This window comes from Dromiciops gliroides, chromosome 2 (assembly GCF_019393635.1).
Source record: "Dromiciops gliroides isolate mDroGli1 chromosome 2, mDroGli1.pri, whole genome shotgun sequence".
Classification (NCBI taxonomy): domain Eukaryota; kingdom Metazoa; phylum Chordata; class Mammalia; order Microbiotheria; family Microbiotheriidae; genus Dromiciops; species Dromiciops gliroides.
Genome location: NC_057862.1, coordinates 349,271,774 through 349,343,862, shown reverse-complemented (window position 1 = coordinate 349,343,862; position 72,089 = coordinate 349,271,774). Strand labels below are relative to the sequence as shown.

Sequence of the window (72,089 nt, the reverse complement as noted above, 5' to 3'; positions counted from 1 at the left end):
GTCATAGGTCCCTTCTCAGTTGCCATTCAAATGTAAAATATTTTAGCTAACTTTGGGCCTAATATGACTGGGGGACTAATCTAGGGACTTTTGACTGGCTGGCTATTAATTTCCTAAGCCAATCTGTTAAGGCCTTTTAAAAATTTCTCTACACTGCTCCCAAATTGATAAGCAAACGATTAAGAAGCCTCTTTTTTTTTCCTTTTATTTTCTTTCTTCTTTTTTTTTAGTGAGGCAATTGGGGTTAAGTGACTTACCCAGGGTCACACAGCTAGTAAAGTGTTAAGTGTCTGAGGCCGGATTTGAACTCAGGTACTTCTGACTCCAGGGCCAGTGCTGTATCCACTGCACCACCTAGCTGCCCCAAGAAGCCTCTTAATTAAATAATCAAAGCAGAGTTTATTTATAAAAATCAATGTAAAAGGTAAGGGTAAAGAAATGCAAATTATACTACCTGTCTGCTTTTAATAAGGGCCTTTGCCACCTCTTGCCTTAGGGTATGTTCCAGCTTTCTCCAACTTTCACTCTTTTTCTCCTTCATTCCAGATCCCCTGCACTTTCACTTGCACTGCTCAGGGCCTTTCTTCTAACTACAATCCCCTTGCTTTACTCTTTAACTTCTCTCTCACTACTGTAGCCTCAGTCTCCTTAGCGAACCTCCTTTCTGTACTTTCGTGATGAAACCCCAAGTGTTTCTTCTCTCATCAACCTACTTGCATCCTCCTAGTCCTCAGGCATTCCACAACGTCCTCCTTCACTGTCTTCTCCCCAGTATATGTTTCCTTTTCTCCCCTCAAACCTCAGTCTCCCTGTGCCCCCGCACACACCAAGCTCATCCACTGGCTGAGCTAGTGCTGCAGCCAGGGGGAGGGGGGCTGGGGGCTCAAGTGAACCGTGAGTACCACACCCAGGGCTTCAGGGGCCCCTTCCCCCTGCTGTGTGCCCAGGGACCTCCGCACAGGCTGTGCCAGAAGCCAGTCTGCACAAGCCCAGGATCTCTGGAGTAGATCCCCTCAGGGTGGAGGGAGCTGGGACTTTTTCCCCCAGCTGTCTGACCTGGCATCCCGTAAAGCCCATGGGGCTTTTTGGCTCAGCTGAAGCAGAGGGGAAGGGGCACCAGTCCCTCTTACACAGAAAAAAACCCTGAGGGCCTAAGGCTTTTTAATCTCAGCCCAAAGTCAGGGTCCCCAAATCAAAATAAATTCCCACAAATAGAATGTAAATTCTTTGAGCCTAAGGACTTTTTTTCTTTATCTTTGAATCTCCAGCTCCTATACCTGTACCTTGCACATAGAAAGTGTTTAATAAATGTTGGTTGAATTGAATTTTGGAATAAAAAAAATGCTTTGCCACAATAACCCTGCAAATTAAGTTATACAAGTTTTATTAGTCCCATTCCTTGGAAATCGAGACTGAGATTCACACAAAGCGAAATGACTTACACAAGATCATAAAATTAATATTGTCAACAACCTCATTTATTCTGACCCACAATACAGGAGTTCTCACTACCAGACTTACTTTCCTCTCTACAAATAGACCGAGTTAATGATGTACTCCTATTGATAAATTTCCACAGGCCCTCCTAAACCCCATCCTATAGCCCCTCCACACAGACCAAACTCCAACATAAGAGTTTTGATTAGACTAGGAGATCTGGTTAAATTCACACTGAGAAGGAATGTCAGAGTTGGAAGGGACCTTACAATAGACAATACCAAAGTTGGCAAGAAGCTTGTGATATAGAACACCGAATATTAGAATTAGAAGGGAAATTAGAACACAGACTATACAATGTCAGAGCACAGTGGAACCTTAAATACCACTATAATCCAATCCTTTCAGTATGAAAAAACTAAGGCAAAGAAAAGGCTTGCTCAAGGCCACATTATTAATAAATGGTTACACCAGAACAAAACACATTTCATTACTCTTAGTGAAGTATTCCTTCTATTACACCATGCTGAGTCCAGAGAAAAATTGGTTTCCCGGATTATGGGTGAAGTTTATGGTAAATCAGCTACATTATGCGATAGTATGTGTTCACCTCCTTCGCAAGGACTTGAGTCAACTGAAAAACATCTTGCCACTTCAAACATTACATGAGGAGCAATTAGTCTTCATCTATGATTGTTCCTAGCAATATTGTGACATCTGAAAGTCCAAAGCTCAGTGCTGGATGACTCAGAGAATTAAGACTTGTTAATAACACTGCATCATAGTCCTTTGACAAGACTGCCATGCCATGCTGCCACTACTGGGTGTAGTCAAAAACACAGTTCTTCTAGAAACGATTCAAGAATATCAGGTGATAGTGGGTGGAGTAGAAAGAACTATGGATTTTAGGTCAGGAAACCTGCTTGGAATTCTCCAGATTTGTTCTAAATCAAATGGAACGGTCCCATGGTTCTTAGGGTACAGCAGCAAAGTAGATGGGATTGCCTCTTTTTTAATGTCATTAGTTTCCGATGTTGAACCATTTCACTGTGCCAATGACGAGTTATAGGAACTTTCTTTTTTGTGTCTTCATTAGCTGTGGCTATAACACTTGAAGGAATAGTTAGCAGGCAGCATCTGCACAGAAATTGCTTCCCAGGATGATGGCTGAGGGCACTGGCCTGCCATTCCCAAAGTTCTTGGGTTCCAAATCCTGAACTGGTCCATTAGGGTCTGAAGAGGGGTGGTGGTCAAAGTGGTGGTAGTGGAGATTTGATTTGCTTGGCACATGCTGCCTCCTGTATCTTTCTCCCTCTCAGGGTGCCTTGTCCAGGTGTCCAACAACTGGGAATACTGAGAAGGGCCTCCTACAGAAAGCAGAATAAGCACTGAGACTGGAAGGAAGACATGAATTCTAAGAGGAAGAGATGAGGAGTCAGAGCACTCCAGAGTCAGAGAACAACCAGTGAAAATGCCCAGGACATGAAAACAGTACAAGAAACAGCAAATAAGGCAGTGTGGCTGGATCATAGAGTGTGTGAAGAAGAGGAATGTGTCAAATGACTGGGAAGGTAAGAAGAGGCCAGGACACAATGAGCATTACATGCCAGAGTACTCAATAAATGATCCTGAAGACAATAGGTAAGCACTGGAGTTTACTGATGGATTGGGGATTGGGGGGGGGGTGGGTTACCTTGTCTAGCTCACAATTTAGAAAAATCCTTCTGGCAGCACACATGTGCTGAATCAATTGGAGGAGGGAGTTGGGGACATTACCTTTCTGAGATTCATCTTCCTTATCAGTAAAATGAAGAGGTTTGGACTGAATTATCTCAATGGTCCCTTCCAGATTAAAAAACAAATCTATTTATCTGTGATTGTAGGATTGGCATTGATGATTTCATGGTAGCTAGCCCTTGCTGCTGTTGTTGTTGATGACGATGATTCTAATGTCTTATTTTTGCATAATCAGTTACATTGACCACATAATTGATTCTATTTGCACATTAAAATGGGTATGAATTCTGAACATTTGGACTATTCTCCCTTCTAGTTTGTTTTTGTTTTTTTTCACAACCTATATCTCAAATGGGGATAGCAGAAACAAATCCATGTGATTGAAGTTAATCACATAACAAGTTCTGATGCCATTTCCAATTCTGGCAGAGATGCATATTAGAAAGTCAGACTTGGAGCAGACTATTAAACCAAAAATAAATCCCTTATGTACGTCTCTAAAAATAAACCACCAGAAAAACCTAGTATGTGGAAGAGATTAAGATTTTTCAGAGGAGAAATAGTTGAAATGAGTCTTTTCATTTAGCCTATTTCTCTAACCCATGACTTACTAGCAGAAATTGTTGGGTTCCATGTTGTTTCCATTCCTTGAAGCCTTATGTAGTAACTGAAGCACTGGATTTGGGATCAATAGACATGGGTTGAATCTTGGCTTTATAGAATCTCAGCTTTCATAGATATAGAGATGGAAGAGACTTCAGACATCATGTAACCTAGCCCCTTCATTCTACTATCTATATGATCTTAATCTCAGTGTTCTTCCAGGGATGCCAAAAATCATGAAACAACCCAATATCCAAAGACTTAAATTTGACAAGGTCACTCAAAGGGTGAGAGGGGAAAATGGTGGATATTAATGGGCTGCATAGGGCATATGAACTACATTACAAATGGCACCCAAGAAGCAGCACAATTGATATACAGATCATAGTATCATGGATTTAAGAGTAGGAAGGGGCTTTAGGGTTCTTGAGTCCAACTCCTCCATTTTACAGATAAGTAAATGGAAACCAGAGAATTAAAGCCACTTGCCTAAGGCCATACTGATAATAAATAGCAGTGCCAGGACTGGACCATAGAAACTTTTTCTCCAGATCTAGCCATCATTCCACCATACCACTGTTCCTTAATATATGATAAGAAAAGAAAACTGACTGGTCAGATGGTAAGAGGGACGGATTCTGCTCATTTTACTTTGCATCAATTCATATTTCTTCCCATGATTCTCTCTATCATCATTGATTCTAAAAGCATTTGGGGATTTTCTAGTTAAAATGAATACGGTCCAATTTCCCCTTAAGTCTAGTGGGGTTCCTGGGAATAGTTCCATATGCCAAGGTAAAATAACAACAACAGCAAAAACAACAAAAATAATAAATACTTTGTACTTTCATGTACACTGTTTCATTTGATCCTGAAAACAAATATGTAAGACAACAAAATCTACTTTACAAGTAAGGAAACTGAGATTCAGGGGAAAAAATAACCTGTGTAAATTCACATGGCTAATACTTAGCAAAGCCAGGACTCTAACCTTGTTCTGCAGTTTCCTAGTCTAAAATATTTTCGACTAAATCACACGGTCTTCATTTCCAGTGGGAAAACAGTACCTCTTCTAGAATAGGTCACCCCATATATGCATAGTCCTGACCATGCAGCCCTAAAAAAGAGCTAGGAATGGGGAGGGTATCACACCCTCATAGGATGACTAAACTAGAAGGGATGTCAGAGACCATTTGGCACAACCTCTTGATTTTATGGGCAGCCCTGGATCACATGGTCACATGGGATCAATGGTACTTTCTCTTACCATAGACAGACCATTCCATGCTGTCAAACTCATATGTCAGTGTTGCCCCTTTAAGGTTCCAATGTGTGACATACTGACCAACATCATTGTGTGCTATTGTTGTCTAAGTATGGGGCATCACTCTGTGAGAAAATAATGAATCTTGTCAAAACTTTGTATTTTCCCCAACATGAGCACAGAATTCTCTTTGCACAGGTAGTAAATTATTTTTTTTTAAATGGTTGAATTTCATTGAGTTTGAGTCTAATGATCAGAAAATTAGTTGGTATTTACATGGCTTCTTACATTTCACAAATTCTTTTACATATCTTAACTTGGTTGATTCTCACAATAATCCCTTGAGTTACATACTATAAGCATTATTTTCCCCATTTGAGAGGTAGAGTAAGTAAGACACAGAAAGGTTAAAATACTGGCCCAAGGTTCTAAAACTAGTGAGTGTCAGAAATAAGATTCAAACTCATGTAACTCCTGAATGTGAATCCAACAATAGTACAAGTAGGGAAAAAGAAGTATCTTTCCCTCCTCAGCATAGTAATGTCTTTGTAGGGCCTTTTTGAGGTCAAAATAGAAAAGAGCTAACTACAGTTTTTTTTAAAGGAACAAAATATCCAAATGATTATATTTCAAATTCTATTGAATTCTGGAAAGACCCTTAACCTCTCAGTATCTCAAGGAATTCTAAGACTACATTGCAGAAGAGTTTCATACTTTCTACAGTGATAGAGTTTGCTCTTTGGAGAGTTCTCTTCAACAATGAAACCAAAGATCCAACTTTTTAAAAAGTCTGTGAGTTGGAATGATCTTTATCACCTTTTTTATTTAATTCCTGCCACTCCCTTCTTTTGCTAATTGCATCTTATCTTTGTGTATCTTGGAAGTATTGAGTCCTGTCAATTCTTTGTTATCCACTATCAGTAGCCCCTAATAATGATAGCAAACATTCCTTTTTGACTATATAGTTTACAAAGTATTTTCCTTATAACCCTGTAATGGTCCCCTGGGGCAGGTGACACAGCATGGATTAGCAGACAAAATACTGGATTTGGGGTCAGAATAATCTGGGTTCAAATTCCATCCTGAACAAGTCCTCCATCAAACTTCTTTTGCTCATCTGCCAGTTGCAGGTAATAATAATAGCAGCCCCTACTCCACAAAATTGGTGTGAGGAATAAATAAGATAATGTATGTTAAGTGCTTTGAAATACTTAAAATGCTGTATAGTTATTGACTAAGATGATTGTTGTCCCTTTTCAAGAAAATTGAGGCTCCTAAAGATTAAATGATCACAAAGATACCAAGTGTCAGAGTTGGGAGTTGTACCTATTCCTCCTGGTGTTACTCCGATGCTTTTTTTGTACCACTCCCCACAGTCCCCCACTGTTGTGTGCCTTTAGAGGTGCTCCCATATCAATAATATCGACACTAAAGTTAATGACATAGCCATACCTGTTTGGGGAAAATCTAATGTAGTACACAAAAATAAAAATTTACAAGATGGATAAATTAGAGGGTGATGAGATTTTACAAAACAATGCTTTCTTTTGTGTAAGACTTTACCATGGGCTCTTTTAAAGAGTCAATAAATTTAAAACATGATTCAATTTAAAAAAATACAATTAACATCAGGAACCCATATATAGTATGAGACATAATACTTCATTTTCAATGAATCTGTCTGTAGTCTTTTGGATATGGGTACCACTTCCAAAGGTGCAGGTTGTGACCCACCTATGCCTTTATTACTGGGGCAGCACCAAGCTGAGATTCCTTGTAAATCCTAAAGAACATCCATCTGGACTATTCAATAGTGTAAAATAGAGAAATACCAGAAAACATTACATTCTGGATGCTTTCCTCCAGGTCTCTCAACATCCTTTGTGGGGCAAGTACAGGTCATAATCTGTCTATCCCTTATCTTTAGCTCTCACTGCTAGATCTTCCAATTATTATGGTGTTTCTTGTTTGTAGGTTGTTGGGTTTGTTTGTTTAGTTTTTGTTTTTGTTAGTGAGGCAATGATGGTTAAGTGACTTGCCCAGGGTCACACAGTTAGTGTCAAGTGTCTAAGGCTGGATTTAAACTCCCGTCCTTCTGGATCTGGGGCTGGTGCTTTGTAGGTTTTCATTGATGAGAGAGAGTATGTGTAATGGATAGGGAGCTGCCTTTGGAGTTAGGAAGACCAGAGTTCAAATATTTCCTCTCATATATGTGGGCTGTGTGATTCTGGGAAAGTCATTTAACCACTTAATGCCCACCAGTTTCAAAAAAGGTGTATATCTGTCTTACTAAAGAGAAACTCCTCACTAAGAACTTCCTATACCCATAAAATCACAGATTAGGTTTTCCCCTTTAAAAAAATAAAGTGGGGCAGCTAGGTGGTGCAGTGGATAAAGCACTGGCCCTGGATTCAGGAGTACCTGAGTTCAAATCCAGCCTCAGATGCTTGCCACTTACTAGCTGTGTGACCCTGGGCAAGTCACTTAACCCCCATTGCCCCAACAAAAACAAAACAAAACAAAATAAATAATGTGCTATATAGCTCATCATGCATTTCTCCATTGCCTTTTAGGTCACCTGCAATTTCAGTACTTCAGAAGTGGTGGCTTTCCAGGATTCAGACATATATATATAGAGAGCATCAATGAAAGAATAATGGTGTTTTTAAAAAATAAGGGGTTTTGTTTATTTTATCAGAGAACATCTTGGAATAATTGATATATTTGGAGTGACTGACAGACTTGGAATGATCAATAGCACCATGCAACATCATAAATGTAATCCATCCTATTCTCTCCCTTCTATTATATGCTGGGGCTACTTCTTGTCTATGAAGAGTGAATATACTTGGTAGGTGTGACCATGGACTAATTCAATGGACAACTCACCAAGTATCTAGTTTAAGTAAGTCACCAAAGTACTAAGCATGCCAGTCTGATATAATTTTTACTTAGGATCTAGATTTGAACCAAGAAAGGGGTTTGCAGTCACCAATGAGTTAATCAAGGCTGTTTATTGGCAAGTTGGCAAGGGTACTCAACAGGCATATGTGTATTTCACTAAAAGTAATTTCTAGCTCCCAGACGTGGGAGTAACTTATGGCATGATGTTGGCTTCTGATGAAAAGTAACAGCCATTCATAAAGTGGCAAAACACTTAGTTTAGCCTTAGCAGTGGGTGTGCTAGGCAGTGTTGTAACTCTCAATATTGATATAGCACTAAACAGTGTTGTTATTGTTTGTCCTTCATCCAGGAATGTCTTGACTTATACATGAATTGGATTTAAATGAGGCAGTGCCACACAAAGTGGCCAGCCTCACTCTCTCCTACAGAGTCATCAAAGTCCAGTGGCAAGAGAAAAGTCAAGATGACTGGTGTATTGCTCCATCCAAAGTCCAACATTATCAGGGATTATTGTTGGTCTCTAATACTAAACTCAAGAAACTATGTCTATGGGCGGCAGCTTGGTGGCACAGTGGATAAAGCACTGGCCTTGGATTCAGGAGGACCTGAGTTCAAATCTAGCCTCAGACCCTTGACACTTAACTAGCTGTGTGACCCTGGGTAAGTCACTCAGCCCTCATTGCCCTGCAAATAAAAAACAAAACAAAACAAAACAAAACAAAAGAAAGAAACTATGTCTATGGTAAAGTGGCATAAATTCTGGCTGGATGTGCAAGTTCATTACTATTCCATTAGCTTTAAGTCAACAAAAGTTACCAATTCTGAATCCCATCCTTTAGTGATACAAAGTAATCCAATCCTTAGGGAAGCATCACTGAGAGTTTGGTCATAAGCAAACAGTGCTGAATTCTCCAGTGAGGGTGTGTTCTTGCAGATATATTCCAAACAAATCAACCAAAGAATAAAGCACATACAGGGGAAGGTAGTTATGACAACCAACTTCATCTGAACCAGATGTGAAATACAAATGCAAGAAAGAAATAATTTCAGGTTATGGCAAAGAGGGTCCCCATGAGTAAGGGACATATGAAGGCATGGAACAAAGATAGTTTGCTAAAAGTATATTTCATGAAAACAGTGGTGAAAAGCCTCAGAATGCTGATTAACACAATAAACAATCATCAGTACAGAAGATTGGTGATGGAGAGTACTTGCCACCTCTTAGCAGAGAGGTGGGGAATGAGACATAAATTTTCAGGCATTACCAATGTGTAGATTAACTTTTTAAAAAATTATATAACTATTTGTTACAAAGGAAGGCTTCTATTTGGGGAGTGAGAGGGAGGAAGGATTTGAGCGGGTTGGTGGGTAGTGATATTGATGTAAAAAGAAAAAGAAAAGAGTGTCAATGACAGGGCAGCTAGGTAGCGCAGTGGATAAAGCACTGGCCTTGGATTCAGGAGGACCTGAGTTCAAATCCAGCCTCAGACACTTGACATTTACTAGCTGTGTGACCCGGGCAAGTAACTTAACCCTCACTGCCCCACCCAAAACAAAAAAAATAAATAAATAAAAATGAGGCAAAGTTCAGAAAGGGACACAAGTAGTATTGTAGCTACCATGTTCTATTAGAAATATAGCACTCCTCTCCTCACCAAAAAAAATAATAATAATAATAAGTTATATGTAATAGAGATTGACTGTTTCATAGGCAAGAAGTCTTTTTTCTTCCTAAGTTTTCTACAGAGAAAGGCTAGAGTTTGTTGACATTTGTCAAGCTTATAATAATAAAAAAGAGGAGGAGAGTTTAAAGTTAATTTCATGACATCTAGAATAACTAGATACCCTAAACTGTTGCACATGGTCTAGATGACACATATTCTTTTTTAAATTTAATTTTATTATTTTCTAGTTACATATTACATATAATGATAGTTTTTGACATTTGTTTACACTGGATTTTTAGTTCAAAATTTTTCTTTTCTTCCCCACCCCCTTTCTTCCCTCCTTCCCAGGATGGAAAGCAGTCTGATATAGGTTGTATATGTACAGTCATATCAGACATACTTCTACATAAGTCATCTTATGAAAGAATAATCAGAGCACAAAGGAAAAACCTCAAAAAAATCCAGTCCAAAAGTAGAAACAGTATGATTCAATCTGCATTCATAATTCACAGTTCTTTTTTCTGGGTGTTGAGAATATTTTCTATCACGAGTTCTTTGAAACTGTTTTGGCTTGTTGCACTGCTGAGAAGAGCCAAGTCTATCCCCATTGTTCATCATGCAATGTTTCTGTTACTGTGTACAATGTTCTCCTGGTTCTGCTCCTCTCAGTCAGCATCAGTTCATCTAAGTCCTTCCAGGTTTCTCTGAACTCCTCCTCATCATCATATAGCACAATAGTATTCCATTACCTTCATATACCACAATTTGTTTAGCCATTTCCCAAATGATGGGCATTCCCTCGATTTCCAATTCTTTGCCACCACAAAGAGAGCTGCTATAAATTTTTTTGTACATGTGGGTCCTTTTCCCTCTTCTAGCAGTGGTACCACTGGGTCAAAGGGTATGAACAGTCCCATAGCCTTTTGGGCATAGTGCCAAATTGCTCTCCAGAATGGTTGAATCACTTCACAGCTCCACCAACAATGCATTAGTGTTCCAATTTTTCCACAGCTTCTCCAACATTTGTTATTTTCCTTTTTTGTCATATTAGCCAATCTGATAGGTGTGAGGTGGTACCTCAAAGTTGTTTTAATTTGCATTTCTCTGATCAATAGTGATTTAGAGCATTTTTTCATATGGCAATAGATAGCTTTGACTTCTTCATCAGAAAACTGCCTGTTCATATCCTTTGACCATTTCACAATTGGGGAATGACTGGGATTCTTTTCTTTTCTTTTCTTTTCTTTTTTTTAGTGAGGCATTTGGTGTTAAGTGACTTGCCCAGGGTCACACAGCTAGTAAGTGTTAAGTGTCTGAGGCCGGATTTGAATTCAGGAACTCCTGACTCCAGGGCCAATGCTCTATCCACTGTGCCACCTAGCTGCCTCCTATGACTTGTATTCTTATAAATTTGATTTAGTTCCCAATATATTTTAGAAATGAGGCCTTTATCAGAAATGCTGGATGTGAAAATTGTTTCCCAGTTTTCTGCATCCCTTCTAATTTTGTCTGCATTGCTTCTGTTTGTACAAAAGCTTTTTAATTTAATGTAATCAAAGTCTTCCATCTTGCTTTTTATAATATTCTGTAACTCTTGTTTGGACATAAATTGTTTTCCTCTCCATAGATCTTAGAGGTAAAGTATTCTTTCCTCTCCTAATTTATCTAGATGGGTTTTTTTGTTTGGTTTTTGGTTTTTTGGTTTGTTTGTTTGTTTTACTGAGGCAATTGGGGTTAAGTGACTTGCCCAGGGTCACACAGCCAGTAAGTGTTAAGTGTCTGAAGCCAGATTTGAACTCAGGTACTCCTGACTCCAGGGCTCTATCCACTGCCCCCCTCTCCTAATTTATCTAGAGTATCACCCTTTATGTCTAAATCTTGAACGCATTTTGACCTTATTTTTGTATAAGGTGTAAGATGTTGGTCTATTCCTAGTTTCTGCCATACTATCTTCCAGTTTTCCCAGCAGTTTTTGTCAAATACTGAGTTCCTATCCCAGAAGTGGGAGTCTTTGGGTTTATCAAACAGTAGATTACTATAGTCATTTACAACTGTGTCTCCTGTGCCTAAACTATTTTATTGATCTACCACTCAATTTCTTAGCCAGTACCACATAGTTTTGATGACTGGATGACACATATTCTTTACCCAATTTTTTTCTATAAGGATTATTAGGTCAATCTCTTGAGTGGCTATGGATTTTATAGAGAAAGGCATTTATTAGTCTAGGCTCTGGTACAATCAGCATGTTATCAATAAACAAGTGAAGCAGATCCCAACATCTAGCATAGTACCTGGCATACAAAAGGTCCTTAAAAAGTCCTTGTTGAATGAATGAACAAATCTCTTATCAATTTTTACCCAAGACATCCTTTATGTTACAGGCCAACCAACAACCCTGGCCTAATGATAGTGTTAGGCAAATCATTAAAATAGAAGTTTCTCCATTCTGAAGAACTAACAAGGGCAAATCCTGAAAGCCCATTACCAGCAGAGTTGGCAATTGGGTGATGAATTCTTTGGCTATGGTAAGCCTGGAACATAAGAAAAATATAAAATAATCTATAGGGGAACACAGTATGTCTATAATAATAGTAATACAAGATGATATTAGTACAATTTTATTTTATGTTAAAATAGTTTTAATCACATATTTTTCATTTTCTGAGTATTATAAAAAGTAGAGACCAAAACAAAACATTGTTTCTAGTTAATTATAGAAAATCAAAAAGCGTGCGAAGTATGTTTTATTCTAGGTGTAGTCCTCTAGAATTTGGAGACACAGGCTATAAAGATACTGGAGTGGGGACTGGGGATGGGGAATGAAGATAAATACATGTATGTGTGTGTAAATATTTTGGGAGATAAGTGGAAATAGTGAAGAATTCAGCCACACCAAACCCCTAATCAAGAATTTCCTTGCGTAGTCATGCCACATCTCTGGACCTCAGTTTCTTCCACTAGAAGATTAAAAAGATGCACATGTTTATTATTAATGCCCTTTTCAATTCTCACATCTTTACAATGTGTGGAAGTTGTAGAAAAGCAGATTTTGGTTCGATAGAAGGAAAAACTTCTTAACAATTGCTAAAGTCCCAAAGTGGAATAGACTGACTTGGAGAGGTAATGAACTCCCTGTCCCTGGTTGTCTTCAAACAGATATTCGATGATAATTTGTTAGGAATGTTGAAATAATTCCTACCCATTTATAGTGTGGAATTGCTTTTCTTTGAATTCCCTTTAAACTCTGAAATTCCATAATTATGTGATTCTATAATATTCTACCAGAAATCTTGAGTTTAGAGATTTGAAAGTTGCTGCTTTGAATGTCACCAAACAGATGCCTTTAAAGTTCTAAAGGGCACCTCCTCACGAGAAAGTCTCTCAAATATTGGAGAAGGGGTGAAGACTAGCCATAATTAATGGACACTCCTTTAACTCTGATCTTCTAAAGCCTACTGTAAGAGAGCCTTTATTCAACAGGCATGCACTGTCTGTCTTGGATACCATAAGCAGTTATTTAATAAATGTTTACTAGATGGGTTAATGAAATTGTCTCCAAGTGACTAGAGGAGAAACACTCCTGATAAAGAAGGATAATAGCCATCAAAGTTACGAGAAAAGGTATCATTTTCTGATAAGATCCTGGGGCTCAAAGAATCTGTTGGCTTATTGCTTATCACACTTTTCAAAAGAGGTTGAAATTGACCAGAACCCCTGGAAAATCCAGATTTGGCTCAGGTTGCTTTATGAAATAATCTTCTAGTCATGCAGAAGAAAGGTAGAAAGGATCAAGGAATCATAAAATCTCAGTTGTGTGGGACCTTAGAGATTTTATTTTATTTTTATTATGAATTTGACAAACATGAACATTTCAGTATATGAAGAAGGGAAAAGGAGGTTTTGTTATGTCACTTTTTAAAAGTACATATTGAATTTAACCAGATAGATAGATAGACAGATAGATGACCCACTTGTTTCTGTCCCCTTCTGGATTTCCTTCTGTTTTCTTCTGAGTACTATTTAAAACATTTCATTAATGCTCTTGTCTTCCTTCCTTCCTTCCTTCCTTCCTTCCTTCCTTCCTTCCTTCCTTCCTTCCTTCCTTCCTTCCTTCCTTCCTTCCTTCCTTCCTTCTTTCTTTCTTTCTTTCTTTCTTTCTTTCTTTCTTCCTTCCTTCCTTCCTTCCTTCCTTCCTTCCTTCCTTCCTTCCTTCCTTCCTTCCTTCCTTCCTTTCTTCCTTTCTTTCTTTCTTTCTTTCTTTCTTCCTTTCTTTCTTCCTTCCTGCCTTCCTTCCTTTCTTTTCCTTCCTTCTTTCCTTCTTTCCTTCCGTCTGTTCTATCTTCCTTTCTACATTCCTTCCTTTCTCTTTTTGTTTGCATCACCTTCACTACTCTTCAACTACCCCATTGAAATAGAACCCTTCCCTTGTAACAAATAAATATAGTTAAATAAAAGAAATTAACACATTGTCTATATCTGAAAAATGTTTGCCTCATCTTATACTTTTGGTCTGTCATATCTCTACTGAGATGGGAAGCCTGATTCATCATTATCTTCTAAAGTCAAGATTGTTCATTGCGTGGATCAGAGTTCTGAATTCCTTTAAAGGTATTTTCCTTTACATTACTGTAGAAATTTGTATCAATTGCTTTTATTTTTTATCTATGCATGAATTTTCCCAGGTTTCCCTAAATCCATTATATTGGTCATATTCCATTACATCCACAGTTTGTTCAGATATTCCCCAATTATTGGACACCCACTTTGTTTCCAGTTCTTTGACACTACAAAAAAGTTACTTTAATTATTTTTGTATATGTAGATCCTTTCCTCTGTCTTTGACCTCTTTGAGGCATACCTCTGGTAGTGGTATCACTGAGTCAAAGGATATGCACAATTTACTAACTTTTGCTATAATAGTTCCAGATTGCTTTCCAGAATGGCTGAAATCCCCCCCTTATTTTGCAAACAAGAAGCTTAAGTGACTTGCCCAAAGTCACACAGCTAGTTAGTGCCAGTTGGAACTACAGCTAGATCCCAATTAGTGCAAATAATAAATACCCATCCCACCTCGCATCCCCAGGGCCACCCTCCAGCCAAGTGGTTTCATATATTTAAATTCTCATTATTTAAAGTTATAGTTGTATTTGGTTCCAGCCCAATGGAAATCTGAAGTGTAGATTCAAGTAACATGACCATTTAGGGAATTCACTTTTAGCACTAATCGGGACTTAGCTGTAAAACTCAGTTCTCCTGGGACTGTTCATGAAGATTTTTATTTCACTTTACAGAGAAGAGAATTGAGGGATAGAGGAGCTTAAGCAAGTTGCCCCAGGTCAAGTGATGGGAAGGGAGGGGAGAGTGAGTATTGGCTGGTTATCCCTTAACACTGCCCCCCCCCTCCCCATCCCTACCCCCACCTTCTTTTGGAGTACCTGACAGAGCAGATGTTCAAGAGAGAGGGAGGGATGTAATCCAATCAAAGGGAGCATGGAGAGGACAGAGAGAAGCTGCCTCCCTGTCTAATGAGAAACATTGTTGCCAAACAGACTTTGGGCTTTGCACATGGTGTGAAGTCCTTGTCCCCAAAGTGAACTCTCCCAGCTCTGGGCCCAGCGAACAGGGCAACTCTCCATTAGGGCCCTTCTTTTCCCTCCCTTTTAAGAGAACAGCCCGATTGTGTGGATTTCACAGTCTGAACAGGACTGAAAGGAGTGGAATTAAGTTTCTATCACGGCTCTTTTCAAGGAGACTGAGTCTGCGATTGGCCTCCAGTCAGAATATATGAATCTTTTGTATGCCAGAGCCGGGTTGCATTAATTGCCTCTTCTATTTCCCTGACACCCTTTACAGTGGAAACGTACAGTAATTAACATGGGGTTCTGCCGTTGCTTGTGTTTGAGCTAAAGGAAGCCGCTTCCCTGAGCCTGGGAATTAGGCCTGGGGATAGGGCTTGGGGAGGGGGTGTGGGGGGAGAGTGGAGAACCAAACAGTGGATAAAAGCCATACAGTTTTCTACCTGAGGATGCAGAGTGAAGTTTATAGCTGCTGAATTTCTAGGCTGGAATCCATCCGCTTGATGTTGTTCCCGCTGTTGCTTGCTGTCAGAGTCTGGGAGATGTTTTTATGACATGTGTTGTTAATAAAAAACCCGACTGGCCAGGATACTAGAGGATACACCATAGGGAACAGTCTTTCAGTGGTGATGGGGGGCGGGGGGGGGGGGGACCAAGGGGCCCAGCAAAGTGACCTGATAGGGCCTTTCCATCTCTAATTTCGAGAATACTGTGATTCTCCGGGCCCCCGCAGGCAGGGACAGAGTCAAAATACCGACACACCCCTGAAAGGGACTTGTAATCACAACGGAAAACGTTTGGTAGAAACGAGATGGAATCTGGCCCCAGTGACTGGTGTCTGCCAATATTTTGGCTGGATGAGTTTTTCAAGCTGCTTTCTTGTCACTCTGAATCGGATGATTCACGCTGGTAGCATGTTGTATCGGTTAGCCAGTAATGCTTCCTAATAAAAGACTCCTTAAAATGATTTTCCTTAAAGACACAGAGGAATTTGTTTCTTGCAGAATCAAACCTATGTTCTTAATCAAGGTTGATTGAATAGAACAAGCTGCAAGCAGCAAAGGGGGTTAATTTAACAGCTTGCTGATGAAAATCTGTCACTGCCTCTCTCGTCACCCCTCCTCCCCCCATGAAAACAGATGGTTTTAACACGAAGTTTTGAATGCAAAGTTAATTTTTTAAAAATCCATTCTTCTCTTAATCTCTGCACTAAAGCTTTAAAATTTCCCTCCGCTAAAAGGAATGCCAATGTACTTATTTTGAGCTCTGAAATAAGGAAATGGACTCATTATGCCTATAATTACCACAGGAGAGGTGACCATGGATTAGTGTCATAGTGAACAGGACAGGAGCCCTGGCTAGGAGGCTGAACTTTTTGGAAGGGGACTTCGGTGTGTTTCACTCGGGGCTGGTTGCTTTGCTCTGTTCAGATCCAACTGGCAAGTCCAATTACTTTATACCTGTCAGTAAAACCCAAAGACTGTAAAAAAGGTTACAGGTCGATGAGCAGGAGGAGTTCTGAGAAACCTGGAGGGTCTTGCGTGGGCTGATGATGAGTGAGATGAGCAGAACCAGAAGAACATTGTACACAGTATCATCAACATTGAGTGTTGATCTACTGTGATGGACTATATTCTTCTCACCAATGCAATGGTACAGAAGAGTTCCAGGGAACTCATGATGGAAGAGGATCTCCAAATCCAGGAAAGAAAATAAAAGTACTGTGGAGTATAGATGCTGAATGAACCATACTATTTCTTTTGTTTTTGGTGCTGATGTTTTTCTATTTTTAGGTTTTTTGTCATTGCTCTGATTTTTCTCTTATAACATGACTAATGCAGAAATATGTTTAATGTTATTATATATATATATATATATATATATATATATATATATAAACACCTATATCAGATTACCTGCTGTGTAGGGGAGGGGGGGAGGGAGGGGAGGGAAGGAGAAAAATCTGAAATTGGAAAACAAATTGTATTGTATTGTATAAACAAATTGTATTGTATTGTATAAACAAAAGTTGAGAACTATCTTTACATGGAACGGAAAAAAATAAAATACTTTATCAATTAAAAAAAAGGTTACAGGTTTGGGGTTGGCAGGACCTTCTTGATACAGATCATAAAGCTGCAAGAAGGAACCTTACAGAGAATTAATTCAATATCCTCATGTAGCATGTAATTAATTGACATTTGCATAGTGATCTATAAGTATAATTATATATACATACATACGTGTGTGTGTGTGTGTGTGTGTGTGTGTGTGTGTGTGTGTGTGTAGCTATTGGAATGAACCTTGGATCTGAAATCAGAGTGACATGGGCTTGAAATAAATCAGAAATTTCCCTTGTGAGAAGCAAAACCAAAGATGACCAGATAACAGGACAGATATATTGAGGAATCAAGGGACTATTAAAGTTTAGATTGACCAACTAGATATCAGAACAGACATACCTAAGAAGTAAGGGGAGATAAAATTCTATAGAGGGAAAGTTAATTAGTCATGGCTACTACCTGATGCTAGGAGACAGAGATAACCCCAAAGGTCAGGACCACCATTTCAAAAAAAAAAAAAATCCCTCTCAACTCTCAGGAATATGACAAGCATCCAAGTTTTCCCTACCTCACCCCAAAAGGGAACCTTCCATTTTTTAACTGGACAACCCATCTATCTTCTATAAAAGCTTTTTTCTTCCCTCTGTTCTAGGAGAATGTTTCTAAGCCCTCTTTCTTGAGGGGTGAAGTCTTTGACTTACCACTTAGTCACTTTCCCTAGTGCCAAATAAAAGACTACTTTAATTCTAATTGGACTGTGTGCAAGAGAATGTAATTCTTTATTGAGGAACACCTAAAAACTGCCACCTCTCTCCCATGACAAGTCTATCTGAATGTGAATCCAGATTCTTACTTATTCCCTCCATAACCTTGGGCAAACACCTTCACCTCTCTGGATCCCAGTTTATGTGTATGTGTGTATGTATACAGACATACACACACACATATATATAAATTCATATGAATTATAATATATGATATGGGAAATATATGTATACATGAATACATATTATATGTGGAGGAAATATATGTATATATACATACATACAGAGAGAGAAAAAGAGAGAAAGACGGAGGGAGAGCAGGTCAATTCTAATATACTCAGGAAGTCTCTACAGGTTTGTGCTGCGAAATGCTAGAAAGATTACTAACAGTGCCTTTCTACATCAACTACATTTCCCCCCCTCCTTCCTTCTTTCTTTCCTTTCTTCCTTTCTCCTCTCCTCTCCTCTCCTCTCCTCTCCTCTCCTCTCCTCTCCTTCCTTCCTTCCTACCTTCTTCCCTTCCTACCTTCCTTCCTTCCTTCCTTCTTTCCTTCCTTCTAGCCTGCCCACCTGCCTTCTTAGCCTGGTACAGGAGGGAAAGTGCTGAATCTGTAGTCAAGAAAACCTAGCTTTGAATCCTAATTCACCCACTTACTATCATTTAATTTCTCTGGACCTGTATTTGCATCTACATCTAATAGGACATTGGCCAGCTTTTGAATCATGTTTATATTTGCCCTTCCCAGTGGATTATATAGAATATGTATGATATTCCTTGACTGCATCCAATCCAATTCTTAGAACACTGGAGAGCCATTCTTTTTCCATGAGTGACTGAGGAAATAGTACTGGGATGAGGGGGGAAATCTTCTAGTTGGCTGAGAAACTGGAAGAACTGATAACTCAGAAGAAGCTGAACAGGAACTGAGTGTACATTCCAAAATTTCCAGTGGAATGTTCTCTCAGGTCTCTTCCCTGTAGGCTTCCATATGAGAAAGACTGCTGTCAGTCATCAAGTGGGTGATAGGGAAATATCTGCCTTATGGTCTTACCTTCTCTCCAAGTTTGGGTGGATTCATAATGCCTTTGTTTCTTTTGTATTTCTTCTTTTCTGATCCTTGGTGAATGAGCTTTTAGAGAGAGAATTGAACAGGCTGTGACTTTGTAAGTTTTGAGAGGTCAAAGGAGCCATCAGAGAGCTCCTCAACAGCCAGAATTGGTAATCAGGGCCACTAGAGCTAGGTGCTGCAGCAGCCAGGTCTGGTGAGGAGCCAGCATCACAGCTTGACCCAGTTCAGTGGTGATATTACCTGCTAGCCAGGATACTTCATGCTAGAAGGAATCAGCTCCACTAAGCAATGAATTGACTCTACTTTCATAATGCCATGTCCCAAAACAAACTTGATGGGGATGCTGCTAAAGGAGTGAAGGAGTTGTAAGGTACTTTTGGTCCAATACGTTTTGTACTTGTGTGCAGCACTACTTTTGTGTTTAAAATTTAAACTGGCTCAAGGGAAGTAAGCAAGGAATGTGTCCCCAGTTTAGGGGCTAGAATTTCTGGCCTGGTGATTCCTGCTCAGAAAATACTCTATAAAAGCTAACTGAAGTCAACTAGTTGATCATTATTGGGGAAAACACACCAGATAGAGGCTTGTGAGTTCTAGCATTAGAAGCCCTTAGCCCTTCAGCATTATCTTTTTTTTTTCAGGGCAAAGAAGGTTAAGTGACTCGCCCAGGGTCACACAGCAAGTAGTTGTCAAGTGTCTGAGGCCAGATTTGAATTCAGGTCCTCCTGATGCCAGGGTGGGTGCTTTATCTACTGCACCACCTAGCTGCCCCCACAGCATTACTTTTTAATAAAACTCTGGGAGAACCACTACCTTTGAAAATAGGGGTTGAGGGAATTAGCCCCAAAGGATATGATACATACAAAATAAAGAGGCTGGATTAGATGACCTCAAAGGTCTATTCTAGTTCTAAACTTGTAATCTTATAAGTGGTCTAGAACTTTGGATATTCAAGTTCCAGCACCCAGCCTTTCCTACCTATCTTATAGTTAACTATCTTGTATTTATTTTGAATTTATTTGGTACATATTTATTTTAGATATCTTTATATGCATATGTTGTCTCCATGAATAGAATATAAGTTCCTTGAGAGGTGCTCTTTCATTATTTGTATTTGTATGCCCAGAACCAAGCACAGTACTTGACATACAATTCATGATTAATAAATACTCAATGACTGACTGATTCAAGTGATTCTAATAATCAGGTGTGCAGGTAAGAAGTACCTGCCTATCTGTATCTCTAAACTTGGATAGATTAAGTTGAGTGCAGTGGAGAAGGCTGCTCTCTTTCCTCACTTGGCTACTTCAGCAACAATTCTTCACCCTTAAACACACACACACACACACACACACACACACAGGATGGTTTTTATAAACTTAATGTTGTGGGGCTTGCTTCCTTGCTTTTTGCAACCTTTTTGCATATTTTAGCAATATAGAAGTCTGAGGGACCCTGATGGCTGTCACGGGGAAAACTGAGTCAGATCTTTGAAAATGGAAACTGGGTTCATGGTTTCAGGGATAAAAATCACACAAGAGATCAGGAGACAGAGGCAAAATTTGTGTATGTCAATGTACAAACCAGTCCCTTCCCCTTGGACAGTCCCTGACCTGTGGTCCTTCCCATTCACACTGCCCCACCACCACTGAATTCTAGTCATAGCACGTAGCCATTTTGCTATTTTATCCTATACTAGTATCAATTTAGGTGTTGGAAAGAGAAGAAATAGGATAAGCCAGAGAACTGCTGGGGAAACCATGCTTCTTCTTTGATATCTGAAATGCTGCCTTCCATGATTGGGACAAGCCAGAACTGAGATCTGTACACACAAGCTGTTGGCTAGGTTTGTGAGAAGCATCACTGCTAGGGAGGGTATGACGAATTATAGGGGAGTAAGGAAGAAACAGTGAGTAAGAGATCAAAAATGGATCTTCCTTCCCATGCCACACTTAACGCTTAGATTCACCTTTGAGATTCTAGCCACACAACTTCTTCCTCTAATTCTTCCCTCCCATACCTCAGGAGTGGTGACAGTGATCAGGAGCATGAACGAGAAAGATGTTGAAGAAAAAGCTGTGTCCTTGCAATTTTGCTGTGGAATTACACTGAGTTATCCATTTCATTGTTTTTGAATAAACCATATGGCCACTAAAAATCAGTGTTATCATTGAGAGATTTCTCAAACCTGGGGTAAGGACAGGGAGCCAAATCAAGAGTGCCACCATTTTCATATTTCAGAAAGTTAGTGCATTTCTTTTTTCCCTAGGCTAAAATTTTTATCAAGCTGAGACATTGTCATAGACCTTGTGAACTCATAACCTTGTGAACCCAGACCTGGAGAGGATATAATCTAAGAATTACTGAACTGGGGGCCTACTGCGGATGAGTAGGGATACCGAAGCCTTTGGGAAGGCCAATGCATGCTCACTGAAAAGCTTCTAATGAAACCACTTGGTGGGTGGCTTGAGTATAGCATCATCTGGTGGTCAAATTACATACTACCTTCTCTATTTGGTTAATTAAGTAACAGCCTGCTTTTCTCCAGGTTGCAAAAAGCAAGGAAGCAAGCCTAATGTAAACAACTATTGCTATGGCACTATCAACTAAACGAACACTCAGCCTGTACCACTTTCACACTAATAATCACCAATGAAAACCAAGCAACAAACTATAAGATGAAATCATAAAGAAAACCACAAGTTCCAAACTATTATCTTATTTTTAAAACCATATATTAGGGGCAGCTAGGTGGCGCAGTGGATAAAGCACTGACCCTGGATTCAGGAATACCTGAGTTCAAATCCAGCTTCAGACACTTGACACTTACTAGCTGTGTGACTCTGGGCAAGTCTCTTAACCCCCATTGCCCCGCAAAAAAAACAAAACAAAACAAAACAAAAAAAAATATATTAACTTTAAGGATAAAAATAGACGATGAAACATACTATCCACCTCCAAAGAAAGAACATATATTGATGAAACAGACTGAAGCATGCTATTTTTCACTTTATTTCATTTTTTCTTTTAAAATCAAGTTTTCTTGTCCAAAATGACAAATCTGGTAATGTTTTACATAATCATACATGTATAACCCATATCTAATTGCTTGCCACCTCAGGGAAGGGGGAAGGAAGAGAGGGAAGGAGGGATAAAAATTGGAACCCCAAACTATAAATAAAATGTTTATTACATAATAATAATAATACATCATATTTTTCATCACCAGAAAATTGACTACCTGATGATAAATATGTTTAACTACAATGTCTTATGAAAACTAAATGCTAAGTCATGAAGAGGGTTGCCTGAAATATAATAGACACAATAAATACTTATTGATTGATTGTGGTCTGCATTTGTGGTAGGAAGTATCCCCATCAATAAAACTAAGAATCATGGATTTATGAAAATAATACTTCTCCCTCTATGCTTTTCCATTCTCTTTTTCTTCTCTGAATCACACTGGGGCTAAGGAGAACTGCAATCCTATTTATACTATTAGATTTGCTATCAATATTGTTCTGATCCTTTTCATCACTTTGTGTCTTTTCACATTTTTTGTATTCTTCATATTTGTCATTTTTTAAATTTAAAAATGCTTTTATTATTCTCAAATAAATTAATGTGTATGTTCAAAGGAATAGATATGAACATTACATTTGAACATCACATATTCAAATATGCAAAATTTTAAAAAGCAAGAAATTGATTAATCATGAAAGTGGAACTTTCCAATGTCTATTTATACTTTTTTAAAGTGCATGTAACTAATAAGATTGATGGCAAAACAAATCTCTTTTTTCCTGCATTCACTATGAAATAAAATTGTAAAGCACTTAGCATGGTGCTGGTACAACATTGGCACTTAATAAATGCTCATTTCCCTCCTCTGCATGTTTGTCTGGGTTTTGCTGTGATTATTGCCCTTACAATCTACACAGTTGCAGTCAGGGTGTGTGTTGTACTTTTGATTCTGCTTTACTCTATATTATTTAATATACGTCATCCTTATTCTTTCTATTCTTATATTTGTTACTTCTTTATGGTACAATAATGTTTCATGACATTCATATATCACAATTTTCTCTGTCATTCTCAATGTAGGTTGTTTTCTTGTGTCTTTTTTTCCTACTATGGATTATAATGATGGGAAGTTTTATATAGGTTGTTCATTATTTCACATGCATTATATCCTTAGGGGCTATCATAGTTTACCACTGGGTCAAGGGCTATAAATGCTTTTTAAAATTCTTACTGAATAATCTCATTTAGAACATGTATGACAAAAAATGATTTGTTGAGCACTTAAGTGACTTTCTATCCAAAGATGTTTCCCTTCCCCAGGACTGATATTTGAAGTTTCATCATTTAAAATTTATTCCCTGTAAGTTTAAGGTCTTTATTTACCTCTTCTAAGCTCCTCCTCTTTACTTCATATATTCCTCAAGTAGCAACCTATTAGGGAATTATTCTCAGTTATCAACTTTTTAGTATGAATTGAGCTTGAGGCTCTTGAAGAAGCCTCCTTTTGCTGGGAGGATAATTGTATTATATGATTGCAAGATAATCACAACTCACATTTTAATAGTTTTACCGTTCATAAGACCCATTGCTCATAAGGACCCTATGGTATGTTTGATTATTGTGTTTGTTTTCTAAATGAAGAAACTGAGATGGACTGGAACTCATATCTGATGATTCCCAATTTAGGGGTCTTTACTATAGGAAACTTAGAGATCAGTTGATCCAACCTAGACCTGAAGCAAGAATTGCCTCTCTAAATTCCTCCAGGGTTCATCCAGGCTCTACTTCAAGAATTCCACTGATGGGGTCATTCATTCACTGCAACCTAAGGCAGTGCATTCCATTTGGGGATTACTTTAATAGTTAAGAAATCTTTCTTCATTTTGAACCCAAGTTAGCCTAAATTAACACTTCCTAAACTAGTAGGAATTTTAAAAAAGTGTTGCCCAGTAAAGAACCATTAGTTGCTAAAGTATTAGAAATGACTTGGCTTTTACTATAGATGAAATCATATACTTTTTGATCAGAAGACTCTATGAGTATCCATCAAGTGGTATATCAACTGACATCTGCAAAAGGCAAGAAGCCTGGAGATAATATTCCTTATTTCACAGACACTTAAATAGAGAAAGAAAAAAAGGTTTTGGTGCTAATAGCAAACTACACTTTTTAAAAGACAACATATTGTGTATTTTGGAGAGCCTATAGGTGTCTTATAATGTCCTATACTCAGTTTCTTTCCTTCAAACTTTCCATTAATAAAAACTTCCATTGGCATAATGGGCATCGAGCCAACCTCAGAACCAGGAAGACTTGAATTTAAGTGCTATTTCTGATATAGTGACTACATGACTCTGGGTTAGTCACTTAGCCTCTCAATATCATATGCTCCTCTCTAAAACTATAAATGACAGAGAAGGTGCCATGCTATAGTTTCCTTATCCAAAAATTCTCTACACCAGTGAAATAACTAGTCCGGTCCCTGTGTCTATAATGTTATAGCTCTTGTTTTCCATATATTATCTCATTTAAGCCTCTATTCTACATATTATTAATCGTATTTTACGGATGGGAAAACTGAAGTGACCACATGACCACACAACCAGTAATTGTCCACCCACTTGAAATGTATGTCCTCCTCAAACTGGGACTGGCACCCAATTCATTAGAACATACTACCTCACTACTAGACTATGCTGCCTTTCTTTGTTACTACTCCTATAAAGTAAAATTTAAAATTTTTAGGAACTTGAGAACATCCCCAAAATTGAAAGCTTTAGTAAAGTGACCAGTGAGCTGCTATGTGAAGGTACCAGACATGGGTGGGGGAGGTTTGGAGGTTAGGACTGGTATGTACACCAGAAAGAAGATGGCATGGAAGACATCTTGGCCAATTCACAATGCCCTCCAACTCTATTCTTAGTCATCTGCATCATAGGATGTCAAAACCAACAAAGACCTAAGACTTTATCTAGTCCAAGCCTTTCAATTTATTGATGAGGAAACTGAGACCCCAGAGAGAAAGTGCTTTGCCCAAAGCCATGTGAAAACAAGGGAATTACAAGAGGCATAAAAAGAAAGAAGAGCCTCCTTCGTCTAGCCACTCTGTAAAATACTAATGGACACCTGTGGGAAAAGGTCAAGGTCAGCATAAAGAAAATGACCCCAGAACTGAGGTCAGGATGAAAGCATTCTCGGCAAACCTAGTGAATCATTAGCATGGCACTGGCTAGTAAATAGAAGAAACACTGGACTGAGTCCTAGTATGTCTCTTTTTGGCATGGCAAGTCACTTTACCACTCTGGAACTCAGTTTCTTTACCCATCAAATAGGCAAATAATAAAGGAGTCACTAACTGCCCTAGATGAGCTCAAGTCACCAGGCCCAGAAGAATTAGATTCCAAGGTACTGGAAGAACTAGTGTATATTACTTCTGAACAACTGTCAGTGATTTTTAAGAGATCATAAGGATTAAAGACATATTGTAGGTCTGAAAAAGAGCAACTATCACAATTTTTAAAAAGAGGAGAGTATTCAATGTAAAAATGATAGGAAAGTGAACTTGAAAGATGGTTCGTAAACATCTAAAATATGTCACAATGGTCCCAAAAAAGCCAATACAGCTTCACCAAGAACAGGTCATGGTGGACTTATTCATTTTCCTTTTTTAAAGACATGCTAGACCAATAATCTAGGGCCACTACATAGCTTATTTATATTTTTAAAAACCCTTCACAAAGTTGTCATCCATCTAGTCCAACTTGACCATTTCACAGGTGAGGAAACTGAGGTACAAAGAAAGGAAGTTACTTGCTCAAGGTCACACAGGCTGCAAGTGGAATAGCAGCTGGTCTTGGTAGCAGGTGGAGTATGAACCAAGGTTTTGAGATTCCAAGTCCATCCCTCTTTCCACAAGAAAAGTGCCCTGTACAAATGATTGATGATCTTGCCAGATATATATCCTATCATAAATTAGAGCATTATTTATCAGGAATAGAAATCTGTCTCTTTCTTCTTCTACCACTTCAGTATTATCTTTTTTTTTTCACGGCAATGAGGGTTAAGTGACTTGCCCAGGGTTACACAACTAGTTAAGTGTCAAGTGTCTAAGGCTGGATTTGAACTCAGGTCTTCCTGAATCCAAGGCCAGTGCTTTATCCACTGCACCACCTAGCTGCCCCTTCCTTCAGTATTATCTTCCCCATCCCTCTAATGCCTTCCCCCTGAAATTACCTTCCATTTGCTCTGTACATATCTTAGTTTTACAGTTATTTATACTTTGTCTCCCAGATAAGAATTTGAGCTCCATGAAGTCAGGGACTGTGTTTTGCCTTTGTGGATCCAGCTTATTACAGTGCTTAATAAATGTTTCTTTACTGACTTACTGACTGAGTTTGCTATTAACCAGCTCCCCATTGACTGATCACCTCTAAGTGGAATGATAAAATCCATTTCCTGAGCTTGCAGATTCAAGGCCCAGATGTTGGGTGTGTGATGATGCCCCACACCCATGAGTTTTAGACTGAGTTTCCAGAAGCACTCTCTAGTACCATCCTTCAGATGCAACATTGACAACCCCAACTTTAGAAACAATTTGAATAAAATTCAGAGTTAAGGAACTCCTACTTTCCTTCCCTTTCCATCGTCTAACAAATATGAAACAAGTTCCTGATCCTGGCATTCAAGGTCCACCACAAGCTAATTCCAAACTACCTTTGTATCTTTGTTCTTTCCTGTGTGTGTGTGTGTGTGTTTTGTTGTTGTTGTTGTTGTTGTTGTTGTTGTTTTGCAGAGCAATGAGGGTTAAGTGACTTGCCCAGGGTCACACAGCTAGCAAGTATCAAGTGTCTGAGGCTGGATTTGAACTCAGATCCTCCTGAATACAGGGCCAATGCTTTAGCCATTGCACCACCTAGCTGCCCCCTCTTTCCTGTGTTCTTGCCATTTCCCATGTCTAGAAAAAAATACTTGCCTCAAGATGTTTTGGTTTTTTTGTTTTTGTTTTGGATTTTGGGGTTTTTTGCAGGGCAATGAGGGTTAAGTGACTTTCCCAGGATCACACAGCTAGTAGGTGTAGAGTCTGAGGCCATATTTGAACTCAGGTCCTCCTGAATACAGGGCTGGTACTTTATCCACTGTGCCACCTAGCTGTCACCCACCCCAAGCATGTAATGGAGACAATTCCTTTGGAACATGGGCTTTTACTCGGTGGGGAATGGGATAGGAAATTTGGCCTCTTACATAAGCATGTATGTAACCCTGTAGGCCCTTTCTGTATAAATCATTTATTCATTTAGTCTTATCTTGCTATATGGCATGAGATGTTGGTCTATGCCTAGTTTCTTCCTAACTGCTTTTCAGTCTTCCCAGCAATTTTTGTCAAATAGTGAGTTTTTACCCCAAAAGCTTGAACCTTTGGGTTTATGAAAGACTAGATTATTATGGCTATTTACTATTCTGTATTGTGTATGTAATCTATTCCACTGATCCAAAACTCTATTTCTTAGCCAGTACCATATTGTTTTGACGATTAATGCTTTATTATATAGTTTGAGATCTTGGACTGCTGGGCCTCCTTTCTTAACTTTTCCCCCCATTAATTCTCTTAATATTCTTGCCCTGTTGTTCTCCCACATGAATTCTTCTACTAGTTTTTCTAGTTCTATAAAATTATTCTTTGGTGGTTTGATTAAAATGGTACTGATTAAATAAATATACTGTGTTAAAATTGTCATTTTTATCATATTGGCTTGGCTTACCCATGAGCAATTAATATTTCTCTATTTATTTAGATCTGCCTTTGTTTCTGTGAAAAGTGTTTTGTAATTGTGTTCATATAATCCATGGGGTTGTCTTGGCAGGTAGACTCTGTTATTTCAAATGAAATTTCTCTTTCTATATCTTCCTGATGGGTTTTGTTGTTACTGTATAGAAATGTTTATGCTTTATGTGTTTTTTTAATATCCTGCAAGTTTGCTGAAGTTGTTATTTCAATTAGTTTTTAGTTGATTCTCTAGGGTTTTCAAAGCATACCATCATATCATCTGCAAAGAGTGATAGTTTTATTTTCTCATCACCTATTTTTATTCCTTCAATTTCTTTTTCTTGTCTTATTAACATAACTAGCAATTCTAGTACCATATTCGATAATAGTGGTGATAATGGACACCTTTGTTTCACTTCTGATCTTACTGGGAAGGCTTCAAGTTTATCCCTGTTACAGATAATGCTTGCTCTTTATTTTAGATACTATTTATCATTTTAAGAAAGGCTCCATTAATTCCTATATTTTCTGGTGTTTTAATGGGAATGGATGTTGCATTTTTTCAAAGTTTGTTTTTTCTGAATCTATTGCATGGCTTAATCTCTTGGAAAAGCTGTCCACAATCATTGTCTCCACTTGCTCTCCTCTCATTCAATTATTAACCTTCTGCAGCCTGGTTTCCAGACTCACCATTGAAATGAAACTATTCTCTCAAAAGTTACCATTGCCAAATCTAATGGCTTCTTCTTCATTCATCTTGACCTTTCTATGCAGCCTTTGATACTATCGATCTAACCTTGACTTTCTTCTGACCTCTCCATCTCACATTATCAACTGCCTATTAGACATCTAGCACTAGATGCCCTGTAGATATTTCAAACTCAACCTCGCCAGAACAGAATTCATTCTTTTCTACTAAATCCTATCCAAGTCTCAACTTTCCTATTTATGTCAATGAAGGGTACTGCCACCCTCCTAGTTCATCAGGCTTGATTCCACATTCATTCTCACCCCATATATCTGGTCTATTGCCAAATGCTATTATTTCTACATTCAAAACATCTATCATACATCCCCTTCTCTTCACTCACAATCACCAGCCCAGTACCAGCCATTATTACTTCACCACTACACAATGGTAACAGTTTCCTGGTTAGCATCTCCCCACTACAGTATAGCTTGGACTCAGCTAGAAAAGTTCTCTGCCAAAAACCTAGGAATGTTAACCACCTACTCCATAAATTCCAGGAGCTCCTTGTAACCTCTAATATCAAATATCAAATCATGTGGTTATTAAAGAAAACCCTTATCCCTTCCTACTTTTCTATGCTTCTTATACTTTACTCCCTATACACAATCTACTTATATCAACACCAGTCTTCTTGTATTGCTCAAAGACATGACATTTCACTTCCCAGCCTTATTCATTTTCATTGGTCATCCCCCTTGTATGGGATGATCTCTCCATTACACCTGCTGGGTTCTTATGATTCCTTCAAGATTCAACTCAAATTCCACTCCACTCTCCGTAAGAGGCCTTTCCTGGTATTCTCTCTCTCTCCTCATCTGTCCATCTCTATCTGTATTATGCACACCATATACATATATATACATATACATACAAATATGTATATTTATACACACATATATAGTATAAGTGGAAGATTATCTTTTATATATGTATATTATATATAAAATCTTCTATATACATTATGTATATATTATATATGTATATAATGTATCTATATACATATATATGTATATTATATATAAAATCTTCTATATACATTATTATTTGTATGTTGCCTTCCCTAACAGAATGTGAGCTCTTTAAGGCCAAGGACAGTATTGTTGTCTTTTGGGGGCCTGGGGGATTATTTTTGTATTCTCAGTGTTTATCTAAGTGCCTGACACATAGTAAGCACTTAATATATACTTGTTGATTGACTGAATGACTGACTGAAAGAACATAGGTCTTTTATCTTGGGTTTGTCTAATACCCGGTCTGTCCTGATTTTTACTGTTGTTACCAAACTCCATAACTAATCAGAATATACCTGTGGACAATACCAAAGGTATATTAAGGTCACCTTCAGTCCAACATGTTTCCTTTAGGGCAATGATTCTCACTGTTGATTGTTCCTTGAATCTTTCTCAACACCAAGAAAAATAGTAGAAGCAACAACAACAAAAATGTATTGCTAAACCCTAAGGTGATTTAATATACTACCCATAATATCTGCAATTATTTACTACTTAAGGCACCATTAAATAATTTTAGCACCAACTCCTTATACCACTGTGGGAACCATTGCTTTAGGTCAATGTCCATATCATTTTGAGTCAATAGAATATTAAAGTTCAGAGAGACTTATGAGATCCCTTTTAGTATTGAGGACCATTGGGTATGGGGAATTCTCATAATTTTTCTCATTAATTTCTTGTTAACTTTGGCTGGTTAACTCTAATGACTACAGCAAAAGCCTATGAGTTGGGAAAACTGAGTTTCTTTTTTATAGTCTTTGCTGTCCTTTTCATATGACTGAGGTTTTTCCTGATATTGTCTATGTCTTAGTTTTTCAGTAATGAAATCAGAATGTGAAATCATCAGATGCAAAGTAGCATAAGATCATATGATGATCATTCCATCAAACATATTAATAACTCAAGTCCTGTGATCTCACTAGTGTGGCTTTTCACTCACTCATGTAAGATTCACAGTTTGTGACCAAAGAAAACATTCACTTAGCAAAGCTGCTCTTCAAAATTATTCTCATCCTTATCATCATCCAGTTCATTGAATGATCAATCCTCAAAGCTTTTCCAGTTTGGTTAGGCCTAGTCTCTCTCCACCAACATCCTCCTCCAGTGTCTCACTGGGTAAGTGACCCTGGTGAGTTTAAATTATTGACCCTAGGTCACACAGGGATTTGAACCCATGTCCTCTCACTCCAAAGTGAGAATTCACTTTCCACTGATTCACATGGTCTCTACTCTGTCTTTTATTTGAGGTTCAGCCTATCTAAGATACTCATCACTGGGTAGATGGTGAGGTAATGAATTTTTTTATCCACAACAAGTCAGGAATACTACTCAGATACAGAGAAATTGAAATCTTCATAGGCAAAAAGAGTTCTAAAACAAAGAAAAGAAAGTACATTGAAGTATTGAGGTATAATGTCCTGTCAGATCTTATTCTCCCTTGGCACAGCTTTCAAGAATTCATCCACCTGAACACCATGAGGAGTCAATGGATCAGGACCTCATTCATGGAAACCATTTCTTGAGTTCCATCCTATACTATTTTTTTTGGGGGGGGTGAAGCAACTGGGTTTAAGTGACTTGCCCAGGATCACACAGCTAGTAAGTGTCAAGTGTCTGAGGCTGGATTTGAACTCAGGTACTCCTGACTCCAGGGCCGGTGCTCTATCTACTGCGCTACCTAGCTGCACCATCCTATACTATTTTAATAGGCTCCTAATTGCTCCCCCTGACACTGATCTTTCCTCTTGAACTGGAATTTACCTCAGAGACCATTTAGTTCATCCCACTCATTTTTTTTGTTTTAATTTAATTTACTTTTCTTACTTTTTGAGTTCCAAGCTGTCTTCTCCTTCCCTCTGTGAGGGCCAGATCTAATATATGGAAAGTTAATTGGATGACTCACCAAAATATTGGGATCCCGGAAATAATGAGGGACCTTTAGGTTCAAAGCTCCCTCCCCTCTGAACTGCCCTTTTAGATATTTCTCCCAGGCTAATAAGAAAGGAGCCTTACAGCTTCTTTTCCACAAAAAGATCAAGTTTTATTACTTGGGAATTAATTAAACAACAAAAGTGAAATTAATAAAAATCAAAGATAAGGAAATAGGGAAAAAGAAACCGATAAATTCTCTTAACTCTAAACTAAGTCTATGCAATCCCCAGATCATTTTCAATTAAGCTAATTCAAAGGAATGCAGGTTTTATTGTGTTCACTCACCAAAAACCTGGAAAGTCTTTCTCGCATCACCAGGAAGAACTGAGAAAGAGAGAGAGAGAGAGAGAGAGAGAGAGAGAGAGAGAGAGAGAGAGAGAGAGAGAGAGAGAGCAGTCGAGCGTGAGAGAGTTCTTTTTGCCTCCCCTCAATATCCCTCCCCCAAAAGGGGAGGTCCTTCAAAAACTGCCTATGGAGAGTTCTCCTTCCGACCTCAGTAGCATACATAACTTCACGGTGGGCCAGGTGTGGCCCTTCTCAAATAAGTCAGCTAAAACTCCAATAATTTTTACCACAAATAATTTTTTACCATACCTCCCAAAGCCATACTAGAGAAGGCCAACATTTGATACAAGTATATATATGAAAATATATAATATGTATATATTATATATAATACACATATATACACACACATATATGTGAAACCATACAATACATACTTCCATATTATCGTAGCTCCTTTGTAGTTTATTTGAATTCATATTGCTCAGTATACTTTAGTCACTCACTCTTCAAACAATATTGCTGTTAATGTACACAATATTCTCCTGATTCTGTTTATTTTACTCTTCATTATTTCATGCAAATCATTCCATGTTTTTGTCAAATAGCCTGATCATCATTTCTTACAGCACAATAGTATTCCATCACAATCATATACCAAAATTTAGCCACTCCCCAATAGATTAGCATACCCTCAGTTTCTAGTTCGTTGCCACCACAAAGAGAGCTGCTATGAATATTGTAGAACATATATGTTCTTTTCCTTTTTTGTCTGATCACCTTGGGAAACAGATCTCATAGTAGTATTGCTGGATCAAAGGATATACATGGTTTTATAATTCTCTTTGCCTACTCTTTTGCTCTCCAAAAGTCATTGGATCAGTTCACAGTTCCACCAACAGTGTATTAGCGTCCCAATTTTTCCATATCCCTTCTAACATTTGTAATTTTCTCCTTCTTTTATTTTAGCCAATCTGATAGGTATGAGATGGTATCTTAAAGTTGCTTTAATTTTCATTCCTCTAATCAATAATAATTTAGAGTATTTTTTTCATTACATGATATAGCTTTGATTTTTTCTTCTAAAAACTACCTGTTCATATCCTTTGACCATTTGTTCATTGGGGAATGACCCCTATTATTATAAACTTGACAAAGTTCTCTATATATTTGAGATATAAGGCCTTTATCCAAGAAACTCTCTATAACCCCCCCCAAAAAAATTTCTGTTTTCCTTATAATCTAGGTTATACTATTTCTATTTGTACAAAACATTTTAATTTAATGTAATAAAATTATCCTTCTTATATCTCATAATGATCCCCATATCTTGTTTATTCATAAATTCTTTTCCTATTCATAAATCTGATAGGTAATATGTTCCATGTTATTCTAATTGACTTATCATATCTTCCTTTATGTCCAGGAAACATAACCATTTTGACCTTATCTTGATAAATGGTGTAAGATATTGGTTTACACTTAGTATCAGACTGCTTTCCAGTTTTCCCAACAATTTTTACATTAGTGAATTCTTATTCCAAATACTTAAATCTTTACAATTTTCAAACACAAGGTATTGTAATCATATCCTACTATATATCATAGATCTACTCTGTTACACTGATTCAGCATTCTATTTCTTAGCTAATGTCAGATAATTGTGATAATTACCACCTTATAATACATTTTAAAATCTGGTATTACTAAACCTCCTTCTTTTGTATATTTTTTGTTAATTCCCTTGATATTCTTGACCTTTTCTTCTTCCAAATTAAATTTTCTATTATTTTTTCTAGCTCAATTATATGGGTTTTTTTTGTAATTTAGTTGGGATTATACTAAATAAGTAAATTAGTTTAGGTAGAGTTATTATTTTTTATTATATTAGTTTGGCCCACCCATGAACAATTAATATTTCTCCAATTATTTAAATCTGACTTTATTTACATAAAAGGTATTTTTATAATCATGTTCATATAATTCCTGGTTTGTCTTGGCAGGTATATTCCCAGGTATTTTATGCTGTCTACAGATATGAAATAGGATATCTCTTACTCTCTCTTCTTGCAGGGTTTTGTTTGTTCTGTATAGGAATATTGATGATTTAAGTGGGTTTATTTTATATCCTGCTACTTTGCTAAAAATAATTGTTTCAACTAGCTTTTTAGTTAAATCTCTAGGATTTGCTAAGTATATCATCATATCATCTGCAGAAAAAGATAGTTTTGTTACCTCACTGTCTATTCTGATTTCTTCTATTTTCTTCTCTTATTGCTATTGCTAGCATTTCTAATACAATATTGAATAATATTGGTGATAATGGGAATCCCTGTTTCACTTCTGATCTTATTGGGAAGGCTTCTAGCTTATCCCTATTACAGATAATGCTTGCAGATAATTTGGGGTAAATATCTCATCATTTTAAGGAATAATACATTTTTACCTATGCTTTTGAGGGGGTTTTTTTATAGGAATGAGTTTTGTATTTTGTCAAAATCTTTTTTCTACATCTATTGATATAATCATATGATATTTTTATTTTTGCTAGTGATATAATGAATTATGTTAATAGTTTTCCTTATCTTGAACCATTTATACTATTACTTGTATAAATCCCACTTGGTCACAATGTATAATCTTTGTGATATATTGTCGTAGTCTCCTAGCTAGTGTTTGATTCAAGTTTTTTGCATCAATTTTCATCAATCAAATTGGTCTGTATTTTTCTTTCTCTGTTTTTATTCTTCTTGGTTTAGAAATCAGCACCATATTTGCTTCAAAAATGGAGTTTGGGGGACATCAAGGTGGCTCAGTGGATAAAGCACCAGCTCTGGATTCAGGAGGACCTGAGTTCAAATATGACCCCAGACACTTGACACTTACTAGCTGTGTGACCTTGGGCAAATCACTTAATCCTCATTTCCTTGAAAAAAAAATGGAGTTTTGTAGGATTCCATCTTTGCCTATTATTCCAAATAATTCATTTAGGAACTAATTGATCTTTAAATGTTTTCCATCTGAAACCGATGCTGTTTACTTCAGAAGCTCATTTATGTCCTGCTCAATTTCTTTTTCTAAAATAGGTTTATCTAGACATTTTCTTTTTTCTTCTGTTAATCTGAGTTTATTTTTTGCAAGTATTCTTCCATTTCCCTTAAATTGTTAAATCTATAAGCATATAATTGGGAAATATAAATCCTAAAAATTGCTTTAATTTTAATCTTCTTTAGTAGTGTATTCACCCTTTTCATTTTTGATACTAGTGATTTGGTTTTCTCTCTTTTTTTAAAAAAAAACTCTTATTAACCAATGGTCTATCTATTTTGATTTTTTTCATAAATTCAGTTTTCTTTATTAATTCAATAGTTTTCTTACAATTATTCTATTCATTTTAAAGATGAAAAAGCCTAGTCCCAAGGAGATTAAATAATTTATCCAAGTCAGGATTGGAACTGAGGTCCTCAGTCTTCAGGTTTGGGCCTTCTACCCCTCCCCGACTGTACCACATTGCCTCCAAGGTTGCAAAGTTAATCTCTCTAAGGTATATGTCTGACCATGTTACCCACTTACTGAAATCCTTGAGGGGGCTCTTCAGCCTTCCAATGAAAGAACTCAGCAAGTTGATTATTTTTTGTTTGTTTTTGTTTGTTTGTTTTTTGCTTGTTTGTTATTGTTTTGTTTTATTTTGTGGGGCAATGTGACTTGCCTAGGGCCACACAGCTAGTAAGTGTCAAGTGTCTGAGGCTGGATTTGAACTCATCTTCCTGAATCCAGGGCTGGTACTTTATCCACTGAGCTATCTAGCTGCCCCTAGCAAGTTGATTCTAAGCTACATTCCCAATCTTATTTCACCTTACTATTCTCCACACATTTTGGTTCTGACTAAAAAGGACAGCTGATCCCAAACTCATTATTTGATCACCCATTTCTCTTCATTTGAACAAATTCCTCTTATCTGGAATGCAGTCCCTCCTCATCTCTATCAGCAAGAATCTTTATCTTCAAGTCTCTGCTACTTTTACTCAGCTAAAAGTATTCTCTTCCTATTGTCAGAATTTCTGTTTTCCCCAATATAGTGTATCATTACCACCACAACCAAGAAGAATGCAAGCTTCAGGCAGACATCATTCTCTCCCCCCCCCATCTTTTTAACCATTACATGTGGTAGGGACTTAGAAAATTTTTGTCAAATGAATAGCAGTTATCCAATTTTAATAGTGATCACTAGGATGACAAAAATACTAAAAGTAACTATCCTGCTTATGAGTTTTTCCAGGATCATGGAATCTTAAATACTTTAAAGATCATCTGGTCTAAGTTCCCTCATGTTGTAGATAAAAACACACAGGCTCAGAAAGGTTAAGTGACTTATCAGATATCACACAGCTATTTCATAGCAATCCTAGGCTAGACTCAAAGGCAGATTCTCTGCCTATAAATCTAGTGTTCTTTAAGTAGAGTATTCCTATGAAAGTCTAAACCCACATGTGTCCACATCAAGGAATTTTAAAAGCTTATTTTTAACCCTTTATTGAGAGCTCTTAGAGTCTAGGGTCTTGGATTGGTTTAAAGACAAAAACTTAATTTCTTCTGCTCAGCTGCTATTATAAACACTGATCAAAAGGACTAGTGAACAAATGCAGTTGGCTGGATAGAAAATGCCTGTGATTTACAGGGGGACATTCAACCTCCCTGCTCCCCCTTGGCGTTTTGAAATCTTTTTGGTCTGTAATTCACTGGCACATTGGGGAGTGCTGATGAATCATAACATTTTGAGGCCTCAAAGAAAGGAAGAAGAAAAGAAAGGGAGAAGGAAACAGCAAAGACTCAGTGTTCTCCAGTTTAATACATGTTTTCATTGCTGTGTGATGGGCCCAGGCTTCATGAATAGCCACGATTTACTTATCTTTTGGATGGATGATTTTAAATACACATTGGAGAAGGCTCTTGTGAAATTGACCATTTTAAAAGTAAGGCAGAACATCAGTGTCTTTGGTAGAGGGAGCATTGTCAATTTTTCTCCTGTTGTCTATTGCCTGGTCAGTACCTTCCAAAGCCAATTTATTTCCTTGGGGCTTTTTAGTCTTTTGACTCATATAAGACACTTTCTTTTCATACTTTTATTTACAGAGTCATCTCAGAAATAGGTAACATTAGTCTGTTAAGTAAGTGTGACAGAGTGTATATGTGTGTCAAGAATGGGGGTGGAAGGTTGTATTTCAAGACTTGCAGACTACATTTTTGTACTGAAACTTGTTACATCCCATAAATATGTATTAATCACCTCCTCTGTGGAGTGCACTGTATAACAGTGCTAAAGAAGTACCAAATTTAGATAAGACATAGTTCCTGCTGGCCTGCTGGTCTAATACAGCAAGCAAAGTCCTAAGAGATTTTAGGGGAATTCAACTTAATTCAAATGCTTAATGTGTACAAGGTTGATGAGAAAACAAAAATATAGTTAACACAACACTCCTCTACATTGGTTGAATCACTTAGTTCTCAGGGATTTCATTTTCTCATTTTAGAAAATAAGAGATTTTACTAGATTATCTTGAAAGGGCTTCCAAACTCAGATTATCTGTGATTCTGTGATCCAAATCAGGAAAAAGAAAGATATGGAAATAATTATAATATAAATAAGAGTGTGATAACTGTAAACATGTGATCCAGGTCAAGTGTTATGAGAAATGTGAGGGGGAGAAATAGTTTTCAGTTTGGTCATTTCTTGGAAAGCTTCATAGAAGAGGTGGTACCTGACCTGGTACTTTGTTTTTGTTTTTTTGTTTTTGTTTTTGTTTTTGCGGGGCAGTGGGGGTTAAGTGACTTGCCCACGGTCACACAGCTAGTAAGTGTCAAGTGTCTGAGGCTGGATTTGAACTCAGGAACTCCTGAATCCAGGGCCGGTGCTTTATCCACTGCACCACCTAGCCGCCCCCTGACCTGGTACTTTGAAAGAAGGAGGAACTTCATCAGTCATATTGGGGTAGGAATAAAGGAAGGAATCAATTCTAGACATGGCAAGTAGAGAGGACAGCATGAGGTTGGAGTAAAAAGGAGTGATTCAGTTTAGCTGAAGGAGGTCAGGGACCAGTATAAAATAAGATAGAAAGGCAGTTTGGAGTTAGCGGTGGACCTTGAGATGACAGATTCAGGAGTTTGTGCTGTATTTCACAGAATGAAAGTTGAAAGAACATGGGAATTCCCTAACTCTGAATTTGGTTCTTCCTAAATTTAGAGTCACCAATGTTGCAGCTAAAGAGTAGTATTAGAATAAACTGCCTGCTACTTAGTCTGAGCCTTACAGGAGACATCATCATACACCCATCATCTGGGACCTCAGATATGCAAGCTCAGGAACTGGACTTTATCAGTCCTTCCAAAGATAGTCAGGCTCTTGGGAAGTGATTTAAAACAAACTGTTAGTTAGTCATTCAACCAGCATTTATTAAATATTTATTATATGCCAGGTACTGTACTAAGGCTGGGGATATAAAGAAAGGCAAAAACACAGTCCTTGCCCTCAGGAAGCCCACATTCTATGGGGCAGGGATGGGGGGGGCATCGAGGGGGAGGGAAGAAGGCATGCAAGTAATTGCACATTCATGGTATATACAGTACAAATAGAAAGTAATTTCAGAAGGACAGCACTGGTGGAAGAGGGGGGAAAGGAAGGGCAGAGAAAGAGACTGATTTTTACTCTTGAGGGCTTTAACTTATAATTGGATACATACCTGGCAAAGTCACCAATAATTTGTGTGGAAAGAAGGCTGGACTTGAAATCTTAAAACCTTGATTCATACCCCACTTGCTACCACTACCAGCTGCTCTTCCCTTTGCTACTTATATGACCTTGCTCAATTCACTTCCCTTCTCTGTACCTCAGTTTCCTCATTTGTAAAATGAGCACATTGGACCAGATGGACTTTGCTGTCCCTTTCTGCTTTAAAACGTAAAATAGAGATAGTTGTCATAAAGCTTCTGACCTCACATGATTGTTGCAAAGAAAGCACTTCGTCATCCTTAAAATTATGTAGAAATAGACTTTTGTTGGTGGTTGTTGCTGTTTCTAAAAGCCCAAATGTCAAAGTCAGAATGTTGTTTGGTAAGCATAGTAATAGAATACAGGGACCTTGCTGTTTTGCTGGGATATTTCCCATCATCATGGCAGCCTAATTAATTACCTTTCCCCACTGGGATTTATTGGTGGAAAAAAGAACTAGTAAACTTGTTAAATGGGATCTAATCAACCTATAAAAGGTTAAGAATCACTGATTTTCTGTGACCCATCCAAACAACCTCAGGCAAAATGTCAGAACTGAAGGGACTGTTCCAAGTCCCTTTCTCTGAGTTAAAAATAAATGCTAAGGCTAGCTTTGAAAGAGAATGGGAGTTACCTGCATTCACTGTAAATCCTAAGGGGCATTGGCATGGAGGGGTAGGAGAAGAGGCAGGGCAGTCCTTGGCCTCATTTCAGCAAATGGTGAAAGCTTGGGAATTTACAAGCAGGATATATGCATGTGAGTCCCAAGTGTTTGTTTATCACTAGCTGTCTAAAGCCTTCAGTCTTGATCCCTGCCTATCTTCAAGCTGTGGAAGGATGGAGGTGAGGAGGAGGCCAGCATTTGGGTTAAAGCTAGCTTGAATGGCAGAATAATAATGATGATTCATGTTTAAAACTGTAAGGTTTATACAGCACTTTCCTTAAAATAACAAACATTAGTCTCATAAGTATTGCAGAAAAGGAAACTGAGGCACAGGAGAGGTGAAGTGATTTGCTCAGTCATATAACTAGTTAGCATTAGCCTTTCAAGTGTTTAAATCTAGTTCAGGGACTACCTGATTGGATCTTGCTTGGTAAAGATCCCTGGTCATTTGTTTACTGTTCTCAATATACACATAGACAGAGTATGTAAAAAAACACTAGCTTGAAAATCAGATGAGATAGCTTCTAGACTTATCATTAACTTATTATGTGACATGGAAAGGCAGTTCTGTTTTCTTATCCTCAGTGTCCTGTCCTGTAAAATGGAATGATTAAACTATGGGTAACAGATATTAAGAACCATCAAAAAAAAAAAACAATGATAAACTAAACAAACACTTGAAAACATAATTCAATCACAAATAAGAGACGTGCAAATTAAAACAATCACAGGGTTTCACCTTACACCCAACAAATCAGCAAAGAAGATAAAAAATAAGACTATCAATGATGAAGGAGCTGTAGCAAGCAAGGCAGGGTAATGTACTATTTGGTGGGGGAGGGGGGGCAATGAGGGTTAAGTGACTTGCCCAGGGTCACACAGCTACTAAGTGTCAAGCGTCTAAGGCTGGATTTGAACTCAGGTCCTCCTGAATCCAGGGCCGCTGGTTTATCCACTGCGACACCTAGCTGCCTGGGCTAATGTACTATGATGGAGCTGTGAACTGATCCAACCATTCCACATAACAATTGTTCCTACTCTGACCCAGCAATTCAACTAGTAAGTCATGTTGTAGGAAGAGGAGGTGGAGGAGAAAAAGAATGAAGAAGAGCAGCAGCATTTATACCTAACATTTATATAAAACTATAAAGTTCATAAAACATTTTACAAAGGTTGTCTCATTTGATCCTTACAACAAACCTGGGAGGTAGGTGCTGTCATTACCCAATCTTAGAGGTGAGGAAACATTGCCTGAGGGAGATTAAGTGACTTGATCAGAGGTACTGGGTAAGTATTTGAGACAGGATTCAAACTCTGGTCTTCTTGGCTAAATTCAACATCTAGCTGCCATATACCCCAAGGAGGTCAAAGCTAGAAACAAAGATCCAATGTATCCCACAGTATTCAGAGTAGCAAAGAACTAGAAACAGAGTAGCAGCTCATAGATTGAGGGAGTGGTTGAAAAATAGTGAATGTAATATAACATTATAGCAAAGCAGTAAATGATGAGTATTAAGATATTCCAAAAACCATGGGAAGATATGTGTGAACTAATGAAAAATAAAATAAACAGAATAAAAAGAATAATATATACAAAGAGTACTGCATTGTAAAGAAAAGATCACCAAAAGGAGTTTCTATTCTGAAAAACCAGAATTGTCTCAGAACAAACAGATAAAACATATGCCTCTCTCTTTTCAGCAGAAGACCTACTTAGAATTTTGCATATATTATCCTACCTGGTCACTATTTCAATTGCTTTTGTTTAACTGTTTTTTTTCCTTTGTTGCAGGATGTACATCCAGAAATAATTATGAGATTAAAAATAAGTCATCAAAAACTAAGCTGTTTTATAAATTTAAAAATGGAAATGAAATAAAGGGATTGGCCTAGGAGTTTAAATTCCTTTCCAGCTCTGACATTCTATTAGTCTATGATTCAAGATGCCAAAATGGAGTCAAAACCAAACATACTCTATCACAAAGTGTTCTTTGTCCCTTTATTTTTACAAGAATGGCTTAGTTTTAATTTACGATCATATTTCATAACATACTAGTAAATGGTTTGTCTGTAATATTATGTTTCAAATGAAGTCTTAGTAATAGGAGACCTTCCTTTGCCCTTGATTATTAAAAACTCAACTGATAAGTGCCTCGAGATTGCCTGCCATTGACTGCTGAATTTTACAATCTGAGAACTAGCAATGGATGAATTGTTGATTTCTTTCACTGTATGGTGATCAACAATCCACAGGTGCTTGCCTAATGCTCAGAACTCTGCTAGCTGCTCCACTCTGCTATTTTCTAATTGTGGGACTTTAGGAAAACTAAGTTGCCCTCTCTGAGCTTCCCTTTCTTCCTTCATAAAATGATCAGGTAGTTAGCTAAATGATCTCTAAGCTCAAGCTTTCTAAAGCTCCTGTGAGACTAAGAAGTGTCAAAAGAAGCATAGCACAGTCCCCCTGACCACAAGAATCTTACAGCTAAGTTAAATCTATTGCAGTTGTTGTAAAGTCCTGTAACTTCCAGCTCTGAAATCTGATACATCATCTTGCCAACAACCAGGTTACTCCTTCCCCCACCCCCACCATAACAATAGTTTGCATTTCTATAGTACTTCAGGATTCACAAATCATTTCCCTCAAAACAATCCTCTGAGACAGATTGTTTAAGTCTTATTACAAATAGGGAAAATGAAATCTAGGGAGGCATAGGATTTAGTTCTGGCAGGTTGAGAGATATAGTACAATCTCCCAATTTTACAGATAAGGAAATTAGGCAGAAAGCAGTTAAATGACTTGCTTAAGCTAAAACGGGTATTTACAGAGTTGAAATCGCTACCTAGTACCTTTGATCATAATATTAGAGAGGTTGTCTGCACCACAAACTCTATCTTGCTAACTCTTCTCTAAGTTATGGACTAGATCTGAAAGAAATTTATTATGACCTTATAAACGCATGGAATTCCTATCAAAGTGATGTTGTAGAACAAGCAGGAAATCTGAAAACAGAACCTTGGTTCAAATTCAGTCTATCAATTATTATCTATCTGATTTGGGGCAAGTTGCTTTAACGTGCCCAAAGTTTCATCTATGTCAAATATGTGTGTGATAGGGATGACTTAATATTCCATTCCAGCTTTAAAATTTATGATCCTATGATCCCATGGTATACTTTAAAGACTCCAGGATTAGGGGGCAACTAGGTGCAGTGGATAAAGCACCTGCCCTGGATTCAGGAGGACTTGAATTCAAATTTGACCTCAGACACTTGACACTTACTAGCTCTGTGACCCTGGGCAAGTCACTTAACCTTCATTGCTCCGAGTAGATAGATAGATAGGTAGATAGGTAGATAGATAGATAGATAGATAGATAGATAGATAGATAGATAGATAGATAGATAGATAGATAGATAGATAGATAGATAGATATAGATAGATAGATAGATAGATAGATGGACTCCAGGATTCTCCCACCACTAGTGGCCTATTTCCTTCTAAGTCCTAACCTTCTTGTCACCATAGTGCTACTGACCTTCCTAAGCCTTACAAGAAAAAAGTCTTACAGTCACATCCAATTAGGTTGTGGTTTGGTGAAAGGCCCAAAGCCAGCAAAGGATAAGTGCCCTCAACCCATTTTCCCATTTCAAATTCATAGGAATTTGGACCTGAGCTCTAGCTATAAGCCTGAGACTTCCCCTGCCCCTTCCCACTTGTACCTTGTTTTTCTATCCTGGGGAGTATCCAAATGTGGAATGTAACTCTTAAGAAAACACATTGAGGGAACTATCTTTTATAACTTCATAACACAACCCCTTCCTTTTCATTTTCTTTACATTAGAGATCATATTCTTTTGTTTGGCCTCCCCTTTCCCATCCATTCTCTGTTTTGATTGCCTTTGTTCTTGCTCCTAGACCAAAAAATTTTTTTTTAAATCAAAGCCTGAAAGGATGACCCAGCATCACCATATAGATCAAGGAGGCAGAGAAATATATTATTATCAATTACTAGATTTAGAGTTTTCCAAATGAAGTTTACTTGGCAACTATTGGTATAGGGTAAGTGTTCCATTCCCAAGTCTATTCCTGCCATTTCAGTGGTCTCTTTGAAGTCTCATGCATAGAGGCTCATAGGTTCTTAGAATTAAAAAATAATAATAATCCAACTAATTTACTTTACAGAAGAGAAAACTGAGGCCACGAGAAGAAGGGATTTTCCTTTGGAGAAGATAGAAAGCAGCAGGGAGTCCAATGATCTTCCCAATCCAAAGTCAATACTATTTCCAACCTGAGCTATCATGTAGTCACCACCAATTTTCCTGTCATGCAATAGAAAGAATGGATTTAGAGTTAGAGGACCTGGGTTTGAATTTTGACTTTTCCTGATTACTACCTGTATGACCTAGGGCAAATCAATGAACATTTGTTGACTTCAGTTTCCTAATTTGTAAAATGAGAGGTTTAGATTATAAAACTTCTTAAATCGAGCTCTAAATCTATAATCTCCCATCTCTGAAAGGTCCATACACTATTTTCATAATTTCAAAAGAAATATCTATACTAATGATGCCAAATTACCCTCCTTCCCGGTAATACCCAGGCCTAGTTTATTTTTGAATCTACTGTGGACAGGCCTAGTCAAGATAGCAGCCATCAGGGTATTTGATAAATAATTTGTTGAATGAATAGATACCAGATTATCTCCTTTCTCAGTCAGGAAGCTCTTCTAGAACCCTAAACAGTTCTTTATACAGACATAAAAGGTGCCAGACTTGTGGTCATGTGAGTCCTACACAAGTTAAATGCTAATAACAGAAGAATAGGGGAAGGAAAAGAAGGATTGATTTCACTTGCTTCCCAGTGAAAGTAAAACCACATAAAAAGCTCCTCCAGCATCCTCCTAAGCCAACGTAGGTACCTTTACCCTCAGTAGGACTGACACTGGCTGGAAAGGTCGATTTAGTGCTTTCCTACTTGCTTTGCTCTTTACACTGGGTGCTGAGGTGTAAGTTTAATTATTAAAAAGCCTTCCCGGTTGTAATGTTTCCAGTTCAGTTCCTTTACTGGGTAAATCCCTTAAACGTGTTGTCATTCCTTATTTATTGATTGCAGGTATTTGGGGTGTAATTGAGCAAGGCGGTCGTGGCCCAGGGCAAAAAGTGGCGCTACATGAGCAATTAAATCTGATTAGACAGAGGCCTTTAAGATCCAGCTGGGTGATTGATAACCGAGACCAACATTCCTCAATTGACTTGCTACATCAAAAAGGAAAAGGGCTAAGCCGAGAAATGCTTGAGTCCAACATGAGAAATAGCAATGCAGTTCTGCAGATTAGACTTGTAAAGGAGGTGAATTAAAAGTGAGGGGGATGGGAGAAATCGGAGTTGGGGGGGGGGGGAAGGAGAGGAAGCTACTTTTCTTGCCCAGGGAACTACGCGTAGGTGTTTTTCTTTTTGAAAGAGCACAAAGCCTGGCTGTAATCGAAGAGAAATGACCAGGTTGGGGCAAAAGTGAACCATAAGACAATTTAGGAGGGAATAGCTTTGTTGGGTTTTGTCTGTAATTCCCATCCTTCCAAAGGAGCCCAGCGGAGCCCAGCCCTGGGGCCAACAGCTGCTGGACTCTTGGAACTGCTGACTTTTCGTTTGTTTGAGCCATATCGACTCTGGAGTGTGAAATAAAATGAAGCCCTCAGCCCAACAAGTTGAAGGACAGAAGTAAAGTGCCTTCCTCTTTCCATTCCTTACCTCCTCCCCACCTCCAATTCATCAACTTGATGGATTTACCCTATTCCCCAACTCAGAGAACAGGGAAGAGAAGGAAGGGAGAGACAGTAGAGTAGTGATTGTTAAATAGAAAAATTATTTATTTAAGAACGTTCAACACCACCCCCCTCAACACACACACACGCACGCCGGACTTAACACATGTAACAGTTCTGTCTGTCCTCTGGGCTGATAGATATGGACCTTTCCCTAACCTGTGGTCTCGGTGTTACCATGTGTAGTTGATCTTGGGAATGTGTGTATACATACATACATACATACATACATACATATAGAGAGGGGGGGGGGAGGGGGGCGGGGGCGACGTGAAACCAAGAAAACTTTGTACGATGGTAGCATCGTAACTGCCTGGGAGCCCAGCATCTGACAGTCGAGCAGCCAGCCAAGGGTCCTACCCCTAACTGAACGCGGGCTCCATAATTTTTCTGTATTCGAGGAGAGGAGAGGAGAGGAGAGGAGAGGAGAGGAGAGGAGAGGAGAGGAGAGGAGAGGAGAGGAGAGGAGAGGAGAGGAGAGGAGAGGAGAGGAGAGGAGAGGAGAGGAGAGGAGAGGAGAGGAGAGGAGAGGAGAGAACTTTGTTATCTAATTTACAAGTCCACTCAGTCTACAGGGGCCAAATGAAGCAGAGCCGAATTGCTCCCCTTCCCTCACGCTCTGGGAAGATCTCTTTCTAGTCCCAAGTGCTTCATTCCTACTAGGACACGACCAGATCACTCTACCTGTACAAAGTTAAAACACGGAGGTATGGGATCCCTCTCCCCCAGCCCCTCCGTCTTTTCTCCAGCCCGAAAAGGACGTTTCCCTGGCAAAGATATTCAAGCCTCGACAATGCTATACATTACAAGTGCTGTTATTAAATTGTGTGTGTGTGTGTGTGTGTGTGTGTGTGTGTGTGTGTGTGTTTCCCTGTCCCTTTGCACAGCGATCTGAAGGCCTCTGGGCCAGGGAGCAGTTTCTCTATGTGCTGACTTTACAGAAGGATCAAAACAGCATGAAAGAAATCATAGAGAGAGGGAGAGAGAGAAAACGTCAGCAGGAGCCGGACTTCTAAAAACCCCTTCCGCCCCATAGGCTTCAATATTAAAAAACCCCCTAGGAGCCGCAGACACTGTATTAATTAGTGCAACCACCCATGAAAAGCTGGGTTCGGAGAGGCATTCTTTGCCCTGTGTGAAAAACCACCCCCAATAAACAATTGTTAAGTTGGCCTATTGCCGCTGGTAAATTGCACAGCATTAAAAAAATAATGCTTTTCATATTAGGCACTAATTAAAGGTTGGGACAGCTTTAAAACAAGAGAGGGAGGGGGGAAATCAAAGAAAATATAAAAATGTTCTTTCAAGAGTTATGGGAGGTTAATAAAGTATGTCTGTTATAGTGAGCTACTTTGCCCCTAGCTACAGCCAAACTGGAGCCACGGCAATTGGGTCTCAATAAGATAATGATATTCCTTTCTCTGCTATTAAAAGACTCCCAGTGCAAACTTAAAATGATTTATTTAATTTAGGAAATTATGAGGTGTAACTTCAAAGCCTGAGCCGTTAGTAATGGAAAACACCAGGTTGTTTAAAATTATAATAATAATTGTTTGGACGACTTGGGACATCAAAGTGTTTGCTTCAACAAATAAAAGCGAGCGCTAGGAGATAGAATGAGCGAGCGAGCGAGCGAGCGAGCGGGGTCCGGCGGAGGTGGGACCCGGCTGGCTTTGTTAGCTGACTGCTTATCTGAGGCCGGAAATTTCGCAGCTCCTCGGAGCCCAACTTTGATGTGCGGGCGTTCTGAAATTAACTTTATAACTTTTATTTATTTATTTTTTTACTTTCCCCCCTCTCTGCCCCCGGGGCTCTGAAACAGGGAGAGGGGGAGGAGGTGAGAAGAAAAAGGTAGAAGAATAGGGGAGGAGCGAGGAGAAAGGGGGATGGATCAGGCGGAGAGAACCTGCTACTCCGGGATTTGTTTTAGGGTTCAGCGCTGGAGAAATTGACCATCCCAGGAAGTTAAAGCCCAAGATTCCCAGGATGACAATAAGGGTCTATAAAGCACGGAGGGCATAAAAACATAAGTGTAAAGAATCTTAAAAACATAGAATTTTAAAATGGAAAGGGATTTGAGAGAATATCTACTTATACCCCTCTAAATTTATACACCCAAAAAACGAGGTTCGGAGACGAGAAGGGACTTGCTTATGGGTCTATCATTAGCAAGATACCGAGTTTAGACTCAAACCCAGAACTTCTGAGTACAAGCCCCAAACTTTCCACTGCACCCCGCTGCTTTGTTCTTCCCATTAGGCGCTTGAGAAAACATTCATACCTAAAATAAGGATGAAGGGGGACTGACCTGACATGATTTCCCTCATAAAAATTGTCACGCGGATGGGATTGTACATATATGTATGTATGTGTATGTATATATACACACATGTATGTGTGTGTTTATATATGTATGTGTATATATGCATATGTGTATATATATAAATTAGATTTTCATGCTTATTCCAAATCTAACCATGGCAAAAAGAAAACAAAAATCTCCTAAGGTTCCTTCCTTCCCTCTTAAAACAAAACAAAAACAAAAACACAGAAGCCAAATGACCTGCTTTTATAGAGAGTAATGTCACAGGACTTTAATTTCTTCCAACAGAGTTTCATTCTAAGCTATGAATTGCCTCAGAATGATAAAGCAATAAGTAACTTTAGAGATCAGTCTTCAGATTCTTTGTTTTGCATCTGAGGAAACTGAGGCCCTTAGAGAAGTAACTTGATTATGGTCTCAGAATAAATAAAACCCCCACGGGGGGTTGGATCAGGAGGGAGAAACAGGAAGATAGATTCAGTACCAGTTTGAACCTCAGCACAAGGAAATATTAGTGAATTTTCACAAGAGACTGGGTTGTCTGGTTTTTGCTCCCTTCATCTAGTGGCAAGGGTGCTCTTAAAGTGAAGTCTAGGACTGGATTTGTATATTTTTGTGTATTATAATTATCTATATATGTATCATATCCCCTCCTTGGTTGTAAAAGCTCTATTATGTCAGAGACCCTGTTTTATCTAAACTTTCTACTCCACCAAGACCCAGAAACGTAGGCTTTAGCATATTTTCATTGAATTTGAATGCATTGACCAAGACATGCAGAAATATGGGAGAAGTTGTTGTAAGTTGGGGGTGGTGATGTTACAGAAAGCATAGAAAGGCAGAATTGTAAAGAAGTATAGAAAATGTACTGAAAAGTACAGAAAAGTCTTTGGAGTTGCCCACACCCCATCAGAGAGAGCTGCCATGGACTGATTTTTAGCAGGCCAAACTGAATTTCAGTTTTTCTTATAAGCAGACACCATTTTCAGTTTTCCTGAAAAAAAAAATGTGCTATGGGGAGAAAGGGAAGAATGGTTTTGATATTTCCCTGCTAAAGTGAGTAAATATAATAGAAAACTAAGATGGCTAAATGATGGTAGAGTGTAATAGTGAACCTTTATAAGTTGACCTGCAGGGATTGGAAATAAGAAAGCTGTGTGATGAAAGGCAAATCACTTTAGCTTTCAGCCTCAGTTTGCTCATTTGTAAAATGAGGAAGTAATCACTGTACTGCCCATTTTACAGAAAGCCTGGGAGAAAAATACTTTGAAGGAGCTGTAGTTCTGTGGGCTATAGTTATTTTAGAAATGTCTTCACCCTGTGGGTACCAAAAAATCTGTGTAGGGTTTGAAAATGAATGGCTTTTGTCCGTATTCCTTAAGGCCCCTTCCTTCTTTTTTAATAATGAAGTCTGAGAATAAATCCTAACTCTGGCTGAGTTGGGTACCTAGCCCAGGCTTTTAAAATGATAAACATTCGCCATGAAGTCTGGCCAAGACTTGAGTAATTAATTTTGAGATGAAACTGAAAATGGATTAGGTGATTTGGGTGCAGGAAAGAGGGAGGGTAGGGCAGGCAAGCATGCAGGCAGGTAAAGAAGGCTGGGAGGCAGGTAAAGAAGGCTGGGACAAGATGAACGAATTTTGTTTCTCTGTCCCAGGGACACCCCAACCCTGAAATTCACAGCTATGCAAAGCCTTAGAACTCATGGGCATTTCAGCACTGCTCCCAGGCACTGAGACAAATAAATCCAAGCTAAATTTGTTGTTCAGTCTTAACATCATCTCTGTTCTGAACTGAAAGTGGGGCAGCCTGACAGGCCTCCTGACAGTCAGGCCTTCCTGACCTCTCCCCTGAGGTCAGGGGAGGGGGTGGCAGTGGCTATTGTGTTGAGCTTGCCCACCCCCAGAGCATGTGCTCTCTTCCTTTTTGTTAGATGCTTTCATCCTATGGGGCCCTTACATGCAATTGGATGACATTTGGGGGCTAGGGGTTCTGTTTATTCTCCCATACACACATACACACCCCACCCCTCACATTTACAAAGTCTCACTAGCTGAATGACTGACTCAAGTCCTTTACTCATAACTGCAAAAAGAGAAGAACCGGAAACAGTTGTTTTTTCTGAACCCCTTAAATGTCCTGCCTCCTCAGTACATGGTCTAGCTTTGCCTCATTAAATGCCAGATCCAAAGGAACCTTAGAACTTAGAACATAGATGATCAGAACTGGAAGGGTCTTGGCAGCCATCTAATCCAACCCACTGGTTTTTACAAAGGTGAAAACTAGGCCTCTCTTGCCAGCAGGAACCAATAATAAAAGGAGCTTCTTCTTGGATGCCATGACTAAGTAAACCATTTATTTTTCTTATCTGTGCCTCAGTTTCCTTCTATGTAACATGGGGACAATGATCCCAGCACTATCTGCCTCTCAGAGAAGTTGATTGTGAAAAATAACTTTGTTCTCTAAGTGCTACAGATATGAAAGATGTTGGCATAGTTGATAAACGTGTGTCATCATGGCTATCACCACAACCACCATCAATGTCCCTAGTCAGACTCTTTTTACCGCTGCAGGACTGAGAGCGCTGTTCCTGTCTCAGTTCTTGCCACCACTGACTGACCTTTCTTTCAGAAAATCAAAGTTGTTGATTTCCTTCAAAACTCTCCCCTACCCTACCTAGGAAGATGATAGTCTCCGAATGGAAGACAGAAAGAGCGATTTTCAAGGGGTTGCCTGACTGTTTGTGATCAAATTATCCATCCATTACAGGATTCAGAGCCCCTCCGGTAAAGCTTGAGTTAGTCTCTCAATCTCAGAGGTGGGATGAACCTTAGAGATCTCGACCCATATATTCATTTTACCATTGATGAAACTGATACTGGTAGAAGGGAAGCAATTAGCCCGACGTCACGTGGTGGCAGAACTCAGCACTGAACCCCAAACCCAGTACTCTCCCCGCTACCCTAGAGTCCTGTTTGAAGAGCGAGGCGTTCCACTGGGCTCCCGGGTCGTCGCGAGACCAAGAGCCCGGGGCTTGACCATCTAAATTATACCTAAACCCGGCAACAATTGCGTTTTAATGGACTATTCAAATTATAAGTGCTAGTATTGGTAGACTGGCGGCCCAGAGACTAAGTTTAGGAAGAAAAGGAGGAAACCCAGCCGGCTTGGTGACCACAGCAACCCTCCAGGCCCCGGGGATTTCCGGGCAGTTTTGCAAGTGGAGCTGTGTAAGTAAGAAAAGAGAGATAGGGAGCATTAATTAGAGACCCACCTTTACAGGGGATTACGAAATGGGGAGGTGCGCGCGCGCGTGTGTCTGCATGTGTATGCGGAGAGTGTGTTTTAGGTGCATCTCTAAAAGGTTTTAATGACAGTATTCCGGCTGTTCCGCGTTGTGATAAATTTATTCAGTTCTCAGGAGGGCCTAGGGGCATTGTGCATTAGGGTCCATGATGAAGTCTTCTCTGAGTAAGGCCTGACACCTCCCTCTAATAAAATATAATACTCAATTAACTAGGGCTTCCCGAAAGGTTTTCATTTAAACAAGTTAATAATGGGCGCCAGGCGAACGCCGTGCCGGAGCTCGAGGCTCAGGAAGTAGCTTAGCGAGGCAGGGCTGAAAGCCCAGTATCCCCGGTGGGGAGTGGGTACAGCGGGGAGGCAATCACAATAAGAGCTCTCATTTGCCGTAGTCCTTTACGGTTCACAAAGCGCTTTCTTTCCTCTCAAAAGTTCTGAAACAGAGGCGGTGGCAAATAGCAATGTACCCATTTTACAATCTACAAAATTGAGGCACAATGTCTAGAAGTAGTTTGCTCAACTACATGGCAGCTAGTCTCAAAATACGAACTTGAACCTAAGGTCTTCTGATTTCAACATTTGAGAACTGGCAAAGAAAAAGGGAAAAAAGAAAGGGGACAATGCTTGGAAAGGGTATCTGTAGGGCGGGAGGTCAGAAAATAATTCCTCCTGAAGAAGCTTGGACATTAGGCAATTGAAAGGTCCCTATTTCCAATATCAGGGTTCCCCGGTGTTTCTCAGGTATAAGGATACCCACTCACCACTCTGACTAATGGGGCAAATTCGAAAAGTCAGAATTTCTTAAATAGCCGGACACCACCCTTATTCTCCCCCCTTGATTAATTTTTTTTAAAGTACTGTGGGATAAAGATGAATATATGTGGAAAGCTGAATCTGTAAGGGAGTGCTGGGGTCCTTTGCGTCTTCCTAAAACAATTCGTGAGCTCTCCACTACTTAAACAAAACAAAACAAAAAACAGTACATGCATCTAATCAAATCTATATAGACCTATGTGTGAATTTTGTACTTCTCTGTAGGCTGGGGAGATAATTTAGGGGATTTGGGAAAAGTACTCCACCAGATTTTATTGAATTACACCCATCGAAATTGTGGAGAATCAAAGTCAAAAAGGTCTTTTTATAATCAAGTAGCCGGCAGTATTCTGGGGGAATAGCTGAATTTGCCCGGAGTAGGACCTCAGTTGGAACCCGGACTTCTATCTTTAACCCATGTGACCTTGAGGGGAGGTTCTGGCTCATCCCCTGTTTTGCAAAATGAAGGGATTACATTGGATTCCTCTCTGAGGTCCCAGATAGCCCTAGATGCTATTTTATTCTCCCTTTTTGTAAGACAGTTTTATCTTGCTCGGGGAAATCAAGAAATTAATGGAAGGGGAAAAAAGAGCCCAGCCTGTTTTGCCCCATCCATTCCAAAGGTATCTTGAACACCAAGTGGTCCAGGTTCCCCTGCCAGGGCCATTGGAGCTGAGGTTTGAACATCGAAGGGAAATTGTTCTCTTTCATTTACGGGCAATATTAAGATCTTTTCATCCCATCGGAAAGTAGAAATCTCGGAGTCCCTCAACTGACCAGAAAAAAAAATAAAAGATTCTCCAAAAACTTGTCAGATGCAGCAAACTACCCCATAAGGCCACCACCCCACCACACCCATCATTAACTAATCTTTCACTAATGTCTTTATAGTATTGTAAAAACTCCTACACACCACCTTCCAGTTCTTTCACACCGGTAATTCCGGATGCCCAGGGAAGTTTAAAAAGAGCCATTAGGCCAATCCAGAGCATTGCAACACCAGCTTTCCAGTTGTCTGATTCTGGCCCTTGCTCTGTGAATTAAATATCCCTTCACAATGAAATTGCCAAAAACAACAAAGATACCTAATAAAGTCATTTCTTCACTGCCCCCTCCCCAATGACCTATCCATCTGAATGGATTTATGATGATATTCTAACTCTCCCCCAAAAGAAAAGAGACCCCTTAAAGAAATGTGAGCTCTGACAACCCCTGACAATTAAACAAGATTTTAATTTAATTCCAAGTAAAAGAGATAAGAAATAGTAACTCTCCAATAAAATATATAAAATTGTACAATCCATCCCTTTCAAAGGGAGTGGGGTATGCTGGTAAAGGGACCTGGGATGGGTGAACTGAAAGTGGTCAGGTTGACAGCATTATTTTTTTTAGCAGAACAAAATTTGCTGGTGGTTTCTCCACACGCACACACCAAAGGAAACATTATGTTGAGGGTACGTTCTGCCTTCTGATCTGCATTCTCTCTAGTAACTTTTCTATTAAGATCGGCACACAAATATACATACACACATAAAAGCATATGATTCCTGTGTTTTTCCTCCCTTTTTGGATCTATTACTGTGCAAGCATACATACTATATAGGGAGTGTTTATAAGATACTTTAAAAACACAAATGTTTTTAAATTAAGGTTTTCATTTGTAATCACCTGTGCTTTGGTTAAGTCTCAGTCTCTGGCTCTGTCTCCCTGTCTCTCTCTCACTTTTCTCTTTAAAGACCACTTAACCAAAAACCTTTTTCTTCCTTCTTACCCACTCAACTCTTCAAATCCAGCCTTATATGTAGTTATGGGAAGAAATAGCTTCAAGGAGGAATTACCTGATCCCCACCTCAAAGCCCCAGATTGTTTCTCATGGCCTTTAATGTCTCTAATTCATGTGGGAAACCCTTCCAAAATTGAACGATTTTGGGGTGGGCGCAGGGAGAAGACTGGGGGAGAAAATAGAATCACAGGAAAAGCCATCACATATTTTTTTTGTTTGCTTATGTAATGTGGGGAAATGATGAAAATTAAATGAATCTATTCACATCTATTTTTTATCTACATTGTTTAGGAAGCAGCCACACATACTGTAAAATAGCATTGGACCCCAGCCTGGAAATCTGCTTCGAATCTTAGTTCTGTCACTTACTAGTTAGTTGTATGACCTTGGGCAAATCATTTCTCCTCTCTGAACCTCATCTATAAAATGGATGTAAATTCTTTCATCACCTACCTCATAGGGTTGCTGTGACATGAGGAAAGCACTTTGTAAACCATAAAGCACTACAGAAATGAGAGCTATTATAAAAATAAACTCCATCATTCTTTTAACATCTCCCCAAATTATATCAGCAAGATTCCTTTTAGAAGTATCTTATCCTTTATAAAATACATATCCCTTCCCCCCAAAAAAACAATCCCCAAATTATTTTGTTGGAGGTCTCCTTCAGGAAAATGATACATTGAATATATATACATATGCATATATATAAAATTTTTTCCTTTCAAAATACTTTGACTTTTCACGTCTGTAGTATAAAAATGTATTATACTTTATTATATATATTTATATATAAAAAGCCTTCAGGATCAGTCTTTGTGAAAAAGAAAGGGATGTCATCAGATGATGCTGATGTAAAATAGTTTGGTGTCCCAGACTAAAGAGCAAGAAGAGATCTGCTCTGTCCTGTGAACACCTAAGTGGTTGGCATGGTGCTCTTAAAATATGCAGCAAAAGGAAAAAGTGATCCAGGACTGGTTTGGTACTGTACTCGTGGATGAGGAAAGAAAACCAAAAAAATAAAACAAACACATCCATCATGAAGTCTATTTAACTATTCCTTTGCTGGGAGATGTTCTTTAAGATAAATGATACATGCTATATCCAACAGGAGTAGCATAGAGTCCCACAGGTGGGATGGGGAGCACAGGTCTGTGAAAAGGATAGGATGTTCCATATATGGAAGCCGCCTGGAGGGGAGAGTTGATGGGGAAAGGGAGGCTGAAGCCGGAGGGTAACATGGGTTTGGCTGCCATTTTCAGCTTTTCCAGTTCTGCTTCCTGCAGTCTCTTGGCCTTGGCCCTGCGGTTCTGGAACCAGATTTTGACCTGTGTCTCTGTGAGGTTCAGGGAGCTGGAAAACTCAGCCCGTTCAGCGATGGAGAGGTACTGTTTCTGGCGGAATTTTCGTTCTAGGGCCAGAAGTTGGGAAGTGGTAAAGGGAGTCCTGGGCTTCCGATTTGTCTTGTGCTTCCGAAGGGTACAGGTCGTAGGACTCAAGTGTCCTATGAAAACAGAAAAGCGAAAATGTTAGGAAAGAAAATCATGCTTCTTGCTCTGTCTATTCCTGATCCCCAACCTCTTTTGGACTGTGTAGGAGCTTAGTTTCTGGGAAACGAGAGTTCTATATGAATTGAGGAGCAGATTTATGATGGACTATTATTACAGTTGTTATCATCCCAGATATATGCTGAGTTAATCATATCCTAAGGCACATACAGATGCCATAAACAACTGCATGTTCTTTATTATTTTCTGTCTACAGAAGATAAAAACCAAATATTCACTTTCCCACATATTTCTGAGAGACAGCTTTCTTGGCTTGGTGCTTCCATAAGGCAAACTTGACTGAGAAAGTGGGCAGTAGGGGGTGTGAAATTAGCTCTCCCATAAATGTAAAATGTCCAGAAGAATTATGCCACTTCAGAATTAAGAACATGTGACATCTTAGTCATATACCAGATATATTCTCTGGTTTAGTGCAAATGTGTCAGTGCCGCAGGGATGGGGAAGGCAGAATTATGATGAAAATAAAGGTGTGTCAACAACATTTAGACTCCATGTTCAAAATGGAATCAATTATGAGGAAGTCATAAGACAGGGGCATCCCGGGTGATCCCATCAGCAACTGCCGTCTGTGCTTGTTTGCCAGGAAGCCACAGGGAAAGAAGGGAAGAGGGGGGAGGGGAGATACTTGGCAATTAGTTTTCAGCATTTGGCTTTTATGAGGTATGCTAATTTTCAAATATGTAGCTGTAGCAGCTAAACTCAATACACATGCAGAGAATGTGGCATTTCTTGTTCAGTTGGTTTGGTCCTAGAAAACACAGTTTAAATTGCAGGCTAAGGGCACAGGGCAGCTTCAGTCTCTTCCTCCACTTCCAATAAGAGCTGGATTTGTTATAGGGCGAGGAAAGGCCTGGTTTCTGGAAAGCAGGGCCAAATGCTAGCAAGTCCCATCAAAGCTGGAATAGCTTCGGATATGACCCAGCAATGGATGATATATCTGCCATCCAAAGAGGAACCTAGCTAAGTACGACAGGGTTCGTATCCAGAGGGCAAGCCACCAGGGAATGAATGTTTTTAGCCGCAGCTATTTTATGTGGTTTTCTCTTCATATCCACAATACAAGTACGAAGGACCAGGGTGAGTTAAGGACTAAACTGAAGACATGGACTATATACAGTTCAATGGAAAGTCACTGAAAATTCAGTGTCATCACTGCCAGTGCTCCCTACAGGGATATAGATTACAAATCATCCATGAAGTGATTAAAATACACTTAAGCACATACATGTTCTGGACCTGATCATAAATTAGGAATTCACTCTGGACCCTAGTCTCTCAAATCAGAGACAGATAAAAGGAAGTAGAGTGGATTTGCAGTCAAAGGAACCCGGGCTCAAATCTTTGCATGCTATTTATTACCAGGATGCCCACGGGCAAGTCATTTCACCATTCCAGGCTTCAGTCTACTATGCCTCAGTTTATTCATCTAGAAAATGAGGGTACTGTATTAGATCTCCTTTTCTGCTCTATGTCCTGCAAGATTACTGCTATCTTCTGTGATTATCTATTACTAGATTTCAAAACATCTTGGTAGAAAACATTAGGACTACATTTAAATGGAACAAAATAAAACTAAACTAAAAACAAAAACAAAGCCACCAGTTTTCAAGTATGTATCAAATTAGCAGCCACAACATTATTAAGCATCCTTCTCCTTCGTACACTTTTTGCTTTAAATTCACAGACAGAGGAAGGCTATAATCACACAAGACAAAACAACATTTATCTTACTTACTGGGCTACTAACAAATAACACCATCAGGCTTCCACTTGTTACCAGGCTCAGGTGCCTTGACTAATGATTTGTCCCCATGCTTTTGCCAAGGCCTTATGTAAATGCATCAGCTTAAAAGTTTTGTAGTTGTTTATTTTAAAATTAAATGAATTCTTGCAACTGTGTGAGTTTTAGAAGTCCTCTTGGGGGTCCCTTGGGGATTGTAGAGACAGAGGTTGGAATGTAGCAAAATATGCTTTTTGTCCTGCCTCCTACCAGGAAAAGGCATTGAGGGGTTTCAAGGGTTCCTACTGAAGAGAAGGATGGTGCTCAGAATGCTAATCTAGGGAGATCAATATGTTTAGGGCATGGTTATTTGGATCCTACACTTTAGAGCTGCAAGGAAACTTAATCAACCTAATCAACAATGCTCCTAATTGTATAGATGAGGAAACTGAGCCCCAGAGTGAAAATACCTTTTCTCAAAGGCAGATGGGTAGTCAGTAGTTGAGTTATGATTCAACCCATCTTCTAACTCCAGATCCAGTGTTTTCCACATCTGCATTATATGGGAACCTGCCACTATCCACAACTGACATCCCCCCAGACCTTATGACCTCTTAAAATATTAAGTAAGGGGGTAAGGGTGTATCTGTGATTAAATGTGATCACCTCCTTTCGAACATGAAGCCAGTTCCACCAGTGTGTCTCCCTTCCCCATGTCAGGGCTCTGGCTTGGCTTCTCTCAGAAATGACTGATCTTGTTTTCCTTCTTTCTGAGCTTTGGGATGGGGAGAGCCCTGGGTCCCTACAGCTGTGCCTGGCCTGGGGCAGAGCATACAATCATGGTATACAGAGCCGAAGATAACTTCAGGATTGTCTTATTCAAAGTCACACAGGTAGTCAATAGCAGACACAGAATTTAGATCTATTTTAGGTCTTTATATCCAGTACTTGTTTCTCCTACATGGCAACATAGGATGACCTTTTTAAGGACATGCATCTCAACTTTACTCTGAAGACTTCTGACTCATGGCTATTGGCTCTGGTTCTCCTTAACCTTTGAAAATTCCTTGTTAATTTTATGTAATAAGGAGAGACAGGATTAGGAGGAAGGCAGGTGAATAATTTCAGATTATGTTAAAAGTTCTATTTTCAAGCAATGGCACTGGGCATCACTGTGCAAAGAGATTGTTGGGAGGAGAGAGGTCACCAAAAAATTTAGTTTGTCATAAAGTTAAAACCATTTGTGTGACCTTGGATAAGACTTTCGTATTCTTGAACATCCATTTCCTTATCTGTAAAATGAGGGTGGAAGAAGATGATCTTTAAATATTTATCTGGCTCCAAATCTTTAATCTGTGGTCTAGCATGTATTACCCTTTCCAGCTTTTTCTCGCCCCCCCCCCAAAGGAAAGTGTTTCTCTCTCTCTCTCTCTGTGTGTGTGTGTGTGTGTGTGTGTGTGTGTGTCTAGGGGGTGGGAAGAGTTTGAACAATATGGAAACAGTGGATGGGAAATTATATAGGAGGTAAAAGGTCAGTCGAAGTTGGAAAATAAGGATTAACAACTGGAAGGGAAAACAGTAGGGGAAAAGAAAAAGGAGAAAGAATTCAAGCTTTTCCAGCTCCATATGGGATAACAGCAGGAAATATTTCCATGTCAGTTAATCGACCCAAGGTCAAAAAAGCTTGAGAAACTAACCCATCCAGCAACCTCAGTGGAAAGGTGAGTAAGACCCTCTCACACAACTCCCTTCTGTCCAACAGTTTAATGTAGAAGCTTTGCTATCCCACCAGGCAGGGTGCAGGTGCAGGGACAAGGGAGAGCCCGGAAAGGGGCTGTCACTTTCCCTTCTACTGCTGCTTTTCCAGTAAACCCCTTTGTCATTCTTTTGTATCCGTCAGTCTCCAAAGTCGGGATGAAATAAAAGATAAAACTGAGTCACTACGCCCTAGGGACCCACGAATCCCTATCCCACCATAAAAAAGGGTGTGAGCTGGCTCTTGAGAACTTGGAGATTGGCTGGAGGAGAATAGGATCAATCTTGTTAAGACGTTTTATTTTGAGCTTTCCCTGTAGGTAAAGAGTGCACCTCCCTTTTTACTTCTAAGGACCCAGGGGCTAAGTGACTACTCTCCGTGGTCACTTGGCTTAGAAACATTGGATAATGACTCACATTTACAATACACATTACAATTAACTTTGTACTTTGCTCACAGCAAGTCCTCCATAGGTAGGAGTAGGGATCATCATCAAAAGTTTACAGCAGGGAATGGCTGGTATTATCTCCATTTTACGGAAGAGAAAACTGGAGTGAAATAACTTGCCCAGGGTCACACAACCGAAGGTGAGCAAACCTTTTATCAAAGTCTTGAGACTCAAGTAAAGTATTATCTCCCACACAAGTGTCTATTCCCAACTCCACTCCCAAAGAAGGACTGAAGTATTTCACACCTAATACACCAATTCTGTTTTTGGTTTCTGTGTGTCCTCTTCCCCAATTCACCTGCACCCTGTTTCTTACAGCACCCCTCTAACCTTGTGGTCTCTCCACCCCACCTCCTACCAACACAGAGAAGGAAATGGGAATAATATCGGGTTGCTGATGACCAACTTGTGTTCTTGGGCTGTAGAAATACATTTTCGAGGGGAAATTACTAAATTTGAATTGTAAAAGTGTTTGTGGTTCTACTTTAAAAGGTGTCATGAAGCCTGTACGGGACAAATGGTTGAACGACTATCTGAACGACTACGAAGCTCTTGGCAATGAGATTGATGCAGGCAGTCAACTAGGCAAATTTATCAGGCCAAGAATCTTTCTTCTTCTCTCCTCATTCTCTTAGTACCAGAGTCCTGGGACCCTGAGAGACAGAAATAAGGACAGTCTTGGCCTGGATTATACCATTTTGGATGTGGTCGCTGAATGAAAGGTAACGAGACGGTATAATGAAGAGAGCGCTGGATTTTTAGAAGTTGAAGACCTGAGTTCTAAACCTGTGTTTACTTCATACCTGTTTGAACTTCCGTGATGTTCCCTCCCCGAGCCCTCAATTTTGCCCTGTTAAAATATTTTTTGGGGGGTGGAGTGGGAAATAAAATGATCTAATTTAAACTCTAAAATCCCACTATTCTCCTGCACTTTCTCTGTGTTGTGTTGAATCAGGCTCCTTTAGAGTTGGATTGTCAAATCTTACCCCCAGGAATTTTAAAGTATGGTCAGAAAGTTATAGGACGGACGTCCAAATTTCCCACGAAACGTCAGTTAATGCTCCGCAACCAGAAAATACTTTTAAAGTATTAAAAGAATGAGTGGGGGCAAAGGAGAAAATTTAGAGATCACCTAGTTTTTTTTTAAATTTTAAACTAGATCCTCATTTTATATGTAATATCGAGTGTTTTGAAAAGAGAGACTTTAAAGAAAATCGGGTCCGTAGGACAGAGAGAAATAACTAACAGCTCACATTTTCCTGAGGGTTAAGGTTTACAAAGGGTAACTATGGGGTACGATGGTGCAAGCCTTTTTATCGCGCAGTCTGGCTGTGTCGGACCCGGGATTGGAACCAGTCGCTCTTTCCACTCCCCGACTTGCTTCTCCAACCTCGTTCCTCACGCTTTTCTCCAAATCCCCCCACCCTCACCCCCGCCCAGGTTTTATTAACATTCAGGCACAGACTCCTAGCAGTAGAAGCCCGAGGGTATTTTGGCTCCCACTTCGCCTTACCCCCATCCTGCTGGATCCTTCTCCTCCAGCTCCTACCCCAGGGCTAGCCCAAAAGAGGGGCACGTTCGGTACAATGATAAGCGGACTAGACTGACAATCAGGAGACGTGTTAGAATCTCGGCACTACCTCATCTACTCGAGTGGTTACGCAAGGCATTCTCCACCCCAGCCTCAGTATACTCATCTGTAAAATGAAGTTAGACTAAAAGAGACTGAACACCCTTTCCAAATCTAAGTCCTATGATAATTTTCTGGGCCTCAATTTTCTCATCTGTAAAATGACTAGATGATCCCTTCCAACTCAAATTCATGGTCTTCTTCCCTTTCCTTCCTTCCTTCCTCGAAACTCCCTTCCAAAATACACTCACTTGGTGGTGGGGAGTATCTGCCAGCCTCCTGAATCCAGGACGTCCCGTCCTCCGAGTTCTCCGACTTGACCGAGGACGTCTCAAAGGTTTTCGTAAGCAGCCCGGGGCTGTGAGCTTCCCTGGCGCCGTGCCCCTGAAGCAGCATGGTCCTGGAGGTGCCTTCGCTGCTCCCACCGCCGCCGATGCCTCCGCCTCCCCCTGGTAGGGAAGACAGTTCTTTGAGAGGTTTTTTGTCGGACATGAGCGCCTCCACACTGAAGGGCAGACTAGATACTTTGACCCTGCGGTCCTCCGATCCCAAGTCCGCGACCACCGCCGGCGGAGCCGCGGGACCCTCTTCGTCCGAGGAGAAAACCTCCTTCGCTTTGGAAGGAGAAGCCATGACTCCGAGCACCCCAAGGTGGAACCCTCTCCCCCGTGGGCCGCGCAGGCAACCTCTGTGCGCGCCGCGGCTGCCGCAGTTCGCTCCCTCTCTCTGCCCCACTGCAGCTCCGGATGCACCGACTCCACTTCCAACCCTGCAGCTGCTACTCAACTTTTTGGGGGGGAGGGAGCGGGGGGAGTAAGGTTGTTGTCTTTTCCTCCTCTGGGAAGGTGAATAAAACCGACGCAGCCAATCCCAGGGGGGCACTGCCATGACGTAATGGTAGATCTCTTCTGATTGGCTTACCAGAGTGGCTGTGGATTTTTTTTTTTTTTGGTTTAAAATAAATTAGGAGTTAATTACAGGAGCAGCAAACTGAGCTGTTATTAGCGATCCCTCCAGGGCTATAATCACACCAACACTGAAAAGTCACTGGGATAATTAAGGCTGATTCTATAAAGAGGAAGCTCACAGAATCCATTTTTTTCCCTTCTCTTTTGACCCCACTTTAAAGAGTACTCCCCACCCTTTCCAAATCTGCTTAGAATTTTAGGATTTTGGAGCTGAAAGGTATCTTTTAACATAGATTCTTAGAACTGGAAGGGACATTAGAATACAGAATGTTAGAGCTGTAAGGAACCATAGAAATAGGTCATGTAGTCCAGCCCTTCCATTTTGCAGCTAAGGAAACTGTTTCAAAGATTAAAAAAAATAAACAAACAAAAACAAAAGAAAACCATTTGCTTCAAATCAAATGAGTAGTAAAAATGATTTGGAGCTTAGGTCATTTAACTCCAGATCTAGTACTCTTTCCACTACAGCAGTCTCTTGCACGAGAAAGTCACCTGAACTGTTCCAAAGTTCACTGAACACTAAGGTCCCAAGCTCAAACCCTTATGAACTACTCCACTCCATCTCCTATACTCTTCTGCTTATACTGTTTTGGATATTGTTCTTTGCCTGAAAAGGACAGAGAATATGTCGATGGGGTAGACTGTTAAGGAACATGGTAATAAGATTTGAATACTATTACCATCTACCTCTATGGACACACATTGGAGTCCTTTGCATGTACAAGGCATTGTGTAAGATGCTCGGAATGAAAAAAAAAATGAAATTCTTATTCTCAAAAAGTTTAGCAATCCAATTGGAGAGATAATATTTACACACAAGTCAGAATATACAGGATGTCCAATATAAGGTAAGGATGATAAATACTATATGGGAGTTCAGAAGAGAGCAAGATTACTGTGAACTCTGGCAGCTTGAGGATGCTTACAGGAGATTTCACTGAATTAAGTCTTAGTCTTCAGGGGAAGATAAAAGTATGATCTCTAGGGTAGTTACAAGAAGTTCAACTAGAGATACCTTCTACCCCCACTTAGACTTTGACACTCTGAATCAGTCTTGGAGGTCTGTCTGTTGGACTAAAAGTCCTTCTTCCTAAGTCTGTCTCTATGTGTCTCCATCTCCATCTCTTTTTATCTCTTTGTCTCCCAGGACATTGTATCTCAATATTGAGGACTGTCAACCTCCCTCTCCTTCCCCAATAAAACAGAACTCAAGAGGGGCATAATTGCACAGAGAATAGGGTCCCAAATGATGCATTTTGGGCCTTTGTGTCTTTTATGATAACATACTTATTTCAATTACAGGTTAGAAAAAAACCAATAGATTTTCCTCTTTCTGATAACTATTTTGTCCCATAATTATGTGCTACAAACCATTTTGATTACAGTTTCCTGGGAAGAGGGAACATTTATAAGGGATTCTTGATATAGATCACTGACTAAAGCTGGGTGTGAGGAAAGGCAGAACTACATCCATATAAATATAGAGAAAACAATTGTTCACTATAGATGTATTATAGTATTGCATATATACGGCATATCAATACATATGTGTAGATACACACATACACAGTACATGCACAAATGCATGCATACATACATATTTATAACTAATGTTGTCATCGAGAGCATGATAGAGCTGTAGTTAGAAAACCAGTACCTAGTTCTTGGTTCTCATACTGTCAACAAGTTTTATTCCACATCTCTTAGACTCATGAAAAACTGAATAATAATCCTTTCATTATTTACTTTTGTGCTGTTTGGGGAAAATAACTTTTTAAGCCTTAAGATGCTAGAGAAGTATGGGTATTATTATTATAAGAAGGATTATATGCTGCTTTTTTCTCCAAATCCTGGCCAAAGGATATTAGCTTTATGAGCACTTTGAGGAAAGCAAGAATTTGTTGCTGTTATTTTAATTCAGACATACAATGATTTCTAAGGTGACTCTGACTCTTTTTATGTAGGCTTAAGACACAATGATTCTGGATATTGTGCACTGTCTGGCCTCCTACTCTATATTTTGTAGAGTTGTGCTCTTTTCTGTCTGAAAAGCAGTCCAAGGTTCTTATCTCAGTCGGCCCTCTCAAAGCCCTCGGATGTGTCTGAGAGAGTTTTTGTCTCCTGAAGCCTGATTTAGGCCTTTTTACTGAGGTTGTGCCCGCGGGGACTCCCAGTTACACTTACTTCTTTCCAATGCCTATATATTCTCTACCTTCAGGAGGGCAGCAGGCTATTTAAACATAATTAAAAAGAGGTAATCAATACTATTCCCACCCATCCCCACTTGCTGTGATAAACCATAGCCTCCTTTTAGTTTTCTCAAATCATGGATAAAGTTATCTATCTATCTATCTATCTATCTATCTATCTATCTATCTATCTATCTATCTATCTATCTATCTATCAATAGTATCAGGAAATGTCTAAATTCATAATTAGTTGTAGTTAATTTGATATGAATCTCAATATCCTGGGAAAATCCAAATTTGGAGATTAAATTACATAGGATAAATTAGGCAGAGAACTGTGAAAGGCAAAACATTAAACATTTTTTGCAAGCAAACTGGAATTTCTTTGTTGTTGTATAACCAACATTTGTCAATATTGCATGGTGGGGCAATATAATTTCTTCCCTGGAACATTTAAATATTCACTTTTTTGATGATTGTTACTCAAAATGACTTGTTAATATTCAGCACCTTTAAACACGTCATTCCAGCATTATCTTATTAAACATTCCACTGGGTCTTTTCAAATGGTCTGAAAAGCTATTTGAGGCATTGATTCTATAACTTTATTTTTTTTAGCTAGTTTTCTAAACTACCCAGAGTGACCCCAGCCCAGATTCCTGTTCTTGGGAGGGGCAGGGGAGAATTACTTTTGTGGACCTATAAAACAGTATAGTGTGTATGCTTATATGAAGTCATATATATCTTAGTATTTTATAACATGTATATATGTATATATGTGTGTATTTGTATGACCATGCAAATATACATATGCAGATAAATTGTAATTCATAACAAAACCTTAGTAATGCAGCCACTCTGTAACTGGACTGGGAATTTTCTGTTTTTGCTATTTACTATCTGTATTATCTTGAGCAAATCACACTGGGTTCTCAGTCTCCTCATCTGTAAAATTGGATGGGAGGATTCCTTGATTTCTTCCTTACAAGCTCCAAATCCTAAGATCCTACACATATATCATATTAGTAGCCCCAGTTGATTAACCTATTTTCACAGAGGTCAGAATAAAGCAGAGTAAGAAAGAACAGATTTCAGGGAAGCTTTTCTCTGGGCCACAACGGATTATCACAGTGTGGTTAAGAGTATGAGCATTAACTTTAGAGACACCTATGGAATCAGTGTTTCAATTAAAACAACAAATGTGTTGCTACTTATTAGCAAAGAAACTAGGGAGAGCCTTTTCCAGCTCTAGGTCTCATTTACCTTGCCTACAAAATGGAGGGGTTATACTAGTTTATTTCCAAGGTTCTTCCCTCCTAAACCTATCAATCTAATACAACTCCATCATTTTAAGGACGAAGGAAATGAAGCCTAGAGTCTCTTGCCCAAGGTCATAGTTTTAAAGTTGTTGGAGAGGGGTCTGGAAACTACATTGTCTGACTCCTGGTTCAGGCCTCTTCCCGCTGCTCTTTGCTGCCTGTGGAAGTGGGCCTCAGATTTGTCTCTTAAACTTGGATTAAATCACTTTCCCTCTCTGGCTATGATGTCTTTCTCTAAAATGAAGGGATCAGACTAGAAAGAAGCTTCTTAACGTAGGGCAATCGATTTGGTGTTTTTTTTTCTTTAAAACTATTTTGATAACTACATTTTGGTATAATTATTTTCCTTTGTAATACTATGCATTTTATCTTATGCATTTCTGAGAGGGGACCCAAAGGCTTCACCACACTAGTCAAAGGTTCCCCAATGCAGAAAAGGTTAAGAACTCCTTGGACTGCGTGATCTGTAAAGTTCCTTCAGCTTCCAAATCCCCCTGGTTCGTCCTTTGACTGGGTATGTGCTGCCTCAGTTCTCTGCAAGTTCTATCCCTTTCCCTTGTGCACCCTGCTCTCCCGGGGCAGAGAACCCGACGGCTGGGAAGTCCTCATCCAGTTCCCTGGAAGGGCTGGGAATAGGAGGAGAGCTGAGGAGGGAGGGAGAGGAGGGCAGAGGCGGGGAGAGGGGAAGCCAGGAGGGGAGAGCAGAGAGACTTTGCAGACGAGCTGAGGCTGTTTGCCGGCGCCAGGAGCGGGAAGATGAAAGGGAAGCTCCTGGGGGAAGGGGCTGTGCTGTTTGACCGACTCCAGCAGCCGCGGCGGGGCAGTCCCAGGCAGCCCCGCCCCCACCCCTTCCCCAGGGCAAGAGCTGCCCCATACCCACGCCGGGTCCTTCATCTTTGCTGCAACCGCAGCAAAGGCGAGGGACCGAATTCGACTATGGCGGAGGCGGCTCCACCAGGAGCTTCGTAATTGCGATAGGCATTGCTATCTACACTTTAATGACCAGAACAACTTCGCTCTTGATTACACCTATATTAATAACAATAACCATAATGGGCTTGTTATTAACAGTGCTTAATAGGATTGATGTGAACGCCTCCGGACCTTTCTCCCTAAGTCACATTCCCAGTGTTCTTGGTAACAACTCCCATTTCTATAGCTCTCAAGGTTTACAAAGAGCTTTCTTCTCCACAAGCCTGTGAAAAAAAGGTAGTGCAACTGTCTGCATATTATAAATGAAGACATTGAGACTTGGACCGGGAAAAGTGACTTACCCAGAGTTAGCCTGAAAGTATCTGAACTCTGATTTGAACACAGAACTGCAGACTTCTGCTTGAGAGGTTCCCCACAAGTTCCGAGAACCTGGCTTAGAGACAGAAGGGTAGCCTCCTACTTTCAGAGTATCTCAAAGGTGAAAGTATTGGGGGGGGGGTTGCAAAACTAGGGCGAAGAAGGGAAGGTAGAGGCAGATAAGTGAAGTATCTGAAACCAGTCCAAAATCCTGGGTTCTAATCCGGACCATTTTCTTCTCTAAAATGAGAGTTCCCTTTCATCGTTAGATCGTTCGATTCTCCATTATCTCTAAGTTACTAATGAGAAAATAAGTCTCAGAAAGGAGAAATGACTTACCCCAAATCTGGATTAAAATCCCGACGGTTGGTTTGACTCAGACATTTATTTACTGGACTGAGATGATCTCTCTGGGAGGTTGTCATTAAATGTCAAAGTGAGGATTTTGTAGAGGCCAAGACCAGTGATTTTTTTCATAGCTCCAGAGTTCCTAGAACTGTCAGCTCTTCCTCAGGTACTGGGAGTGCTCTCCCGGCCCCTACCCGAGATCTCCCTCAGGCTTCCTCAAGGGGCAGAGGTTGGCACCGAAGCCCCAAGGAGGGCCCTCATACTGCATACACTTCCCCCTCTTCCTCCCTTTTCTCAGAACTCAGCAACGCACATCCAGTCTCCCAGGCTCTCCACTATTCTGTGCACGTTGAGGGATGAAAGAAACAGCCTCGGTTTACAGGCGAAAGAGACCACGAGACTGGTGCCCTCATCTTTTCATATGTGCTCTGGGTAGAGGGGGGAGTAACTTGCGAAAGTAAAAAAGAAAAGTGGAAATGAACCTAGAAAAATCTAGATCTGTAATTTACCTATGTGATCTTGCAGGTTACTAAACCCCTCTGGGACAGTTTTCCCCTTTGGAAAGAATGTGGGGCGGGGTATGGAGGAGGTAGGCTTTGATGATCTCTAAGGGACCTTCCACATCTAATCTGTGATACACTGACCAGTCCCTATCTTAGGGAGCAGAAAGCCCAGGGCAGCAATGGGGAGCTAAAATTGGTTTTGACTGATCCAGGCACTGGTCTGTAGAAGCAGCTAGGCTGGCAACCCCAGACTTGTTCCAAAAATAGTTTGAGGTGTGAGCTTCGGAAAAGTGAACCTGCCACTCAAATCCGAGTCCTGGAGCAGAAAGGGCTGAATCTGGTCGGAAATACGATTTATGAATGGAAGGGAAGAAGTTATCTGGTCCTTCATTTTTAGGGAAGAAACTCAGGGCCCCCAAACGGTGGTGTGACCTGCTTAACACAGGTGGGAAGTCTCAGAGCTGGGGTTTCGAACCTTGCTCTTCTGACTTCAGATTCAATTCTATTATGCTGCGCCGCCTTTGGATATCTGATGATCTCCGGTTTCCTCTCTAACACTCTCTGCGTGACCTTGAGCAAGTCACTTCCATTCCTTCAGCCTTAGTTTCCTTCTTTGTAAAATGGGGCTTATGCTCCTTGACCCATCTATCACACCAGGATGTTGCAGAAGGTGTTTTGTTGTTGTTGTTGTTTGTTTTGTTTTGTTTGTAAATCTCAAATACCTTTTAGAAACCAGAAAGTTTCTATCAGCTTGGAACTGGGAGCCCCGAGTCCTTCAGTGGTCAGAGTACAAGATTTGCGGTTGCTCTTCCTCCGTTGGCCAGTGAGGCACAAGTTCCACCACTCCACACCCCACCTTCCATTTCCATCCCTTCTCTCCTTCCCCTGAAAGAACATTTCACTGTCATCTGGGAGACCCCCCCCCTTTATTTCCAGTGGGTTTTAAATAGATTAAACCATCAAACTGGAAGGGTGGCAGGGACAGGAGGAAGAAACTTATCTCGGGCTATTAACAAAAGAATCGATTTATGGGGCTGATTATGGAAAGGCTCATGGCTAGTCTCAGGAGTCTGGGGCTTGCCTTCAGCAGCCAGGACTGCCACACTCTTTAGACTGGGTATGCTGCAGTTGGGCTGGTGGAGCAATCTAAGGCTGAGGACCTTTCAGGTTTTGGCGCAATATGCTAGTATTGGCCCCTGGTGGTCTGTCATTCTTCCGTACAATTTTTCAAGCCCGAAGAAAACAAGTGAAGGATCCCAACCTGACAAGGTCCTTTCTCAACTTTTACAGACAGTATCATCTTGTTTGAATCTCTCTTGGGCACTTCTAATAACTCCCATTTTGAGAGGGCTTTCAGGTTTACAAAAGGCTTCTCCCAGAGCCTTCTCAAAGAAGTAGCTCAGCTATGATTATCCTCATTTTAAATACCGGAAAACTGAGGCTCAGAGGATTGAAGTAATTTAGGATCACAGCATGTTAAGAGTAGGAATGGACTTGAGAGAGCATCTAGTCTAAGGGTTTTTCACTTGTGTGCATTTGAACCTTTTGGCAGTCTGGAGAAGCCCAGCAGTTTGTTGCCTTTATTCATACGTGAAGGAAATAATAATTTTCAATTAGAGGTTAATGAAAATATAGACCATCCACAAAGGGGTCAGGGGAGAGATTTCAAGGGCCCTGTGAACTTAGATAAGAAAAAAAGTCTTTATTTTCATTAATGTTTAACTGAAAGAACCTCTGATCTAGTCCAACTTTCTCATATTGCAGAAGAGTGAGGAACAGAAGGGGTTAAGGGACTCGACCAAGGAGACACAACTGACATTTGAGCCCAAGCCTCCTGAAAAAGTCCAGGTTTCTTTCCTTTACAATATGCTGTTTCACTTATCAGATATTCTTATATATTATAATTATATGAGTATGCAATTTTCTTGCAGTAGATTATGAGCTCCTTGGGAGACTGTGCCTTAGATTTAATCAATTAATAGATATTTATTAAGCATCTGTCAGGCACTGTGCTAAACACTGGGGGCACAAAAAACGGCAAAAGACAGTTCCTACACACTAGGAGATAGCTAGGTAAGAGTGAACAGAACTCTGGACCTGGAGTCAGGAAGACCTGAGTTTAAATCCAGCCTCAGACACTTACTATCTATGTGACTCTGGGCAAGTTTAACTTCTTTTTTGTTTTTTGTTTTTTGTTTTTTTTTGAGAGGCAATGGGGGTTAAGTGACTTGCCCAGGGTCACACAGCTAGTAAGTGTCAAGTGTCTGAGGCCGGCTTTGAACTCAGGTCCTCCTGAATCCAGGGCCAGTGCTTTATCCACTGCGCCACCTAGCTGCCCCCAAGTTTAACTTCTTTTTGCTTTCATTCCCTGGTGAAGGAAATGGAAAACCATTCCAGTATCTTTCAAGAGAACCCCATGGAGGTGTATGGTCCTTGAGATCATGAAGTCAGACATGATCAAACAATAGCAACAACCACTGGCAAGGAGCTCTCACAATCTAATGGAGAGGCAACAAACAAACAAATATATACAGACAAGCTAAATACAGGATAAATAGGAAATAATGTTAAAAGGGAAGTCATTAGAATTAAGAGAGATTGGGAGTTGATCAACTGTGATGGACTAGATTCTTCTCATCAATGTAATGGTACAGGAGAGTTCCAGGGGACTCATGATGGAAGGGGATCTCCAAATCCAGAAAAAAAACCCCACCAAAACTGTGGAGTATAGATGCTGATTGAACCATACTATTTCTTTTATTTGTGGTGCTGTTGTTTTTCTATTTTGAGGTTTCCCCTCATTGCTCTGATTCTTCTCTTATAACATGACTAATACAGAAATATGTTTAATGTTATTTTATACACACACACATATAAAACCTATATCAGATTACCTGTTGTCTAGAGGAGGGGGGGAGTGAGGGGAGGGAGGGAGAAAAATCTGTTATTGGAAAGCTTGTATAAACAAATGTTGAGAACTATCTTTACATGTAACTGGAAAAAAATACTTTTATCAGAAAAAAAAGAAAGATTGGGAAAGACTTCCTATAGAAGACAAGATTTCATCTGGGACTTAAAGAAAGGCAGGGAAGGCAGTGGGAGGAGGGAGAACATTCCAGTAAATTAAAGAAAATGCACAAAGCACAGAATAGTAAAGAAGCCATTTTCATGGGATCAAAGAGTATGAGTTGGGGAGTAAGAAGATTGGGAAACTGGCAGGGGAGTAGGTAGGTTATGAAGGGCTTTAAATGTCAAACAGAGGACTTTATAATTGATCCTGAAGGTGATAGGGATCCACTGGAGTTTATTGAGTAGGAGAGTGACAGGATTAATCCTGCACTTTGGGAAAATCACTTTAGTGGCTAAAGGAAGATAGATTGGAGTGGGGAAAGACTTGAATCAGGCAGGCACCAGAAGGTTGTTGCAATAATCCAGGCATGAGCTGATGAGGGCCTGAACCAGAGTGGTATCAGTGTCAAAGGAGAGAAAAGAATGTATAAGAGATATGCTGCAAAGGTTAAATTGACAGGCCTTGGCAATTGGTTGAATATAGAGATGAGAGATAGTGAGGAAGGTTTAGAGGGAAAGAAAATAAATGAATTTGGTTTTAAATATACTGAGTTTAAGATTTCTACTGGGCATACAGTTGGAAATGTCTGAAAGGCAGTTGGAGGTGTGAAATTGGAAGTCAGTAGAAAGGATGGGGCAGAATAGGTAGATCTGAGAATTATCAGCAAAGAGATAAAAAATTAATCCACTGGAGCTGATGAGATCATTACCACCATCCTCTACCTCCTCCTTCTTTTTGGATCCCCCCCCTTTAATTACCAGTTCACACATTACAAACTTGTTCATGGCTAAGTAATCATAGTTCCTACTTGGGGGGGGGGTGGGATATGCTAAATGCATTTTAATCCTAGGGACTCAAACATTGCAATAGACCTCTGGTTTACTTTCTGAAATGCCTCTCTCTTCCTACAGTCCATCCTTTTGCAAGTATGCTCCGTGGCATACTCTTGGTGCAAAGTGGAGAGATCATACAATGTCAGAGCTGGCAAAGAACTCAGAAGTAGGTGGGATGGAGGACCCAAGGAGATTCCTTCTCCATTTCATATCCTCTTGTGCCAGTCCTCCTAGCCTTTTAGAGCGACATCACCACACCCCTCCAAGAGCTGATCAAGACTTTGGAATAGATGACTCCTCACATGGAGAAAAGAAATATACACATATTGCCCTAGACCTGTGATTTCAACCATGTGGAGACTGGTTTAGAGACACCCACTAGTAATGAAGATTGGCAGCTCATCTGAATTATTTATGTTCTTAAACAAGTGCCTGAAGGCACTGAGAAATTAAATGGCATGTCCAGGGTTACATAGCTAATATTACTCAGAGCATGATTTGAATCCAGGACTGCAGAGCCATAACAGACTACTTCCAATTGCCTCTCACGGTGTCCAAGCCCTTACTGTCCCTATGAGGGAATTAATGGGAACTAAACACCACCAAAAAAAAAATAAAAAGCAGTCCTGACTTGTATCATTCAAAAGCTCTGCAGCAGTTCCTGGTATCTACATAAATTTAAGTAGAGATTTGGGTGTATGCATAAACATACAGCTATCGAGCACTATAAGTTATAAGCTGCTGATCTAAATGGATAGAGGGAGTTTACACACTGGGAGTTTATGATGGGTGAAATGACTCATTTGGAAAAACCGTTCACTTCTCTCCAAAAAAGTAAGTATGTATAAGCATGTCTGAGTCTGTCTGTCTATCAATCCTCTCTCTCTCTCTCTCTCTCTCTCTCTCTCTCTCTCTCTCTCTCTCTCTCTCTCTCTCTCTCTCTCTCTCTCTCTCTCTCTCCTCTCCCTTCCTGCCTCTTAAGTTCCAGCAGGAGAACCTAAAAGTTATCAACTCATCACAAATGAAATCCAAGGAGGAAGAGTTGGGGACCCAGCATTCATATGCCTGGAACTCTTGACTTGATTGTCCCTCTGCCTCTCTGTACCCACCTTC

General features: G+C 39.6%; 1 protein-coding gene across 1 annotated transcript; it reads right to left on the bottom strand.

Moving 5' to 3' along the window:
• Nucleotides 1-54,141: 54,141 nt before the first annotated feature.
• MSX2 (msh homeobox 2) lies at nucleotides 54,142-61,211 on the bottom strand. Its single transcript, XM_043987389.1, has 2 exons — nucleotides 60,708-61,211; nucleotides 54,142-54,838 (listed from the first exon to the last, which is right to left on the bottom strand). The coding sequence occupies exons 1-2, from the start codon at nucleotides 61,087-61,089 to the stop codon at nucleotides 54,414-54,416; spliced, it is 807 nt and encodes a 268-aa protein (XP_043843324.1). The 5' UTR covers nucleotides 61,090-61,211; the 3' UTR covers nucleotides 54,142-54,413.
• Between the last annotated feature and the right edge of the window lie 10,878 nt (nucleotides 61,212-72,089).

Coding starts and splice junctions, on each gene's coding strand:
- MSX2 (XM_043987389.1), bottom strand. CDS start 61,089: ATGGCTTCTCCTTCCAAAGCGAAGGAGGTTTTCTCCTCGGACGAAGAG. Junction 54,839..60,707: donor CAGATACTCCCCACCACCAA/GTGAGTGTATTT, acceptor CTGTTTTCATAG/GACACTTGAGTCCTACGACC.